Raw genomic sequence first — 72,089 nt, 5'->3', positions numbered from 1 at the left:
TACCATGGAGACACACAGGAAATTTTTGATTTGCAAAATTGCTCCTTGTTATATGTATTGTAACAATATGTGTATATATATATATATATTTTTTTTTTTTTTCAAATGTAGGACTTTTGGAATCTCTTGTTATAATGTTTACACATCCTTGGTGATGCAAATTAAATTGTGGACATCAATGGACAATTGTCTAAAAGAAGGAGGCGAAAGATGCCTGTATGAGGTAAATGGGTCCCTATATGATGTATACTGTTGTGCCATCAGGTCTGTTAGGGAGAAATGACGTGCTGTGTCTGGTAGTGCAAGTCAGCCTCATTTATGCATGAACGGGACTGAGCTGCAATTCCAGGCACGTCCTATGGGCAAGAGTGGAGCTGTTTCTGTTTGCATCTATCTGTATCATATTCAGTATGCGATAATAGAGGACGTCAATGTGGTCTGGGGAGGGTGAATACTTATACTATATATATATATATATATATATATATATATAGAAACCAAAAAAGAAGAAGAATCACAGCAGCACAAGACCAAAACTGCGGGTGCAAATCCTCTCAGCCGCAGGTTCAAACGGCTATAGACGAATATAGTATCCAAGAGATGAGACAGCACTCCAAATAAAGTGAAAAAAGTGGATCCTTTATTCCCCTCTGTGCTGTGTATATATACACTCCACCAATATGCCGTATGTGTCAATGAACCTATAAATATATATAAACTTACAGATTTTGAGATGTTGATATATTAGAAACATAGAAACATAGAATTTGTCGGCAGATAAGAACCATTTGGCCCATCTAGTCTGCCCAATATACTAAATACTATGGATAGCCCCTGGCCCTATCTTATATGAAGGATGGCCTTATGCCTATCCCATGCATGCTTAAACTCCTCCACTGTATTTGCAGCTACCACTTCTGCAGGGAGGCTATTCCATGCACCCACTACTCTCTCAGTAAAGTAATACTTCCTGATATTACTTTTAAACCTTTTCCCCTCTAATTTAAAACTATGTCCTCTTGTAGCAGTTTTTCTTCTTTTAAATATTCTCTCCTTTTTTACCTTTATGTATTTAAAAGTTTCTATCATATCCCCTCTGTCTCGTCTTTCTTCCAAGCTATACATGTTAAGGTCCTTTAATCTTTCCTGGTAAGTTTTATCCTGCAATCCATGTACTAGTTTAGTAGCTCTTCTCTGAACTCTCTCCAAAGTATCAGAATCCTTCTGGATATATGGTCTCCAGTACTGAGCACAATACTCCAAATGAGGTCTCACTAGTGCTCTGTAGAGCGGCATGAGCACCTCCCTCTTTCTACTGGTAATGCCTCTCCCTATACACCCAAGCATTCTGCTAGCATTTCTTGCTGCTCTATGACATTGTCTGCCTACCTTTAAGTCTTCTGAAATAATGACCCCTAAATCCCTTTCCTCAGATACTGAGGTTAGGACTGTATCACTGATTTTATATTCTGCTCTTGGGTTTTTACGCCCCAGGTGCATTATCTTGCACTTATCAACATTAAATTTTAGTTGCCAGATTTTTGACCATTCCTCTAGTTTTCCTAAATCCTTTTCCATTTGGTGTATCCCTCCAGGAACATCAACCCTGTTACAAATCTTTGTGTCATCAGCAAAAAGACACACCTTACCATCGAGGCCTTCTGCAAGTTCGCTGATAAAGATATTAAACAATATTGGTCCCAGAACAGATCCCTGAGGTACCCTCATGGGAGTCCACGCACAAAGACTGCAATTTATTGATAAGCCTTCTATGTGGGACAGTATCAAAAGCCTTACTAAGGTCCAGATAAGCGATGTCTACTGCACCTCCTCCATCTATTATTTTAGTCACCCAATCAAAAAAATCAATAAGATTGACATGATCTCCCTGAAGTAAACCCATGCTGTTTTTCATCTTTCAATCCGTGGGATTTTAGATGTTCCACAATCCTCTCCTTAAGTATGGTTTCCATTAATTTCCCCACTATTGATGTCAGGCTTACTGGCCTATAGTTGCCCGATTCCTCCCTACTACCTTTCTTGTGAATGGGCACAACATTTGCCAATTTCCAATCTTCTGGGACGACTCCTGTTGCCAGTGATTGGTTAAATAAATCTGTTAATGGTTTTGCTAGTTCGCCGCGGAGCTCTTTTAATAGCTTTGGGTGTATCCCATCAGGCCCCTGTGACTTATTTGTATTAATTTTAGACAGCTGACTTAGGCTACTTTCACACCTGCGTTCGGGTGTCCGCTCGTGAGCTCCGTTTGAAGGGTCTCACAAGCGGCCCCGAACGCATCCGTCCAGCCCTAATGCATTCTGAGTGGACGCAGATCCGCTCAGAATGCATCAGTCTGGCAGCGTTCAGCCTCCTCTCCGCTCAGCAAGCGGACCCCTGAACGCTGCTTGCAGCGTTCGGGTGTCCGCCTGGCCGTGCGGAGGCAAGCGGATCCGTCCAGACTTACAATGTAAGTCAATGGGGATGGATCCGTTTGAAGATGACACAATATGGCTCAATCTTCAAACGGATCCGTCCCCTATTGACTTTCAATGTAAAGTCTGGACGGATCCGTTCAGGCTACTTTCACACTTAGAATTTTTTCTAAGTTATAATGCAGACGGATCCGTTCTGAACGGATACAAACGTCTGCATTATAGGAGCGGATCCGTCTGAGCAGACATCAGACAGACCCGCTCCGAACGTTAGTGTGAAAGTAGCCTTAGAACCTCTTCCTCTGTAAAGACACATGCATCAAAAGATTTATTAGTCTTCTTTCCTAACTGAGGTCCTTTTCCTTCATTTTCCTTTGTAAAAACTGAACAGAAGTATTCATTGAGGCATTAAATTTATTTTTTCAGCTCCAGTCGGCGAATGAGCATTATATTGTGGCAAAACACAGAAACCTGATGCACAATTATGTCGATGATCTGACGTTTAAGCTGAAGCCATATGGCGCCACACAATCCTGCCACGTCTCTGTAAGTATCTTATCACATTCGTGCACAATAGCAGAGGCAAAGTATATTTTTGTATTTATTCACGTTTATATCCTCTTAGTACATGTGGCAGGATGATGGAGGTCTACTTTTAGTTGTCTAAATGGTAATTACATGTTTTTTTAGGCCTGGCAAAATCCGGCCTGGAACATGGGGAGTAGTCACCCACCCAGCACTTTGACTACTCCCAGTAGGAGCCGTCTCGGATCAGCTATACAGCCATACTAAGTATTAAGGTGTTAAACATATATGATGTGGATATACAGTACTGTGCAGAAGTTTTAGGCAAGTGTAAAAAAAAATATTCGATGTAGGAATGGTTTCAAAAATAGAAGTGTTAATAGTTTATTTTTATCAATCAACAAAATGCAAAGTTATCGAACAAAAGAGAAATCTAAATCCAATCAGTATTTGGTGTGACGATCCTTTGACTTCAAAACATCATCAGTTCTTCTAGATACACTTCTACACAGTTTCTGAAGGAACTCAACAGGGAGGTTGTTCCAAACACCTTGGAGAACCAACCACAGATCTTATTTGGATGTAGGCTTGCCCAGATCCTTTATTCTCTTCATGTAATCCCAGACAGACTGGATGATGTTGAGATCAGGGCTCTGTGGAGGCCATATCATCACTTCCAGGACTCCTTGTTCTTTTTTATGCTGAAGATAATTCTTAATGGCATTGGCCGTATGTTTGGTTGTCCTGCTTCAGGATAAATTTGGAGCCGATTAGATGGTATTGTGCAGCAAGCCTCTGAGGAGCCAGAGCAGAGGATCGGAACGGTAGTGGCTCTGGTTATCACAATCTATCACACTGGTTTCCCTCAGGCTGTTGCTCCATAGGGCCAGTGCAGCAAAAATGAAGGGGTCACCACTTCTTCCTACGGGGACACCCTGATTCTTGGGATCTTGCCTCACGGTAGCTGGGTTGCCTGTGATGTTAAGTACTTGTATGGGTGCAAGGCAGGGTGTTTGGGTGTGTCATGGCTGGCGTATAGTGGAGACGTCAGTAACCAGGCCAGATGTAGCAAAATAAACATCTCTTTACCTAAGCACAAAATGGGAGTTGTAGTACATCCAATTATAGGAGACTCAGTTACAACTGTATACAGTGTAATTCTCTCCCAGATAGTGATGGTATGGATTTAGGCAAGGATGGGAGTTATGGCAGTTATGGCTCATTAGTTTCTACCTTGCTAAAGTCTCCTCTAACAGAACCTGTCGGGCAATAGTAATGGTGGCTGTAGTGTCCACTGCGGGATACAGGGCTTTACTGATACGACTGGCTAAGTCATGTCCATGCGTGAACGGTCTTACCAGTGTCCCCCACAGCAGTAAAGTCTGAACGGGTTTTGATAGCAGGTAAACTTTGTGACTCCATTGCTCAGCCATGCAAATTCTAAGTTCTTCAATTCTCTCTCTTGTCTTTATCCATCTCTCTCTGTAGATCATGCAGAGATCGGTGAGTCTCTGAAGCTAGAGACTTAGCACTAAGGAGTGTGCCACGGTGACTATGCTTCCTCTCTCCTCAAACACTAGTCTAGACTGACCTAAGGTTAGAGGTGGGGCCACCACACATCTTACCTTCTACAAGAGCTAAGCCAGGAATCTTATCCCTGACTATGCCATCTATACATAGTTATTCTGGGTACCTTGGTTCAATAACTGGTTTACTTAGATATTTTAAAGTCCACATTTGTTAATTGAATCAATAAGGTAAGAATAGACTATGCAGTGGTTGTACCTCAGTTTTTATCATACAGACTTCCAAAATCCCTGCATTGAATGACAGATTTCTGGCTATCTACAGCCACCACTAGAGGGTGCCTAAGGCCTTTTTCAGACGGGCGTTGCGGGAAAATGTGCGCGTGCGTTACGGGAACACCCGTGATTTTTCTGCGCGAGTGCAAAACATTGTAATGCGTTTTGCACTCGCGTGAGAAAAATCACGCATGTTTGGTACCCAAACCCGAACTTCTTCACAGAGGTTTGGGCTTGGGATCGGTGTTCTGTAGATTGTATTATTTTCCCTTATAACATGGTTATAAGGGAAAATAATAGCATTCTGAATACAGAATGCATAGTAAAATAGCGCCGGAGGGGTTAAAAAATAATTAAAAATAATTTAACTCACCTTAGTCCACTTGATCGCGCAGCTTGGTATCTCCTTCTGTCTTTACTGAACAGGACCTGTGGTGACGTCACTCCGGTCATCACATGATCCATCACATGATCCATCACCATGGTAAAAGATCATGTGATGACCGGAGTGACGTCACCACAGGTCCTGTTCAGCAAAGGAGACAGAAGGAGATGCCGGCTGCGCGAGCAAGTGGATTAAGGTGAGTTAAATTATTTTTTATATTTTTTTAACCCCTCCAGCGCTATTTTACTATGCATTCTGTATTCAGAATGCTATTATTTTCCCTTATAACCATGTTATAAGGGAAAATAATAATGATCGGGTCTCCATTCCGATCGTCTCCTAGCAACCGTGCGTGAAAATCGCACTTGCTTGCGGATGCTTGCGATTTTCACGCAACCCCATTCACTTCTATGGGGCCTGCGTTGCGTGAAAAACGCAGAATATAGAGCATGCAGCGATTTTCACGCAACGCACAAGTGATGCGTGAAAATCACCGCTCATGTGAACAGCCCCATAGAAATGAATGGGTCGGTATTCAGTGCGGGTGCAATGCGTTCAAGTCACGCATCGCATCCGCGTGGAATACTCGCCCATGTGAAAGGGGCCTAAGAGCTTACTGCATACGCTAAAATTATTGTCCCATGTTTACTAATGTGAGTGCACTTAGATCCTGGCAAAATGTGATGAAATTTGGCCCGTCTAGGCTAAGAGAAAATATATGCGCCTAACTTGACAAGGGGGCCTGAGTCATGGGAAAAGGGAGGCTTTGCTGGAAGGGTGGCACAAAAATTGAGTCACAATCCTGCTGTCAAATTGTGGCTCATATTACTCCAATCAATAGTTGGTATAGGGTTCGAAAAAAATGTCTAGCCCTGCACCAGAAGATGTAACTGTGATCCTGGCCAATTAATTCCTCACATGCTGCATTCAATAATGACCACAGCATCTGAGCAGTTAGCATCTGTCCCCTGGGTCTCCACCACTCCGCAATGCATCCAAGGGGCCTACGATGTAATAGGATTCTGGAAAATTCACAATTTTGTAACTTTTTTTTTAAAATATAAAAAACACTAAATATTTTAAAAAGACCCTTTTCAACTAAAAAGGACAATAAATAATACATTTCATTAGTATTGACGCATGTTGAACGCCTTGAATAAAAAATGACCCAAAAATGGTATAGCTCCTAGAGCCCGAATTACAAGGTGTTAAGGCAGCCCTCCCCTGCTTCAGCTAGCTGTAATCTCAGCTGGCCTGGAGGAGGAGGGGAGGCAGTGGGAGAAGTGACAGGTTGCAGGGGGGAGAGAAAAAACATCCTCTCTCAAGCCCCTAGGGAGAGGGTAACATGTACTTCTGTGCATGTTACCTATCCCTCTCTTCTCCATCAATTTAAAGAGCATCCTTTCTGATTATCACACGTGGGGGTCTTTTTTTCCATTAAAGGAGTGGGAAGGTGAACACTTGACCATCTAATCACCACTCTGCACCAAATTAGGCTTTTTATTGATGCCGTGACCCAGACATTTACCAGCGTCCAGATCGCGGTATCAACTAAGTGTAGGAAGGCGCAAGGGTCCGTCGTTGACAGAAGGTATGTGTCACCAAGGTTCCTGGCCTCGGTGAAGTAAGAGCCGGTATTTTCAGGTGTCAGCGGCAGCTAATGCTGATTGACACTTTGCTATTTTAGTATGGCTGTATAGCTGATCCAGGACGGCTCTTACTGGGAGTAGTCAAAAGTGCTGGGTGGGTGACTACTCCCCATGTTCCAGGCCAGGTCTTGACTGGCCTATAAAAAACCCAGCCAGCAGTGTCAGCTGTGGCGATCCCCAAGATGACCCCCGCAGACTCCGGGAGCAATGGGCTGAGGTCGTTTCTCCGTTCCTGGCGTCTGGACCCCAGCAGGTGTATTTTGACTTACCGGATGATCAAGCGGCTGATTACCCGACAGTAAAGGGTGAGATCCTGGCGAGACTGGGGGTGAATGTATTAGTCCAGGCCCAGCGGGTACATCAATGGAAATTTAACCTGGCTGAGCACGCAAGGCCCCAGTATTATACCCTATTATACCTGTTGCAAAAATGGCTGCAACCTGACGTGCTAAGTCCCACTGCTATGTTGGACCGTCTGTTGGCTGATGTGTTCTGGAGGGCTTTGCTGTACCCCCTCCAGCACTGGATCGACCAGGTGTCTCCTGGTAATGCCCTTGAGATGGTGGACCTGGTGGAACGCTATGAGGCTACCAGGAATTTGAAAGGGGGTTCATTTGGGAGGGGAAAAGCCAAACCCCAGCAATCTCCATCCCAGACCCTGAGACTTGTGCCAACCAAGCCTGCCCGGGGTGTACCCTCTGTAGACCCGGCTCCAATAGTATGCTGGTGGTGTCAGGAGCCTGGCCACGTAAGGGCCGACTGTCCCTATTGGGGCGAACCCATGGAGACTAACTATGGATACCGCAACTTGTACGCCAGGAAGCTGTGTGCATCAGGTATCCCAGAGACTATAGACAATAACCATCTGTGCCAGGTAGAATTGGGAGACACTCTGGCAGTGGCTTTGTTGGACTCTGGCAGTGGCTTTGTGGCTGGCTGTGAGAGTTGTTGATGCCCCTGAGTCAGGGGTAACTTCAGCAGAGTGGCCTGCCTCGGGTAGGAGTCCAGAACCCTGGGAACCCGACGCCGAAGGGCCAGCGTTAGGGGTGACCGCCACTTCGGTGGAAGAGGGGGAGACAACCCCGCTGAGTGTGTTGGTAGGAGACGTTGAGGACTTGCCGCGGGGTCCTGAATTGGCAGACCACAATGTCTCCAGTGAAAATTTCAGAACCGCACAACACCGGGACCCAACCTGATCCCGGACCTGGGAGAATGTTGTTAGATATGATGGTGAACCACAAAAACCTGGGGCCGAGTCGATGTTTCTCATTTTGTCGTTCATCAGGAAATGCTGTATTGGGTAAACCAACTACAGGGTGAGCATATTGAACAGCTGGTGGTGCCCAAGGCATATCGCAAGCTCATATTGGAGCTTGCCCACCAACATTTTCTTGGGGTTCACTTGGGGTGGCAGAAAACGCAGGACCGGATACTACAGCGGTTTTACTGGCCCAGTGTGTTCAGAGAGCTAGAAGAGTTTTGTAAGTCTTGCCCAACCTGCCAGATAAATAGCCCAATACCCAATATATGCCCCAACTAGGGATTCCTATACTATTCAAAACACATAAATAGAATTGCTCATATAAGCCTGTGGTATACACCATAACATAAAACCTACAAACAACTACCAGACTGCTTATAAATGAATGTCATTTTATTACATAATTACAAAAAGCTATCTCACAAACATGATTAAAAGAACATAGGTGCAGGGAAAAGGCGACATCATGTGGAGGATGAACACAGCGGATACTATGTTCATGAATCTGTCCATCTATACATACATGATTAACAATAAAGTGCAAGTGCAGAAAACATATTCCATAATAATCAAATGGACGACGAACGGTTACCCATGCTGTGCTCCCTCCAGGTTGGCGCCATCACGGGACCCCTTTTATGTCCAAGGTCATGAGGGAACTCTGTAAGTTGCTCCACATAAAACAGCTACGGACGTCCGTCTATCATCCGCAAACAGATGGCCTGGTAGAGAGATTTTATCAAACATTAAAAAACATGTTAAAATGAGTGGTGTCTAAGGATGGGAGGGACTGGGACCTTCTTCTGCCCTATCTAATGTTCGCAGTGCGAGAGGTGCCCCAGGCCTCTACCGAGTTCTCGCCCTTCGAACTGCTATATGGCAATCATGGGAACAACAACCCACACCGCACAAAAGTGTTATTGAGTACGTCACCCAGAAATCTCGCGCAGCCGCAGTATCGCCGACTGCCTGCGCCTGTCCGGAGCTCGGAGCATGCCCAGTGACGATATTGAGGCTGTTGCCCTCAGGAGCCGTAGGATCGGACAGGCGCAGGCAGTCGGCGATACTGCGGCTGCGCGAGATTTCTGGGGAAAGAAAGGAGGACGCAAGGATCGTGGGGTGAATAAATTACATGACTTAGCGGAGGGGGCGGCGCCGTTCGGCTCCGATGTGCCCGTGCTGGGCTTGAAATAAAGGCCGGCTGGGCACTGCAGGGGGGCGTTACTGGGCACTAGAGGAGAGGAATAACGCCCCTCTGGGCACCTTGAAGGTTAATTAGCATATTTGAAAAATCGCTTTTTGATCAAAATGAAAACTTGAATAAAAGAAAGAAGACCCATGCTGGAATGAAGGTACTTTATTGAACATTGCTATGTTAACCTTTTAATATGCTCAAACTAGGTGACAGATTCCCTTTAAGTCGTTCCTGAGAACGGTGGGCTATTATATGAGGTTCGTTCCCCATTTTGCTACCTTAGCGGCTCCGTTGACAGGGCCCTTGAAGGGACGAAAGTCCGTGATGGTCCACTGGAATGACCAGGTGGAAGAAGCTTTTTCTGCGTTGAAGTCGGTCCTGTGCGGGTAACCTGTTTTGGTGACGCCCGACTTCAAGACACGGACATTTGAATTAGGAACTTGTACTTTGCCTCTGTACTGCACCCGCTTATCCCAACTACCATTGCGAATCCCCACATAAGTGACACCAAACATCAATAAACTTTACATTTTACACTGTCCCTCCTATCCGTATCCTATTTTTATGACACAATATTTGTACCGTTTCTTTAGCATTCTCCATTTGTTTAGAGCCGCACCTTGGTTATGGCTCAGAATTACTGATGGAAATCACTGACCACAACCCTGACGTGTGAAGCAGGCATTACAAGGAGAGAGCTGCAGCAGAAAGAACATACCTGCTGATCTGTGATAGGAAGATAAGTGCAGCATAAAGAATACACCCCCTCTGAGCTGTGCTAGGGAGAGAGCTGTAGCAGAAAGAACACCCCCCGATCTGTCATAGAGAGCTGCGGAAAAAAGGACACACCACCTGAGCGCAGCAGAAAGCACAGACCCCTGGGCCGTGATAGGGAGAGAGCTGCAGCATACTGAAACGCCCCCAGAGCTGTGCTAGGGAGAGAGCTGCAGCATACTGAAACGCCCCCAGAGCTGTGCTAGGGAGAGAGCTGCAGCATACTGAAACGCCCCCAGAGCTGTGATAGGGAGAGAGCTGCAGCATACTGAAACGCCCCCAGAGCTGTGCTAGGGAGAGAGCTGCAGCATACTGAAACGCCCCCAGAGCTGTGATAGGGAGAGAGCTGCAGCATACTGAAACGCCCCCAGAGCTGTGATAGGGAGAGAGCTGCAGCATACTAAAACGCCCCCAGAGCTGTGATAGGGAGAGAGCTGCAGCATACTAAAACGCCCCCAGAGCTGTGATAGGGAGAGAGCTGCAGCATACTGAAACGCCCCCAGAGCTGTGCTAGGGAGAGAGCTGCAGCATACTGAAACGCCCCCAGAGCTGTGCTAGGGAGAGAGCTGCAGCATACTGAAACGCCCCCAGAGCTGTGCTAGGGAGAGAGCTGCAGCATACTGAAACGCCCCCAGAGCTGTGCTAGGGAGAGAGCTGCAGCATACTGAAACGCCCCCAGAGCTGTGATAGGGAGAGAGCTGCAGCATACTGAAACGCCCCCAGAGCTGTGCTAGGGAGAGAGCTGCAGCATACTGAAACGCCCCCAGAGCTGTGCTAGGGAGAGAGCTGCAGCATACTGAAACGCCCCCAGAGCTGTGCTAGGGAGAGAGCTGCAGCATACTGAAACGCCCCCAGAGCTGTGCTAGGGAGAGAGCTGCAGCATACTGAAACGCCCCCAGAGCTGTGCTAGGGAGAGAGCTGCAGCATACTGAAACGCCCCCAGAGCTGTGCTAGGGAGAGAGCTGCAACAGAAATGACACCTCCCCCCCTGATAAATGACACGCCCCCTGAGCTGGCAGATTGAAGAAAATCTAGTAGAGCAATTGGAGCAATGAATGTGGAGATCCCTGGATCCCAGTGAGGTACAGGGCTGGTTCTAGCTTTGTTACAAATTGTCATGTACTATATGATGTCTGATTTTCATTTTTTTTTTTCATGGGATAACCCCTTCAAGAAAGTTTTCCATTTTTTCCACGTCTAGGCTTTCTCAGTATCTGAACCGTGGTATGTCTTGCTGGATAACGGGATTAATTATTGTAATCTCCATAACCTGGCTGAGGGTAAGATAAAATCACCATATATCTAATATAGTCTAGTATTTAGTGAACGCAGTTTCATTTGCTTTGATTTATTGTCAGGATCTGGTTTGGACTCGGTTCCAGGATTTTCCGAATCTTCTGATGACTTCAGATGCACCCAGTATTCTTCAGCCAACTGCTCCATATACTGACCTATGACGATGAAGAAACCAGCGGCTCAGGAAACAATGTAGTTAGTGTCTTGCTTCTCATAGCTCAGGATATTCCCCTATAGGGAACCTCAAATCTTTATAGATAATTATTGGAGTCACATCATATATCAGATCATTTCAGTCGAGAAGCTCAGAGGTGTGGGACTATATCCCTAAGATCAATATATCCACTGTTGAACACTATTTTGTGTTATTTAAATGTACTCTAGTGTAACATATTTTACGAAATTAATTGTGATGTAATTTTCCACCCCAAAAATCCTGAAATCTTGCAGTTTTCCCACTTGCCACTGAGCCTCACAATAGTCTGACACACACTGCTACATAGAGATCACTTTTCAGCAGTCATCACCATCAAAGTTATCAGTTTTTTACAGATAAAGCAGGATCCATCATTCACAAAAGGAGGGCACAGCTTATCTAATCCCCTCCCTGCAAAATGATCTCTGCAGACGTCACAAAGCATGCCCACAAAACTGTCCCATAGGACACTGGCTACTGAATAATGACCTGTTTTGTGCAGCTAACTTGTCGGCTTTGCTGCATAGCCTGTGACAGAAGAGCAGAGTCATTTCATTTTCATTAGGCCTCATGCACACGAACGTATTTTGTTTCCGTGTCCGTTCCGTTTTTTTTGCAGATAGGATGCCGACCCATTCATTTCAATGGGTCTGCAAAAAATGCGGACAGCACACCGTGTGCCGTCCGTGTCAGTATGTCCGTTCCGTAGCCCTGCAAAAAAAATAGAACATGTCCTATTCTTGTCCATTTTGTCAAGGATAGGCATTGTTACAATGGATCCGCAAAAAAAATGGATGGCATACGGACCGCAAAACACTTACGGTCGTGTGCATGTAGCCTTAGAGGGTGGAAGATTTTAAGAGATCTTTTGTGCTGCTGAAGGCCTAAAAAAGACAGGATAGCAACACTGTACATACTAAAACAGCTCCTCTGTCACTCTGTGTGGGAGAGGCGCCGGTACTCCATCTTTTCTCAGAGACCGTATTCCTGTATACACACTTTTCTGACCATTAAAGGGGTTATCCAAGACTAAACTTTTTGAACAGACCTCTGGCTGGACCCTCTGTGGGGTTCATACTTACCTGGTCCCCACTGCTGGATTCCAGCTGCATCAGTCCGTGGCTGCCTCCTCTGATCCTGGGTCTCTAGGAATCAACATCCTGCTGACGAGCATCACATGATTGCACCGGTTCCAGCCACTCCGAAGAGGTCTGCTAAAAAAGTTTAGTCTAGGCTTCCCAATAACATTTCACTGTTCGTATTTCCGCTTGTTATATTATTTCTGTCTGTTTTAGAAATAAAATTTAGAGCAGGAGCCTCCACTTGAATGGGTCCGCAATCCGGAAGGTGCGGTGCGGAAGAGAGCTTCTGTCCGTGCCTCCGCAACGCCAATAAGTAGTGCAAGCACAAATGAATGGGTCCTGCGTCCGCATACGGCGGACCTACGGTCAGTGCCCCTGCATTGCGGTTCGCAGCACGGGCCGGGCCTGGTGGGATAACATTTTATTACAGGCATGGATTTTTATACTGGGTCTCCAGACTGTGATGCTCATGGGCCCCTTACTAATCACCCTAGTCATGGGAGCACGGCTGTGCACAGGCAAACAGTGAAGTGGCGAGGAGTCCGCTGGGATGGAAGGAGTCTGATGTATTCACAATATACGGGTTACAACAAGTTATTCCATATCCACAGGATACAGTTCTCGGCTATCTCCGCTGCTTCCATAGAAATGAATGGTGCAGCGGCGCACATTTCCGACCAGCCGCTTTGTCAATTTCAGAGGGACTCCACAGGGTACGGGGCCCCTGTTCTTGTGATCGGTGGGGATCCCAGCGGTAGTACCCCCACTGATCTGATAGTTACCCCCTATCCTGTCCACATTTCCGGAACGCGCCGCTCCGGAAAAAAAATAGAACATGTTCTATTCTTGTCCGCAATTGCGGAGAAGAATAGGCATTTCTATGGGGGTGTCGGCCGGGTGTATTGCGGATCTGCAATTTGCGGATCCGCAATGCACTATGGACGTGTGAATGGACCCTAATATGGAGAAACCTGTCAGATCTGTGGCTTTTTTGCGGGGCGAACTGGAATGACAAGCATATTCATTGCTCCTTGCTGCAGTGCTAGCCATGCACTGCACAGTTTAAAGAGCATCTGTCAGCAGGGTCAACCCTATTAAACCAAGCATGCTCCCTGGTAGGGTTGATCCTGCTAATTTAAATGATACCTGTCTTGTGAAAATCAGATGTGGCATTCCTAAGAAAAGAATCATTTTAGGCCGTTTTCCGTCTGGATGTGATGAGTGTAGTGAACACATATCCTGACGCATTCATTTCAATGGCTCAGTGCACCTGAGTTTTGTTTTTCACGCAGTATCCTTGCATTCAGGAAAATCGCAGCATGTTTTATATTGGGCGTTTTTTACACAGCTCTGGGTCCACAGAAGTGAATGGGACTTGAGTGAAAAACGGAAGGCACCAGGATGCAATACGTTTTTCACTGATGGAGGCTAGAAATGTAGATTGTTAGTCGTCGTTTTTTTTTTTTTTCACACACGTGAAACAAGGATACAATCCGGATGCAAAAGCACATGCTGTATGCAATGCAGAAAAAAATGATTGAATTTTCCTGCAAAAACATCAGTTTTTCCTGAACAGATCCTGACACATTGCATATCGCTTGTGTAAAAGAGGCCTTAGGCCAGACCTACAAGGCGACGTGTCACACGACAATTTTCCGCACCAATGTAGCGCAACATTTCTTGTAATGATAGTCTATGGTGTCTATGGTGACACGCGCAAAAAATCCATCCCAGTCGCAGCATGTCGCAGTGCGTCACCACAGGCTATCATTACAATAAATATTACGCGACATTGGTGCAACATGAATGTACTGTGACACGTCGCCATGTATTTCTACCCTTTTTGTTGCCATGTAGCCCTAGCCTTATTTTTCATGCAAACGAGGGCTTCAGTGCACCATGGGGCATGGCTAGCATTAGGCAGCTGAGGTGCACCGAGGGACTGGGCCCCTCCCCCCTTGGTGCACTGAAGCCCCCACTTGCAGTGCTGGGGGCTTCTTCACTGTTTACGTTGGTCCTTATCTGCACCCTGTCTATTTAGTAGATACGGTGTATTATAAAGTAGTTTTGTCCCATTCTTGTGAATGAGTTGAAGCTGTAATATTAATATCCTGCCCCCACCCACTACTAAGTATCAATATCCTGCCCCCACCCACTACTAAGTATCAATATCCTGCCCCACCCACTACTAAGTATCAATATCCTGCCCCCACCCGCTACTAAGTATCAATATCCTGCCCCACCCGCTACTAAGTATCAATATCCTGCCCCCACCTATACTAAGTATCAATATCCTGCCCCACCCACTACTAAGTATCAATATCCTGCCCCCACCCGCTACTAAGTATCAATATCCTGCCCCACCCGCTACTAATTATCAATATCCTGCCCCCACCCGCTACTAAGTATCAATATCCTGCCCCCACCCGCTACTAAGTATCAATATCCTGCCCCCACCCGCTACTAAGTATCAATATCCTGCCCCCACCCGCTACTAATTATCAATATCCTGCCCCCACCCGCTACTAAGTATCAATATCCTGCCCCACCCACTACTAAGTATCAATAACCTGCCCCCACCCACTACTAAGTATCAATATCCTGCCCCACCCGCTACTAAGTATCAATATCCTGCCCCCACCCGCTACTAATTATCAATTTCCTGCCCCACCCACTACTAAGTATCAATAACCTGCCCCCACCCGCTACTAAGTATCAATATCCTGCCCCCACCCACTACTAAGTATCAATAACCTGCCCCCACCCGCTACTAAGTATCAATATCCTGCCCCCACCCACTACTAAGTATCAAAATCCTGCCCCACCCGCTACTAAGTATCAATTTACGGCCCCCACCTGCTACTAAGTAGACACTATGCAGGTTTACAGACAGCCCATAGGGCTCACACCAATGCTGTGGCCCCTTCAAACAGCTGATCGACGGGGGTCCTGAGGACAGGTCATCAATATTCTGACCCCCTTTATATGATTTGTCCCTGCTCTCTGCTCAGGATCAGGCAGATGCTTTCACCCCCACAGACACATACAGAGCCAGTTTTAGACAAAGTGTGGCCCTGGGCAATATTGAAAGTGGGGCCCTAAATCCTGAAATATTGGACCAGAAGTCTGACAGGACTTTGTAGGCACGGACAGCAGTTGCAACCACAGTAGCTGTAGAGTGTACAATGCCACATTATATGTCTTTAGCCTGTCCACTGTGAGCTGCTGATCCTGCAGCCTCTTTGGGTATGTTCACACAGAGTATTTTCTGTGCTTAAAAAAACCTAATGCAGAATTCGCATAAGTTTTTTCTGATGCATTTTGTAAAACACTTTTTGATGCAGTTTTGGATTTTCATTAATGACCATTTTCAAAGGGAATTCTGGACATGGACCCCGCATTATGAATGGCCAGGGCACTTTTTTTTTCATGGTGCAGTTTATAAAACCACAAGCAGAAAAATAGGGGTTGTCCCATCCAGGTCCCTGAAGTGAAGGGAGAGCACAATGTGCATGCACGGTCATCCTCCAATATGCTATGAGTGTTCTGATAATAGATGATCACTGGCAATTCCATAGCAGTGACTGGAGATAATGCTGCGCATGCACACTGTTATGGGGGATCTGTGGATGACACACTGTTATAAGGGATCTGTTGACGACACACTGTTATGGGGGATCTGTGGACGACACACTGTTATGGGGGATCTGTGGATGACACACTGTTATGGTGGATCTGTGGATGACACTGTTATGGAGGATCTGTGGATGACACTGTTATGTAGTAACTGTGGATGACACACTGTTATGGGGGACCTGTGGACGACACACTGTTATGGGGGATCTGTGGATGACACACTGTTATGGCGGATCTGTGGATGACACTGTTATGGAGGATCTGTGGATGACACTGTTATGGAGGATCTGTGGATGACACTGTTATGGGGGACCTGTGGATGACACTGTTATGGGGGACCTGTGGATGACACTGTTATGTAGTATCTGTGGATGACACACTGTTATGGGGGACCTGTGGATGACACACTGTTATAGGGGACCTGTGGATGACACACTGTTATAGGGGATCTGTGGATGACACACTGTTATGGGGGATCTGTGGATGACACACTGTTATGGGTGATGCGGTCCTGTGGCGGTGCCAGTCACAGCAGCACTACTAGTCTGCCAGTGCCCAGCTCTATACAGTGCCACTCTCAGACTCACCCCATCGCACTGCCTGCCTTGAGTGCCAGTTGCCTCGCTCTCTCTGCCAGCCAAACCACTGAAGCCAGTCACTAGTGTTCCGCCCACAGTGAGCCCAGCCAGCCTCAGTCAGCGTTCAGGACAGGTTGTGTGCCACACTGGCCCACACTGCCTTGCCAAGTCGATTCAGCATCAGCAGCAACAATTTCAGCCTGAGCCAGCCTCCAAGGCGAGCCCACTAGGCCCAGGTACTACCATCTGGCCTTGGTAACTTATTATTATATATGAGCTGGCCTGGTATAAGTTATAAATCTTATTAAGATGTATAACTTACACCAGCTGTACATATATAATTATATACAGGAGATACCCAGGTTATACCAGCATGCTCCATATCACTATATACAAGAAGATATTATACCGTATTATCCCCAGGCTGGTATAGCCTTGGTATCTTTGATATATAATTATATATTTACGGCTGGTATAAGTTATACATCTTCTTGTATATAGCGATAGGGAGCATGCTGGAATAACCTGGGAATCTCCTGTATATAATTATATATGTACAGCTGGTATAAGTTATACATCTTCTTGTATATATGTAACACCCCAGAGTTGTGTTACTACACGCCTCTACCCCGCTACTATCTTCTAAGAGCCTTTATAATGTCATCTGATATAATTTATATATATATTATGTCTTAACAAATGTGCATCTAAAACCATGTTAAATACTATTGTTCCTGTAATTTGCCTGGTTACCAGTAGGTGGCAGCAACCCTTTGGCAAGGTACTAGTTACAGTTTAGTGTATCTAGGCTGGAATGGATTATTCCAGATTATCTCCCCCTCTGTGAGAGAAGTGGACTGTTCCCACATCCTTCAGTCTGGGTGGAGAAGGAAGTTAGTCAGTGTGTAGCCTCCCCCTGCTAGGGGAAGGCTGTGTAATAGCGTTGAGGAGATCCCCTGCATAGGAAAGACAGCAAGGATCTTGTCTCGGCTGAGACTTGATTATATTCCCAGTCTGAGCACCTCCAGCCTCAGCTGGATGAAGAAAGCTGAAACTATAACCTCCAGAGTTCCAGGAAGAAAGCATCTCCTGAGAAACCATCTGAGAGATAAGAGACCTAGGAGAAGCCATTCCTCCTCAGCTAGTCTGTCCCCATAAATCAGAAGTTACAGAAAAGTGCAGAAGATTAATTTCTGTCACAATTACAGAGCTACAAAGCAGACAATTTATCCTGCAAGCTCCAAATTCAAAGCAGAAGTATTTATTCCTGCCAATGATTGCTAAAACCTGCTGGGGCCAAGAGACCAAAGCTGTATACCGCTTGGATACAAGTTATGTCAAGTAAAGAAATGTTTGAACTTCATCCAAAGGTCTGGACATCATTTATTCTGCAAAATTCTTCTATTACTCCTACTATCACTACACTCAAATTTATTGCTAGTGAGCCAGGAGTCCGGCCGTACCCAGGTAGGAGACACCGTGACACAATTATCACTACCCTACAGAGACATTATAGGCCATTACACCACTCTGGCATTCCTAATCTGGGACGTGCGTTATAACACCTTGGAAGGGCCCTGGGATAGTACCCTGCGCACGCTGCAATTGGCGTCATGAACAAATACAGACTATTATCCACCTGACCCGGCCACTGCATTAAAGTGGCGTCAGCGTACCCGTATCCTGGCCACTATATATAGTGATATGGAGCATGCGGGAATAACCTGGGCATCTCCTGTATATAATTATATATGTACAGCTGGTAGAAGAAGTTATACATCTTCTTGTATATAGTGTTATGGACCATGCCGGTATAACCTAGGCATTTCCTGTATATAATTATATGTACAGCTGGTATAAGTCACCCTAGTGACCACCAGCAGCCCTGCACCCACACTGGGGTGTTACATATATCCTCCACATACACTGCTGCATGGTTGGATGGACTTACCAGGTGCTTTCAGAAGACAGGGTCCTGGGATCTACTGCAGTCCAGCAGCTTAGGTCAGAGCCAGCAGAAGGCCCAGTCATCCCAGTCTGATATTTGGGCCATTAGCCTGGAGCAAGTGCAGGCAAAAGCTGGGGGCAGAGCTATGTTAGAACGTCCGATGCCTGTGGCAGCAGGATTCTAATACAGTGCAATTACGGAGGTCTGGTGAGACCGGGAGACTGCATGGGGTGGACAGCTGCGGACCTCTGCGGCATGTTAGAGTGCCAGTCAGGGAGCATGTGGAGAAGATAAAGCAACTGAAAGGCTCCCACCATCGGCCCACTTAACTCTCAAACAGCAGGGGGCCCCTTTCGGAAAAGCCCTGTTAGCCACCCTAACTCCGTCCCTGGACACATATACTGTGTACACCTGCTGCTATTACAGGTTCACCATCTAATGCAGGCCAATCCAGAAGAAAAGTCCTCCTGCCTGGAATCTTAGAGATCTCCCCTTTTATTTCCTGTTATGACTTCATCCTTGACAACATTACCTCTTTCGGAACAAGACTATCACTAGTTTCATCCCCAGAAGGGTTGTAAGGTTTGAAAATCCCACAAAAGATCAGAAGAAGAACAGAAGATTGTCCCTAGTCAGTGGCATCCCTTTAATGGAGGCAGACCACGCTACTACTACGGGACCTGGAAAGGGAAGGGGGGGGGGGGGGGGGCTGGAGCTGAACTACAAACTGATTATTACAGTTTATAATTAAGTCTTTGTTTGTGTTTGTTATATTATTTTTAAGTCAATAGTAACTGAATTAATTCCTGTGCACTGAGCTCCCTCTAGTGGTGGCTTCAGGCAGACAGCTTTGTAATACAAGGGAAGCAGGAGATTTATCTATGCATTTATACTGTCTGGCTACATAGAGAAACATGGTGTTCAGGACGACCACCTTATTTATGAAACACCTTCTCACATAGAAGTTGGATAAAGTGGGCGAGGCCTGGTGTGCCGTTTTTATTACAGTTAGTCTGCCCTGGAGGCTGGTTTTAAAGTCAGTATAAAACTGAGTCTGCTTATATAGAACCTACCAGTGGCCATTTGGCTCCAGGAGAAGTATATAGTGGGCTCAGCTTGCATGTTGGTACTTGCATCCCTTGATCCGATGAAAGCTGTCACGACACCGGACGGGGTTAAAAGCAGAGTGTGCCTGGTGTGTATGCTGCGCCTGCGCTCCCTGGACTTTGTGTGGCTATCATGGCCCATAAATAGGTAGGAACTAGTGTTAGGGACCACTCCATAGAGGCGACCTTGACGTGGTGAGTGGCTTATTACGCTTTGGCCAAAATGTACACCAATGCCTCATCCAGCATAGAGGCAGGGCAGAGTGCTGGTTGCAGAGTGCTATTGCATTTGTGTTTTTGAGTTTTCCGTTTTTATTACAATTTAGTAAAATTAACATTTCTTCCGCTTAATCAAAAAAAGTAAGTTCATCAGGAATCTGTGTGGAGAATGGGGCATATACTAGGTTTGCTATAGGGCCCTATGAGGTCTGTGTATGCCCTTGTCCCTAGTTCAGGACTTGCAACAATTAGCCAGGAGGACCTCTTTTTCTGGAGGACCCGGCCTGTCCATGCATTTCACAGACAGCCTATTGCTGTCAATGGACATCATGCAATGCCTAATTTCTCCTGTGGGTGTGCTGCAGGGTAATTAAATACTCCCTGCCAGGTTCCCCACCCATTATTGGTGACGGCTGTTATTCCAGGCAGTGATACAGACTACGATCACCTATTTTTGGTGAAACTTTCTAACGTTAAGGGAATTTTTAGTAGGTGTTCATATACATTCCTTCTGATGAGTAGTTTTCTTTATAGGACCTTTATTTAATTAGAGATATGATGCACGGATCAATAAAACAATGATTTTTCTAAACAAATCGCTAACTTTAGATGATGATTTTATAGAAACCTGATCATTGTGACTATGTTTGCTGGTGAAAAGTGAGGTAGACTGGTGGTATAGTGTAAAGCGACTATGTATAGGCATCTCCACCTTCAGATGAGATATTCATATACGGCATACAGACATATCTACCTTGTACTTTTAATTTCTCTGAATTCGCATCTATAGTAAATTAATTATTATTCATGTCTCTAATTGGTTATAACAGTTCATATGCTCATAGAGGCCAGCAGGGGGAGCTCTTCTACTGTCTCTGGTGCAGTAGATCTGTGCTGCTCTCACCTTCCCTGTGCTCCTGTTTTTACTGTAGTTTTTCAGGTTACTTATAGAATAATTGAAAATTGAACGAACATCGTATCTGCGTCCACAAGGGAACCTCAGTCTGATGACTCTGTAGAGGGCAAATCTTAATTACTGAAGATTATTATGCTGATATGACCTTAAACATAACTGTTTGAACCTAAAGAAATCTATTCTATGTGGGCGAAATGAAAATAAATAAAAACTATTCTTGCAAAAATGCAATGTTTTTTTTTGTTTTCTTGTGATTGTACCATATTAATATAGTTTATAAGGCTAAAAAAAAGCCCTCCGTCCATCCAGTTCAGCCTGTCATCCTGCAAGTTGATCCAGAGGAAGGCAAAAAAAAAACTGTGAGGTAGAAGCCAATTTTCTCCACTTTAGGGAAAAAATTCCTTCCCGACTCCAATCAGGCAATCAGAATAACTCCCTGGATCAACGACCCCTCTCTAGTAGCTATAGCCTGTAATATTATTACACTCCAGAAATACATCCAGGCCCCTCTTGAATTCCTTTATTGTACTCACCATCACCACCTCCTCAGGCAGAGAGTTCCATAGTCTCACTGCTCTTACCGTAAAGAATCCTCTTCTATGTTTGTGTAGAAACCTTCTTTCCTCCAGATGCAGAGGATGTCCCTTCGTCACAGTCACAGTCCTGGGGATAAATAGATGATGGGAGAGATCTCTGTACTGCCCCCTGATATATTTATACATAGTAATTAGATCTCCCCTCAGTCGTCTTTTTTTCTAAAGTGAATAACCCTAATTTTGATAATCTTCTAGGGTCCTGTAGTTGCCCCATTCCAGTTATTACTTTAGTTGCCCTCCTCTGGACCCTCTCCAGCTCTGCTATGTCTGCCTTGTTCACAGGAGTCCAGAACTGTACACAGTACTCCATGTGTGGTCTGACTAGCGATTTGTAAAGTGGTAGGACTATGTTCTCATCACCGGCATCTATGCCCCTTCTGATGCAACCCATTATCTTATTGGCCTTGGCAGCAGCTGCCTGACACTGGTTTTTACAGCTTAGTTTGCTGTTCACTAAAAATTCCTAGATCCCTTTTCCATGTCAGTGTTACCGAGTGTTTTACCATTTAGTATGTACGGGTGACTTGCATTATTCCTTCCCATGTCATGTGCATAACCTTACATTTGTCAGTGTTAAACCCGCTCTCCAATCTATCCAGATCCCTCTGTAGTAGTATACTGTCCTCTTCCGTGTTAATTACTTTACACAGTTTACTTTCACACTTGCGTTTGGTGCGGATCCGTCATGGATCTGCACAAACGCATCCGTTCAGATAATACAACCGTCTGCATCCGTTCAGAACGGATTTGTTTGTATTATCCTTAACATAGCCAAAACTGATACATCTTGAACACCATTGAAAGTCAATGGGGGACGGATCCGTTTTCTATTGTCCCATATTTTGTCAGTGAAAACGGATCCGTCCCCATTGACTTACATTGTGTGTCAGGACGGATCCATTTGGCTCAGATTCGTCAGCTGCAAGCAGCGTTTTGGTGTCCGCCTTCAAAGCAGAATGGAGACGGAACGGACCCAAACTGAGCCGTTTTGGACCGCTTGTGAGAGCCCTGAACAGATCTCACAAACGGAAACCAAAACGCCAGTGTGAAAGTAGCCTTAGTGTCATCTGCAAAAAATAATACTTTACTGTGCAGGCCTTCTACAAGATCATTAATAAATATATAGAAGAGAATAGGGCCCAATACTGACCCCTGAGGTACTCCACTAGTGACAGTGACCCAATCTGAGTGTGTACCGTTAATAACCACCCTCTGTTTTCTATCATTGAGCCAGTTACTTACCCACTTACAGATGTTTTCTCCCAGTCCGAGCATTCTCATTTTATATACTAACCTTTTATGTGGTACAGTGTCAAATGCTTTGGAGAAGTCCAGATATACGACATCCATTGATTCGCCGCTGTCAAGTCTAGAACTTACCTCCTCATAGAAACTGATCAAATTAGTTTGACATGACCGATCCCTCACGAATATGGGAACAAACTTTGCAAATAAAGATTTGTTTCCACACTGCTTGGTTTTGCTGCGGATAGGGTTCCCACCCCAATAATACTTTGTAATAAATCACAGCAGGATCTTGTTTTCATCAATCAGAGGTGTTATTTATTTTTAACACTTTAAAGAGGACCTTTCACCGATTCTTACCCTATGAACTAACTATACAGACATGTGGAGCGGCACCCGGGGATCTCTCTGCACTTACTATTATCCCCGGGCGCCGCTCCGTTCTCCTGCTATGCCCTCCGGTATCTCCGTTCCCTAAGTTATGGTAGGCGGAGTCTGCCCTAGCGCTGGCCAATCGCACTGCAGAGCTCACAGCCTGGGAGAAAATAACCTCCCAGGCTGTGAGCTCTGCGCTGCGATTGGCCAGCGCTAGGGCAGACTCCGCCTACCATAACTTAGGGACTGGTATCTCCGCCTACTATAACTTAGTGAGCGGAGATACCGGAGGGCATAGCGGCAGAACGGAGCGGCGCCCGGGGATAATAGTAAGTGCAGTGAGATCCCCGGGCGCCGCTCTACATAACTGTATAGTTAGTTCATAGGTAAGAATCGGTGAAAGGTCCTCTTTAAGTATGACATGCGGACATAGAGTGAGTGTAAACGTTTTCGTCAAAAATGCCTTCGTCAGACACTATAAGAAATATAGATATTGTCAGATATATATACACGTATATGCATATCGTTTTGTATATAAATCCAAAAGGTCAATTTGCAAATATCTAAATTCAGTCCTGATCAAAAGTTTAAGACCACTTGAAAAATGGCAAAAAATCATATTTAGCATGGCTGGATCTTAACAAGGTACCAAGTAGAGCTTCAACATGCAACAAGAAGAAATGGGAGCGAGACAAAACATTTTTTGAGCATTCAATTTAATGAAAACAACGAATATACTGAAACAGGCTGTTTTTCAGCTGATCCAAATTTTAGGACCAAAAGGCCAAATCTGTGCAAAGATGTGGATTCATTGTCATTTTCTGTCAGGTAGTCACACGTTGTGATGGCAAAGGCAAAAAAACTCTCCCTTTTCGAACGTGGTCAGGTTGTTGAACTGCATAACAGGGGCGTACCTAGAGCATTTGGCACCCGGGACGAACCCTTTGTTTGGCACCCCCCCCCAAGAAAGTTAAGAAAACATGCACAAACTTTTTTCAATGTTTTCAATAATATTTATAAATAAAAATAAAACCCCTTAATAAAATAAACCTCTGCACACCCCCTTAACGAAATAAACCCATTAACCCCCCTTAATAAAACCCATTAACCACCCCTTAATAGACCCCTTAACCCTTCCTTAATAAAATAAAAACCTGCACCCCCTTAAACCCCAGTATAATAAACATTGGTGACACAGTGCGCCCCCCCCCAACATAATAAACATTGGTGGCGCAGTGCGCCCCCCCTCCCTAGTATAATAAACATATAAACATTGGTGGTGCAGTGCGCCCCCCCCAACACCCTAGTATAATAAACATTGGTGGCGCAGTGTGCCCCCCCAACATAATAAACATTGGTGGGCAGTGCGCCCCCCCTCCCTAGCATAATAAACATATAAACATTGGTGGTGCAGTGCGCCCCCCCCCAATACCCCAGTATAATAAACATTGGTGGCGCAGTGTGCCCCCCCAACATAATAAACATTGGTGGCGCAGTGTGCCCCCCCAACATAATAAACATTGGTGGGCAGTGCGCCCCCCCTCCCTAGCATAATAAACATATAAACATTGGTGGTGCAGTGCCCCCCCCCAACACCCCAGTATAATAAACATTGGTGGCATAGTGCGCCCCCCCCCCCCCAACATAATAAACATTGGTGGGCAGTGCCAATGAGGGTTAAAAAAATAAATAAAAATTAACTCACCACCTCCAATTGATCGCGTAGCAGCCGGTCTCATGTACTTTCTTTAGGACGCAGGACCTGTGGTGATGTCACTGAGCTCATCACATGATACATCACATGATCCATCACCATGGTAATGGACCATGTGATAGAGGCTGGAGCTCAGTGACGTCACCACAGGTCCTGAAGAAATTACAAGGAGACCGGCAGCAGCTACGCGATCAATTGGAGGAGGTGAGTTAATTTTTAATTTTTTAACCCTCATTGCCACTGCCCACCGCCCACCAATGTTTATTATACTGGGGGGGGGCGCACTCAATGTTTATTATACTGGGGGGGGGGGCGCACTCAATGTTTATTATACTGGGGGGGGGGGCACTCTGAAGATAACTGAGCTGTTAATACAAATACAGGAGGCGGGTGCCGTAATCAAATAGCGGCACCCGACCTCTATGACAGGGAGCGGCACCTGAGCGGTTAACTGCCGCTGATCGCAGCTCCCTGTCATAGAGGTCGGGTGCCGGCTATGTGATTCCGGCACCCGCCTCCTGTATTTGTATTAACAGGTCAGTTATCTTCATTGGTGGCGCAGTGGCCACAGCGCTTCCCCCGGCCCTGTCCCTCTTCTTATTGGCCGCGGCGGCAGCAGCACAGGGGGAGGGAGAGACCATCTGGAGCCCTGCCCCTATCACAGCGCCACGCCTGGCCCACTCGCCACATTTTTTATTTTTTTTTATCCTCAGTCGCGGCTGGCACCCCCCTTGTGAGTGGCACCCGGGGCGGGCCGCCCCCCCCGCCCCCCCCTTGGTACGCCACTGCTGCATAAGCAGGGTCTCTCACAGCGCGCCATCGCTGCGAGGGTGGGACGCAGTAAGACAGTCATTTGGAATTTCTTAAATGATCCTGAGGGTTATGGAACAAAAAAGTCAAGTGGAAGACCCCAAAAAAATCTCATCAGCACTGAGCCGGAGGATCCAATTGCCTGTCCGTCAAGACACTGAACGATCCTCCACCCAAATTAAGGCCTTTACTGGTGCTGACTGCAGCCCCATAACCATCAGACGGCATCTGAAACTGAAGGGCTTCAAAAACAAAAAACGTCTTCAAAGACCTCGTCTCCGTGAACGCCACAGAACTGCTCATTTGGACTTTGCAAGAGAGCACCAAACATGGGACATTCAAAGGTGGAAGAAAGTTTTATTCTCTGATGAGAAGATTTTTTACCTTGATGGTCCTGATGGTTTCCAACGTTACTGGCATGACAAGCAGATCCCACCTGAGATGTTTTCTACGCGCCACAGTGGAGGGGGCGCCATAATGGTCTTGGGTGCTTTTTCCTTCAGTGGAACAATGGAGCTTCAGGAAGTGCAGGGGCGTCAAACGGCCGCTGGCTATGTCCAGATGTTGCAGAGAACATTCCTCATGACTGAGGGCCCTCATCTGTGTGGTAACGACTGGGCTTTTCAACAGGACAACGCTACAGTACACAATGCCCGCAGGACAAGGGACTTCTTCCATGAGAATAACATCACTCTTTTGGCCCATCCTGCGTGTTCCCCTGATCTAAATCCAATTGAGAACCTTTGGGGATGGATGGCAAGGGAAGTTTACAAACATGGACAACAGTTCCAGACAGTAAATGGCCTTCGTGCGGCCGTCTTCACCACTTGGAGAAATGTTCCCACTCACCTCATGGAAACGCTTGCATCAAGCATGCCGAAACGAATTTTTGAAGTGATAATCAATAACGGCGGAGCTACTAATTACTGAGTTCATGTTTGGAAGTTGGATTTCTGTTTTGCGGGGGTTTCGTTTTTTTTTTGGAGGTGTGGTCCTAAACTGTTGATCAGCTGAAAAACAGCGTGTTTCAGTTTATTCGTTGTTTTCATTAAATTGAATGCTCAAAAAATGTTTTGTCTCACTCCTATTTCTTCTTGTTGCATGTTGAAGCTCTACCTAGAACCTTGTTAAGATCCAGCCATGCTAAATATGATTTTATGCCATTTTCAAGTGGTCTTAAACTTTTGATCAGGACTGTATAATAGAGGATGGACCTCTGCGTCCAGATCTTTAAAGAGATACGCGGACAGGGCCACAATCTGTAGTCATGGAGCCTTCTAGAAAATAATACTGACAGAGATATATTTACATATTCAGCTAGAAAAGGGCATCAATTGAAATATATTGCATTACAGGTATACTTGTCACAATCTGTCATATCCGTTCACTACCGGTCCACTTGTATGTTGGAGATTGGTTAAGGAAAAAGAAGGGAGACATATAGGTGAGGTGAATATAACCTTATTCTGATAAGATCCGAAGATTAGGAAAAGCTACAGGTATTCTCAATGGGTATATGCTGCTGCCCCCAAACATCAACAAAAATCACAATAGGTATAGGCCACTCTCATTCTCCCATGGTTAGAACTTACCTGTGCCGCAATTTGAGAAGAAGTCAGAAGAAAAACACACCAAAAAGTGCTCTGGAGCACAGGGGTATACCGGTGTGCTGTGTTTGTTCCCTGCTGTGATTAAATAGCCTGACCTCCTTGTAGGAGGCGGCCCATCTCAGGAAAACATGTGGGACGCCGTGCGTTTCACCAAGCGGAAGTGGATCGGCAGGTGGAACGCATCGGGACCGGAAGTTGCGTTCCACCGGCCGGAGGTGCTCCGTCCGTGGAGCGCAATCAGAGTGGGACAGAGGAATCGTAGTGCAGAAGAGCTGACAATAGGACAACACTACACAAAGGGTACAAAAGGAGTTGACAATAGGACAACAACACTACAAGAGGGGTACCGAAAGGAGCTGTATAGTACATTTTAAGATTTACAATTAGTAATTATGTGGTATGAATATAAAGTACCTTAAGGAATATTCTATTGTAAATATATATACACTAAGTAACATTGCTAAAGTTATCCACAAAGAACAAGGGAAAAGAGGGGGAAAGAAAGCGGATATTTAATAGTTATTTATCCAAGGACCATGTGACTTATGATGTGATACTTACGAGACCAGAACTATTATAAATCCAAAATATAACCTATGTAATGATATCCACATACTGTATTGTGTCCTACCGTCTATAAATCATATATGAGTCATATATACGTGAAAAAGTCTACATTCGATGTGTACAGGGTTAGGACTGAATAAAGTGGTATCATAATTACGGGAAGAAAAAAAGAGGAAACAGCAAAGAAAGAAAAACACTTATGTAAAAAGGATACATATATTGCGGCACGTTGTTCCCATGGGAAGACTCAGTGGGCCTGTGAAGAGAGTAATCGGACAAAAAAAGGTCAGTATAATTAATAGTGCACCAACAGGAAACCTCTATGGGTGTCTACTTACAGTCTAATTATAGAAGATGTTGTATTATACAACAGACCACTCCAGACCCCCCATTAGACCTCCATATCAGACCTCAGATCAGACTGTAAAATAATAAAGTAACTTACCTCTCCCTGTCCTGGCTGTCTTCTCTTCTCAGGGCCGGCGCTGCAGTCATCTGACCTCCTGCAGCGTCAGGTCAGGCAGGCAGCCAGGACACAGCAGCGCGGGCCCTGAGAAGAGCGAGCAGGAGGAGGGGTAAGTACTGCACAGCGCTCACAGCGCTTCTCTCCCACTCCTCCTGCAAACTAGTGAGCACTTCCATCATGTAAGGGCTCACTAGTATTCCCTTTATAAGATGCACTGCATCTTAGGCCTCTTGCACACGTATGGCTTTTTCAGTATTTTGCAGGTACGCAAAAAACGGATCCGCAAAAAATACGGATGACGTCCGTGTGCATTCCGTTTTTTTGCGGAACGGAACAGCTGTCCTTGTCCGTTATGCGGCCAATAATAGGACATGTTCTATCTTTGAACGGAACGGAAAAACGGAAATACGGAAACGGAAGGCATACGGAGTACCTTTCGTTTTTTTTTTTGCGAATCCATTGAAATGAATGGTTCCGTATACGGAACTTAAAAAACGGAACGTAAATGAAAAAAAAACGTTTGTGTGCAAGAGGCCTTATAAAGGGAAAAGTACAGTACCACTGGCTTAGGGGCCCGGTCGCAACTGTGACCGCTGAGACCCCTATAGTTACGTCAGTGGCCGTCAATATCCGACTGTCAGAGTCTGACTCCCAGGACCCCCACTGATCAGCTTTTCTGTAGTATGCCTGGTGCCAGATCTCCACAGCTCCATCCAAAGTGCAGTGGACAGAGCTGGTTACTGCAGTATTCACTTCAATGGAAAAACGCTTCAGTAACCAACTCTGACCACTACTCGATAGATGGAGCTGTGTACTTTTGTCGCCAACATCTGGCACTGCAGCTACCCTAAACCAGCTGATTGCCAGGGGGTGCAGGGTCTGACCCATGATGATCAGATATCATCAATAATAAAATCCTGGGATACCCCTTAAATTCAATTGTATATAATATTTGCCATTTTGTAACCTGCACTACATGTATTATATCTGGAGTCCAATTCAGGGTACATGCAAAGGTGCATTAAGAAGAGACCATGAGGAAGAAACTTCTCATTTAAAAAGGTTGCACAGGATTAGAAAATATGGCTGCTTTCTTCTAGAAACAGTGCCACACCTGCCCACAGGTCGTATATGGTATGGCAACTCAGTCTTCTTTTCTTCAATGCAGCTGGGCTGCAATAAAAGACACCACCAATGGACAACTGTGGGGCGCTCTTTCCATTAAAGGGGCTGTCCAGTTTCTAAAACCCATTTTCATATACCACATTAGGGAATTCTAAGCTAATAGAGGGGAGTCTTCTGTTCAGGATTGTCAACTCTTGGCCAGAATTGAGAGGGGCTACAAAAAGCGTTCCTTTGCCTAGAGAAACTGTCCTGTCCTGCATTACGCAGACAACTTATTGATTTGAATGGGAACTGTGCAGTGCTTAGTTTTCCCTGAGATGGCGCTGCAGGAAACTGAAACACTTAGGCCCCTTTCACACGGGCGTTGCGGGAAAAGGTGCGGGTGCGTAGCAAGAACATGCGTGATTTTTCCGCGCGAGTGCAAAACACTGTAATGTGTTTTGCACTCGCGTGAGAAAAATCTGCATGTTTGGTACCCAAACCCGAACTAATTCACAGAAGTTCGGGTTTGGGTACCATGGTTATAAGGGAAAATAATAGCATTCTAATCCTCTTGCTCGCGCAGCCCGGCTTCTCTTCTGTCTTCTTTTTTGCTGTATGCAGGAACAGGACCTGTGGTGACGTCACCATGGTAAAAGATCATGTGACAGACCATGTGATGACCGGAGTGACGTCACCACAGGTCCTGTTCCTGCAAACAGCAAAAAAGAAGACAGAAGAGATGCCGGCTGCGTGAGCAATTGGATTAAGGTGAGTTTAATTATTTCACACGGCCGTAATATGGGTGCATTTAAACGTCTGTCTTACTGCCTGTGATTCTACTGAAACGGACTTCGATCTCCACACCATCCCAAGTCCATTGCAGTCGAACCTTGTTAGAACTGAGAAATATGGCCATGACATGACCACGCTTCAGAGTGCAAAAGTGGCTTTACGCCGAGTATTTTTCCCAGGATCCCGCCGTCTGATCGGTTCCATTTCACATTGTAATCTAGCTGAAGATGTGACATGTACTTTTCCCATTAAAATAGAATATTACATCCACGCAGCAATTTATCAGTAATCTGCACATTGCGCCTCGCTGGGGAATATAAAACGATTACCATGAGATTTGTGAATGCTGCTTAACATGCTCACAAATTATTTTCAAGAACCTCCAGAAATAAACACCATGCATATGGCAGCTTATCATTGCTTGCATAACACACTGATGTCAAGTACTATGGGATTCTCGCATAATACTGCACACATATGGAATCGGCTCTAATTGCTAGACACACATTGCTATCCACACCACTGCACTTTGCTTTTTTCTTCTATTTCTCAGTATGTTGTCCAAGTCACATTAATATATTCTGACATTTTTTTGGGGCATTTTATTGTATTCGCCATGGCACATAAAAACACCAAATATTAACATAACCTCCATAAGTAACCTGAAACGTATAGTAATAATGATAAGTACAACCAGGGTGTGATCTCCTGCAGCACCCCATTCCTAGTATCTGTGCGTCATACACTCACAGGCAACTCAGGTAGTAAAGTACGATTCCCCAGATTTCTGAAAAATGTTCATTTTTTTTATTAAGCGAAGAAATGTTACTGTATTTTTCACTTTATAAGATACACCTGATGATAAGACTTACCTAGATTTTAGAGGAGGAAAATAAGATTTTTTTTTTCCACATACCAGACTTCCATTAAACCTCAGATCAAAGCCCCATATCAGACATCCAATCAGACCCCTATATCAGAACTTAGATCAAACCTCAGATCAGACCCCCACATTAGATCTCAGATCAGACCCCCATATCAGATCAGGCCCCCATGTCAGACCTCAGATCAGATCCTAATATCACACCTCAGATCAGACCCTCCATGTCAGACCTGAGATCAGACCCTCATATCAGATCAGATCCCCATGTCAGACCTCAGATCAGACCTCCATCAGGGATGAAATAAATAAATTAACTTAACTCTCCTGCTATGGACAGAGCCACCACTCATTCATTGGTCTCCCCTGTACTCACCGCTCCCTGGTGCACTGAGACCTGACTGCGTACAATGTCAGGTCATAGTGCGTGTATTACGTTCTGATGCTATATGCAAGCGCGGTGTCCAGGGGAAGACCAGATGAATACAGGCAGCACCAGGAGCAATGTCATCTCTCCCAGCGCCTCCTGGATACCAGTGAGCACTGTCATAATTAAAGCGCTACTAGTATTTGCTTTATAAAACACACTACCATTTTTTCCCACACTTTTGGGGGAAAGAGTGCGTCTTATAAAGAGGAAAATACGGTAATTTGTGGTTCTTCTGCTCACCCACTTTATCCGACTTCTATTTTGGAAAAAAGTGGAACAGGTGATAGATAGATAGATAGATAGATAGATAGATAGATAGATAGATAGATATGATATAAATAGATTCAGGTGTTTTATTCAGTTCCATTGCCACAGGTGTAAAAAAAAAATCCAGCCCCTACCTATGCAGTCTGCCATTAACACAGGTGTATAACATCCAGCCCCTAGCCATGCAGTCTGCCATTACAACAGGTGTATAACATCCAGCCCCTACCTATGCAGTCTGCGATTACCACAGGTATATAACATCCAGCCCCTAGCCATGCAGTCTGCCATTACCACAGGTGTATAACATCCAGCCCCTAGCCATGCAGTCTGCCATTACCACAGGTGTATAAATTCCAGCCTTTAGCCATGCAGTTTGCGATTACCACCGGTATATAACATCCCGCTCCTAGCCATGCAGTCTGCCATTACCACAGGTATATAACATCCAGCCCCTAGTCATGCAGTCTGCCATTACCACAGGTGTATAAATTCCAGCCTCTAGCCATGCAGTTTGCGATTACCACAGGTATATAACATCCAGCTCCTAGCCATGCAGTCTGCCATTACCACAGGTGTATAACATCCAGCCCCTAGCCATGCAGTCTGCCATTACCACAGGTGTATAACACCCAGCCTCTAGCCATGCAGTCTGCCATTACCACAGGTGTATAACATCCAGCTCCTAGCCATGCAGTCTGCCATTATTACCACAGGTGTATAACATCCAGCCTCTAGCCATGCAGTCTGCCATTACCACAGGTGTATAACACCCAGCCTCTAGCCATGCAGTCTGCCATTACCACAGGTGTATAACACCCAGCCTCTAGCCATGCAGTCTGCCATTACCACAGGTGTATAACATCCAGTCCCTAGTCATGCAGTCTGCCATTACCACAGGTGTATAACATCCAGCTCCTAGCCATGCAGTCTGCCATTACCACAGGTGTATAACATCCAGCTCCTAACCATGCAGTCTGCCATTAGCACAGGTGTATAACACCCAGCCCCTAGCCATGTCGTCGGCTTTACAGATATTTGTGAAAGAATGGCTCCTAGATATTCCACCATCAACTGTGATTGGCATTAATAAAAAGTGTGAGGAACGACAGCAACTCAGCCACAAAGTTAAGACCACATAAAGTCACAGAGCGAGTTCGCATAGTGCATAAAAGTCACTCTAATGACTCCATAACTGCAGAGTCCAAACCTCGTCTGGTATTAAAATCAGCATAAAAACTGTGCTGTGCCAGGAGCTTAATGGCATGGGTTTCCATGGCCGAGCAGCTGCTTGCAAGCTTTACACCACCAAGCATAATGCCAGGCGTCGGATGGAGCGGTGTAAAGTTGTCACTGGACTCTGGAGCAGTGGAAACGTGTTCTGTGTAATGATGATGAATCACACTTCTCTATCTGGAGGTCTGATGGATGAGTCTGGGTTTGCCTGATGACATTGTGCGAGCTGTAAAGTGGGGCTGTTTTTCATTGGTGAATCTAGGGCCTGTTAGTTCCAGTTAAAGGAAATCCTAAAGGGGTTGTCCTGTCGTATATATTGACCCATCCTCTGGATAGGCCATCAATATCAGATTGGCGGGAGTCCGACACCCAGCACCCCCGCCGATCAGCTGTTTGATGAGGAGGCAGTCCTCTATGCATCTACTCGCTCACTTGAATGGAGCAAGTACTTGTCATTACACTGCACTTCCGAGATGACGGGCAGTGTAATGGACAGGAAGCAGCGCTCGCATGGAGCACCACCTCCTATTCAAACAGCTGATCGGCGGGAGTGCCGACCTCCCACCAATCGGATATTGACGACTTATCCTGGCGATCAGTCATCGATATGTATGGCAGGACAACCCCTTTAATGCTTCAGCATACCAAGACATTATGGACAATTGTACGCTTCCAACTTTATAGGAACAGTTTAGGGGAGACCCTTTTATATTTCAGCATGACTGTGCCCCAATGCACAAAGCGAGAGCTCCATAAAGGCATGGTTGGGGGAGCCTGATATGGAAGAACTTGACCGGCCGCACAGAGCCCTGACCTCAACCCCATCCAACACCTGTAGGATGAACTAGAACAGAGATTGTGAGCCAGGTCCTCTCTTCCAACATCCGTATCTGACCTTGCCTGATCTAATAGAGTGATATTCAATTGCCCGCAACCCCTTAGGAATGTATAAGGCTACTTTCACATCTGCGCTTACCCTTTCCGCTATTGAGATCTGTCATAGGATCTCAATAGCGTTGGGGGGGGGGGGGGGGGCGGGGGATGGGGAACGCTTCGGTTTTGTTCCCATTCATTCTCAATGGGGACAAAACTGAACTGAACGAAATGGAGTGCGTCATGGGATACTGATCAAGACGGATCTGTAAAGTCGATGGTGACGGATCCGTTTTTTTTCGGACACAATAAAAAACGGATTCGGCTCCCATTGACTTACAATGGATTTAGTGATGGATCAGTTTGGGATATAATACGACCGGATCCGTTCTGAATGGATGCGGACGGTTGTATTATATAACGGATGCGTTTTTGCTGAACCCATGACGGATCCAGCAATATCGCAGATGTGAAAGTAGTCTAAGGCGTCAATGTTAAGCCCCTTACCGCCCTTATCCAACTTCACTTTCCTATGTGGTGGCATAGCCCTTCTCAAAAACATATCCCTCTGATGGAGGGTTTAAAAGCATCTTTGCGAAATGATCAACAAATGCTATCATACTGCCCCCTATAGGCACGAATATCAAAATGTATAGAGCTGTCCTTTGACAATTAGGACGGGCCGCCCTCTTGCCCTCGGCATACACAACTGTGAGACGTGTCAGAAAACGCCTGGTGATGAGTTACAAGTGGCTGTCAGAATATTGACTCCGAATATTGGCTCGGGCAAGTGCACAAAATAAATTAAAATACATTACTTCCTTGTCATTTAGGAGGACACCCACATTGCCTTGAAAAGGTGTTAACATTCTGAGAAGAGAAAAATAAGCGGAAGGTTTTGAAGCTTCCATCCCGGCGTCTTACGACGTGCCGTTAGTTGACAGCTATACATACAGGTTACGCTTCAAAACAAGCGACGTTTGCCAAGAAAATAGTGAAGTAAAAAAGTGTTAATATAACTGCTGGAAGTAGAGACACCTCTGAAGATAACATCACCGGGAACACATGGAGCACAGTAATTAAACCAGCTGGCTTTATTTATAGGAACGGGACTGGAGTCTTCCAGTTCTGCCGCTGATGGATATGGAAATGTGTCAAAAACTGGGAGAAATATTGAGAGTAATGTGCAAACGATGTATTCGATTTGTCCAACTAGTGCAGACGTCTGCACCTGGGCCCAAATCGAAAATCTGTAACCGGGCCCCCCCTATTACCATATGTCATCTACAGAACCTCTAGGTGCAACGGCAACGCCCCATTGCTCCTAGAGGCTCTTTTCCAATGGCAGGCAGTGACGCGGGTGAGCATCCTTAGGGTCACCCGCCATGCTAGGGAGGCTCGTCCCCATCACCGCCTGCCATTGACTGCCCGACGCCAGATGTTTTCATCCGCACACAGGGAGAAGCAGTGGCGGCCATACGGGGACCAGAAGCGACGCAGGTGCACGGGAGACAGGTAAGTACATTGTGTGGGAGGCGCCCTGGCATATGGCGGGGGGGGGGGGGGGGCATTTCAGGGGTCAGATAACCCCTTTAATTATTGCTAAAATTGATAATATAAAGTTGCCAAGCTAAATATTGTGATTTGTTGTTAAAGCACTTATCTTTCTATGCACTGCGTATATCAAATAGCTATGTTTGGGCAATTTATGGTTAATATTGGAAGACTGGTTAGGTTGCCAGGGTGATGGACTGCCTCAGCGCCCTGATTAGTTAATAGTGAGTCTAGTCTGAGCAGAGCTACAGGAAGGACATATGTGTGTGAGAGATCCTGTAGACCAGGCCCAAGTCCAGAGAATCTCTGTTTCTGAGGCTTCTGCTGCCAAAGAATCAACTTTAACACCAGATTAGCCCTGAGAGAAGCAGATAAGCCACCTTAGAAGGTCCACAGCCGCTATCCAGGATGTGCACGATAACATCAGTAAGGTACTGCTTGTTTAAGGCAAAAGACTTTACTGCTATGGAAAGGGAATATTCCTCCGGGACCTGCCACACTTTGAGACGAAGTGACCAAGAAGAATATCACATGCCTATGGTTAATTGGAGAGACTGCAAAGTGTTTCTTTAGAAAGACAAAGAGTAATACAACTACCATCATTGTTGCTGCCAATACACAGCTAATGGGAAAATACATTTCTGTGAGATACTTTGGAACTAAACCTTTGCTATATGTACAACTACTCCTATCATCAATCCAGTAAAGAAAGACTTTATTTATTGCAACCAAAGGACCTGTTTATTGACTTCATCAGTCTCTGCACTTCTGCCGTGCACCCAGCCAAACTGTTCATCATCAGGGGCACCCCAACTACCACCAGGCAGGAGCCCCAACACCAGGGTGAGGGGAAAAAAGGATGCACACCCTCCAGTCACTCCAAAATGGTATCAATAAAAACTACAGATCACTTTGCAGAAATATGAGCCCTCACACAACTCTAGATGTAAATATAAAAATGCTATGGGGGTCAGAAGATAGCAATTTAAAGAAAAAAATTGTTTTTAATTATTAAGTATTTAAGTATTAGGGGATGTTCACACCATTGCTTTTACAGCTGAGCCAAAATTCTGCAGAAAAATTGGTGGCGACGACAACAACATTTCTAACTCCCATACATGTCGATGGTAGGCAGCACTGAGGATTGCTAAGAAGGGACATGTTGGTTCTCTGCATGGCTACGTCTGCCTTTCCAGGTCGTGGCTGCTGGTGGGCAGTGGCGTAGGGATCGCCATAGCAACCATAGCAGTGGCTATAGGGCCCTACGCCACTGGGGGCCCGTCCGGACCGCATTCATTTTTTTAATTTTTAATTATTTTTTATTAACACACACAGGCAGCCAGGCCCGACCGCCCGCCCAGCTCGGGCCTGGCTGTGGGGAAGCCAAGGAGTAGTCAGGTCCGGACTGGAGCAGGCGGGCCCGGGGCGCACTGCCGCACGAGCAGAAGATGAGGTAGGCGGTGGAGGGGGCGTACCAGTGGGTTGGCCACTCTGTGAGGTCTGCTGTAGTGTGAAGGACCTGCGAGGATGTCAGTCATGTGATCAATTACAATAGGGGCGGAGTTTAGTGTGGAGGGGATACTAAAGAGTGAGTGAGTGGGGGACCTGTGGTGATGTCACCCGGAGGCGGAGCCAGGCACCAGCGCAGGAAGGAAAGATTTCCTCCTAGTAACTAGAGGGAGGAGGCGGACTCAGGCGGTGGAGGGGGCCGGGCCGGGGGTGTACCTGCTGTGGAGCCGGAGGCCTGGAGGGACTAGGGAAGGAGTGGTCCCGCTGGCCGCACTGGCGCCAGTCAGATTCGCGCTCTCTGACTGAGATTGAGTGAGAGAGAGGAACCTCAGTCTCGCACTGCTACTGCTGCCAGCCTGTGCCTCCCTGCGCTGTACTGGACCGGTCCTCTGCTCGGTGCTCCTGCCTCCTCCTCGACTGGTCTCCAGTCCTGCCACGCCAGTCTGTGCCTGCTGTGACTAAATAAAAATAAGAAGTCAAAGTGAATTTAAGAAAGTGAGAAAGTGAGAACTTATGATTTCTGAGATACTTAATCTAAATTCTGAAGTTAAAAAGAGCTGCCTGCAGAGTGGGGCCCCTAAGAGAAGCAACGGGCGCCCTCCTTATCATTGCAGGTCTGCAGGCAGCTCTTTTTAACTTCAGGGGAGGGAAGAAACCCCAGAACTAGAGTGTGCCCCCTAACTTGGGGGGCACACTGACTCTCTAGTTCTGGGGTTTCTTTTCTTCCCTCCCCTGTCTGATGGTGGACACTACAGGGGTGTGTGTGCTGTAATTAGTGAGAGTCTGATGATCTGAAGTTAAAAAGAGATGCCAGCAGTAATAAGGACGGCGCCTCTTCCTTCTTTTGGGGGGCACACTCTAGTTCTGGGGTTTCTTCCACCCCCCCCTTATATGACAGACTAAGGGTACTTTTACACTTGCGGCAGGACGGATCCGGCAGGCTGTTCAGCCTGTCGGATCCGTCCTGCCGCTATTTCGCTGGACCGCTGCTCTGTCCTCATTGACTATAATGGGGATGGGGCGGAGCTCCGGCGCAGCACGGCACTGCGCGGTGAGAGGCCACCGGCCGAAAAAGTCGGACTTGCAGTACTTTTCGGCCGCCAGCCTTTCACCGCACACTGCCGCGCTGCACCGGAGCTCTGTCCCTGTTCCCATTATAGTCAATGGGGATGGAGTGGCGGCACGGCGAAATAGCGGCAGGACGGATCCGACAGGCTGAACAGCCTGTCGGATCCGTCCTGCTGCAAGTGTGAAACTGCTCATGGCGGTGGGAGATCTAGGATGGGTGTTTGGGTGGGAGCTCTGGAAGGGGTGGTGGGAGGCCCGATAGATATGTAGGGGCTGGGGGGGGGGGGCCATAATTTTTTTTTGCTATGGGGCCCATGCATTTCTAGTTACGCCCCTGCTGGTGGGTCTTCAGTAAATTTCCGGCGCCAAAATTCTGCTGTAAAACCTGCAGTGTGAATACTATAGAAGACTATATAAATATAATATCGATATAATGATACTGACTTGTAAAATGAAGTTTGGAAAATGAAGTGAACTCCATGAAAACAAAACCAATAAAACTGTAGCGGAATAGCTTTTTTTTCCCAATCCCCACATAGAAGCCACAAGCGGACATAGTGTAGATGAGACTGCTATGAGGGCATGTTCTAGTCTCTAAGGCACATCTTCTGTGGTTTTAAGAAGTACATAACTTAAGTCACCACCAATGCAACCATCTGCGTGTCAGTCATACTCAGGAAGGCTCTCTTGTCAGTGACAGAGGCAATCTGTTACCATCATTTCTGAGATTATTATAATATCCAGGTCCAACCACCATGATGATTCCACATGGTAAAATATGACAATCTGCACTCCCCCCCCCCCCCCCAACTGGTCTTCCGGTCACATCGTGGTTGCAAGCAAGTCATTTTCAGATAAGATAACAGAGGAATCTTAAACGGATATTCCAGTTTCAGCAAATGAATGTTATTTTTTGCAAAAGGAAATATTATATCATTTTGCAATCTAATCAATCAATACAATTGACACGGGTGCCCTGGTGACCAGAACAGAATTTTACCAACTGGAAGTAACTATTGATTAATAGCGAGAATATATTGTGAAAACCATGAGGTATTGATACCGAACGTCCATTGGAAAACGAATTAACTTCTCATTATGCAATGATTAACATTTATATGCACCTTTAATTTTAAACAACATTAAAAAAAACATTAAAAAAAAAACATTCTCAAAATGTCAACCGATCCTAGATACATGAGACATATTTGTCTCACCGTTTTAGGTTTGGTGGGTTTTTTTGGTTTTTACCCCCTATCTGCGTTTGGATCTGCTATAATTTACAGCAGTGTAGATTGAACTTCTACTGTGCCCTTGAAAATAAAAGTGTCACGTATTTACCCATCTGCACTTCCAGACGCACTATGACGGCACCGCTGTTGTTGCTCCGTTGCTCCGCTGGTCGGGCTGATCAACCTATCAAGGAGCATGGAGGCTGGGTCAAATAGGCTCGGCGCCGATGTAACATGATTCCTGGGGGCAGGCTATTTAAGCAGGCAGCTTTTGGATTCTAATCTGGTCCTGGTTTTGCCTGTCTGTCTTTTACCTCTTTCTGTCTGACTACTCTTTTCCTCCACTAGGTTTAGGCAATTGCCCTTAGTCAAGTCGGGGACCATCACTAAGTTCTGGGTCGCCATTTAGGGTGGATGGTGCTAGTAGGCAAGGGACAGTGGTGCGGGTGAAGTACAGGGCTGCACTGGTCCCTATCTGTTCTGACTCAATATCCCGACTAGAGATGAGCGAATTGAAGCTGGTGAAGTGTAATTCAATCCAAAATTTCAGGAATTATTCGATTCGCACCGAATCCGAATTTCCTCACGCTTCGTGGTAATGAATTTCATTTTTCCTAAAATGGCTGCTGCACAGTTAGGACATGGAGCAAGGAACTCTGGGAACGAGGGATCACACACAATGCCATGCATGCAGCCAATCAGCAGCCAGCCAGCCCTGTGATGTCACAGCCCTATAAATAGCGTCAGCCATCTTGGATTAAATTTTTCAGTGTACCTAGTGCAGGTAGAGATGTCAGCAGGCGCTAGGGACAGTGCTAGGAAAGACTTGAAAACTTATATTTTGCTCAATAGAAGTTCTAGGGATGTATTAGTGGGGGGGGGGGGGGGGGCTTATTAGTCGTTGTGTGATGAAGGGGGAAAATTACAGCCCTTTTTGGCGTGTATTAGTGGCAAAAAAAAACTTTATTTGCCGTTCACAGCCGCAGTTATATGTGCTAAAGCCTTTTTTTGTATGTATTAGTGGGGGGAAAAAAAGGGGCTTATTAGCCGTGGTGTGGTGAAGTGAGAAAATTACAGCCCTTTTTGGCATGTATTAATTTCCTTTTTATTTATTTATTTGATCTAACAGTATGTCAGACAGAGCAGTGCCAGGCCCTGCACAGGGGAGTGGCAGTGTCACGGCCTATGGTGAACGCTGTGACACTGTTGCCACACTTGCGGTTTCCCGCGGCAAAGTGTTGCTGTTAGAGCATGCGATGGCAGTGTCTCGACCTTCTGGGTGATTGCCGTGACATGGTTGCCACGCATGCTGTTGCCGGTGGTAACGTGTGGCTTAGTTTGCTTGTGTGTGCACTTCCCCTTTAAGTGGCTTCCTTCCTCTGTCTGGTGTTGGCAGGGTTAACTCCCTTCCTAGTGTTTTGTGAACACTGGGTTGTGTGTTTGTGGGTGTGGCTGCTTGGGATATTTAGTCTCTGCTGGAAGCCTGTAGCTGAGTGTTCCTCCAGGCTTGGTGTGTGCTGGTGGTTCACTGCTCCTGGCTTTACCATCTTTCCAGTGAGGGCCACCCTTGTGGTCATAGATGTTCAATGTCATCCCGGTGTCTCCTTCCCTTCCTGTCCCTATTTGTATGGAGTGGGTTATGTTCAGGGTGTTTATATGTCTAGCTTGGTGTTACATGTCTGGTGGTGTTTGGTGTCATGTTTACTTGACTTTCTCCTGTCCCATGTTATTGCAGCTATGGGTGTCCTGGGTTCCTGTGTGGTTTGTGGCGTGTGCTGTGTCCTTTAATGTTGGTGTGGACACCAGCACTTGTGTCTACCTCTCCTTCACTGCCGCATGCCTGCCCAGGGTCCTCCAAAAAGTGAGTAACCCTCGATTGCCCATAACCGTGACCTCACTGTCGCAATACCCTGAAGGTCTGGCGTGCTGCATAAATTGGCGTCATGAACAGGATGCGAGCATATCCGCGCCATTGTTGGATTACAAAAAACTGTGTGCCGTTATTTGCCTAAAAAGTGACTAAGCCCTATTGCTTTATTGAGAAATTGCTGGGCCAAAAAGAACTGTAATAATTTGCGGTGTGAAACTGTGCTTTTTATGGACTGTTTTGCTGTTGTAAAGCCACCGCTTGCTGTCAGTGAATAGACAGCGTTTTGCTTAAAGATGGCCACTTAGCTTGACTGGATTTATTGCTGTGTCATCTTCATACTTTGCTGGCGGGAAAAATTAGCGCCTTCTGCTGAAAGTGCGGGAAAGGCTGTATGCCCGCGCCACCGCCCTGTCTACAAATTAGCATGTCTGCTATAATGGACTCCGCCTCCCCTATGCTGGAGTACCCGGGGGGCGGCCTCCCAGAGCAGTGGGAGGTCGCAGGCGAGATATTGTGTGCCGCCCTGTCGCTCTCCAAAGAAGGATCGAGCATGCTGGAAAGAAAAGACTACTCCGATTTAATTGCTGTACCTGTCGGGAAAAATTCGGACTCAACGCCGGAACCTGCGGCGGTCGTGCCAGAGCGTCCGGATCCCTTACCTGCATCTGTGGCGAGTGCGAAGGATCCCAGCAGCGACACAGCGTCTGAAAGCTTGGAAGACCAGATCGTGTGGCTGGAGCTTCAACTTCGTGGCCTACGCCAGTTTGTCACCTCCAGAGTGGCGCCTCCGTCACCTGAAAAGGACGTAACCAAGGACTCAGACGCCTCTGAGCTAGAGGTAAGAGTGCCTGCCCCTGTCCGGCGGCCAACAATTGTAAATGTGGCTGCTGTTGCGGCATCGGTGAGACTTACCTACGCCAGGAGTTACCGCGTACAGTCTGCAACACCGAAACCCACAGAGCCTCCTGCTGTGGTTACACCTAGGCCCATGGAGCTACCAACTGTAATTACCCCTAGGCCTATGGGGCCAATACCAATTTGGGGTCCTTTCATGTTGCAGTTGCCCCCCAATACTGTGTTGTGGGCACATCCGCCTGTTGACGCTCACTACAGGCCCCATCTGCAAGCGGAGCCAGGGAGCACCACTGTGATGCCAAGTGGATTTGATACGCCCCTGTGAATTGGCCTGCTAGGTCATTGATTTGATTATTTCTTTTGCCAAGGATTGGCCTTCCAGGACCGGAGTCCTTTGTTTTGGTCCTCTGTTGCTGCTGCCAGTTGCCCACGGCTTAGTGGAGGCGGTAAACCACTGAAAATACCACATGCATCAAGGCCATATTGTTTACAGGACCTCCTGCCTGCTTCTGCTCAGAGCTGAAAACCCAGTTGTGCCTATTTTTGTTTGCACCTTTAACCCTTTTTAACCCCCCTTTTCAGGTTGATTAAGGGATATTGCAGCACTTATTTTTATATGCCATTTGAAATAATGTGAATTACTTTTATGTGCTGTGACTTTTATTATGCAATTTAAATTCCAAGGAAATGCGCCCAGGGATAGACTCTAATGCACATGAGCCTCTGAGATCTTGCTACTTTAAGGAAATGTACCCAGAGATGGACTCCATTGTATGTGAGCCTCTGAGATCATATACCTCTGCTGGATTGGAACACTTTCAATGAATAATTAAGGAAAACCTGGGTACGGACTCATGTTTATTCTTTGAGCCTCCAAGAATTGTTAGTTGTTTTGCATCTTTCTATGGACTACTACTGTTTCATTATGGACTATCCTGGTATCACTAATACGCTGCACCAGGTCAGCGCCCCTGTTCCCTTACATTATCCTAAGAGAAGAGAACGACGCCCCTTTTCACCGTACTTGCTCCTAATCCAGCAGAACTGCCTGATGTATACATATAATGTATTTGCAAATGTAGACGTATTTTCCTGCTTTGCATTATTTCTCTTTTTTAGGTGCAGTATCCAGCTGGGCAGGGCCCCTTCCTGTTGTGCCGAGGACGGGCAACGTTGTAGCATGGGGGTATGTAGTGTCCCACTAGGTAGGCATGGGCACTACACAAGGGTCAATTGGTTCACGTGTTACTTCTGCTCACAAGGGACAGTAATATTATATTTAACTATGTACTTTAATGTATTTTATATGTGCTTTTGTATGCAATGTTTCCCCTGTGTCATGCCTAGCAGGCCTATTAGGGTGTAGTTAGGCATCCTAGACACTAGAGGGAGATAGGGAGCCCCTAGTATAAATTTTCAGGCCCAGACAGGGAGGAGTTAGATCATAGTCAGGAGTCTGTGGAGACAAAAGTGAGAGGGCACCAGCCAGAGATATGCTGAGGGCCTCCTCCTGACATGCAGCTTGATAGTCCTGGCTGCTAGGTACTACCAGGAGGCTAGTGAAGAACTCTAGCCTGCCTGTAGATAAAGTGAGCCTCAGTTAGCTCAGAAGACACCCCAGTAGTAGGAATGTACCTCCTGGGAGAAACCTGCAGTCATCTATTTAATTCAGCAGAGAATCCAGCTAATCAGCAAAGGTACTGTAATAATTAAAGCAAGTGCCAATACTGGAGGAAGGAATTGATATACCAAGGATTCAAGCCAGCAATTAGGCATCCGGGCCTTGGGATCCAGCCAGCTAGAATAGCTGTGGGGATAGAGCAGCATTGTACTGCAAAGCATTAACTGTATACCCTCCAAGTATCTTGCAAGATTGAAACCTGCTGTGCTGTGAAGTAAACCTGCTGTGCATTTGTATTATAAAGAACTGCATCATTATCACCTACTGCAACCGTCTGTATAAAGTTGGACTGTTTCCTAAAGTAAAGCAACGTTTGGTTTACCACCTGTGTACTCCATTAATCCTCCTACAAATCGGTGTGCCACTGTTACAGGCACTGGCGTCACGATTCTTAAAGGGACCTTGCCTCAGGCACTCAAAACACCTGCAACATCCAGGGCATCTCACCCAACATCAGGCCAGGTCTCTCTATACAGAGTGTGCCCCAGAGGAACTTGTGTCTACCTCGGCATCACTACCGCATGCCTGCCCAGGGTCCTCCAAAAAGTGAGTAACCCTCGATTGCCCATAACCGTGACCTCACTGTCGCAATACCCTGCAGGTCTGGCGTGCTGCACCCTCTCCTTGCAGCCTGGCCTCAGATAGAGACTTCTGTTCCTCCATTACTGGGATGAACAGGTCGTCTCTTCCCTGCTCCTTGGTGAGGGATTACCAGGGCGACTTAGGGTTTCTAGGAATCCTGAGTATGAGTCGTCCTATCATCGGGGTCCGCTCATACAGTGAGGAGTCATGGAGAGGATTAGGGATGCTGTAGGAGGTGACCTGCTCCGTTATTACTCCTTTTGGCCAGGCTGATCCCCTTTTACCCTTTGACACAGCACGGTGGGGGGTTTCCCCCATTCCCCGCCGTGACAGGCAGAAGCCTAAATGTTTCTGGCGCAGGCACAGGTCGCAGCAATGCAGCAGAGTAAGGGGCCGTGGCAGCAGGGGTCACTTTGAGAGGCCTGAGCTCCCAGTGTCAGCTAGCGGTCGTGTCTTTACCAGCAACCCAACGGCTCTTGAATGGTTGACTCGATCTTCGACTTAGTCACAAGTGACATCAGACACTCCTAGCCAAGAGTCGTGGGTTCGTCAGACACAACCCTTAGTTGGCATGGCCCGGGAGCAGGCCCTGTGCCCTCATCTGTCCTCAACCTGCCTCAATCCTTTTCTGTTCCCTCAGCCAGAGAAGTACTATATGCTGTGGGCTCAGCTCCACTATACAGTGAGGACGAGCTAATAGAGGACAGTTAGCAGCTACTGCCCAGCCAAAATCCAGAGGAGACATCCGCTGCTTCCTCCGGTAGGCCAGCAAGTAGTGATGAGGAGAGTGGCGTGGGAGCTGGTGTTGCAAGCTCCTGGCTCAGAGACCGTTGAGGAGGACATCAGTGATGTGCAGACAGTACTTGATGATGCTTTAGCCGATCGCAATTCAGAGCCAGGTGATGAAGGGGCTTCATCATTATCGGGAGAAGAGGGTGGCAGCTTGTGCGTGAGACAGCGTTGGAGCCAGCAAGTCGCTAGCATGGCCGGGAATCAGCATGGTGGCAGCAGTGGGAGCCAATCGTGTCCAGGGTAGACTACCCACTTCGCAGGAGCCTACCAGCCCGGAAAGTAGTGGTGCAGGGGTTCACGGAGGCATTGGCGGTAGCAGTCAGTCAGTGCAGAGTGTTGGGGGTAAAATCACCTACTCAGTGGTGTGGCAGTTTTTTGTTAAGCCGCTGGGGGGAGGTGAACATTTGTCGAATCTGTGGGCAGAAGGTGAAGCGTGGCCATGGTGCCAATGTTGGCACCACGGCCCTGCGTCAACATATGCAGCGTCACCAAAAAGTGGCCTGGGAGAACCGTGGCTCCATTGTGGTGGTCCAGCCTGCCGCAGCAACCTCTGCATCACCCAGTGGCACGCACCCTATTTCAGGCAGTCAAGGCTCCCCCACCTCAGCCGAAAGAAGCTGTCTGTCCTTCCCATCATCTGCTGGTCCTGATGCTCCTGCTCCTCCTAGTCAGTCATTCCGTCAGCAATCGATCACTGAAGCAATTGCCAAGAGACAACAGTATGCATGCACTCATCCAACGGCGCAGAAGCTGAATGTGCTCCTGGCCAAGTTGTTGGTACTGCAGTCCCTCCCTTTCCAAGTGGTGGACTCTGAACCTTTCAGAGAACTGAAGGCTTGTGCCAAGCCAAAGTGGAGAGTCCCAAGCCATAATTTCTTTGCCAAAAAGGCAGTACCAGCCCTACACACATATGTAGAACAAAAGGTGGGCCAGTCCTTAAGCCTGTCGGTGTCTGCCAAAGTGCACGGCAGCGCCGACGTGTGGAGCTGTAACTAGGGCCAAGGACAATATATGTCCTTTACGGCCCACTGGGTAAATGTGGTTCCTGCCCAGCCAAACCAGGAACTTGGCCAGGTGAGGCCGCTTCCACCTCCACGTTCTCATGCTGTTGATCCTGCCACAATGTCTGCCTCTGCCTCCTCATCCTCCACCTTGTCCTCAGCCTCCTCTGCAGGGACAATTCACAGTGCTCCACCAGCATACCACATGTGCAGGGCACGGCGGTGTCACGTTGTTCTGCACCTAGTTTGCCTGGGCAAACAGAGTCACACAGGGGAGGAACTGCTCCACGTCCTTAATCAAGAAATCGAATCCTGGCTTTCTCCATGACAACTCAAAATTGGAGACCATGGTGACCGACAACAGGAAGAACATGGTGTCGGCGCTGCGTCAAGGAGGGCTGAGCCATGTGCCCTACATGGCGCAGGTGTTCAGTCTGGTTGTCAAGCGTTTCCTGAAGTCTTCCACCCATCTGCAAGACATTCTAAAAATGGCCGGGAAACTTTGCATGCACTTCAGCCACTCATACACTGCCAAGCACACCCTCCTTGAGCTACAGCGGCAGAACGGCATACAGTAGGCTGATATGCAATGTTTCCACCCGTTGGAATTCCAACCTCCATATGTTGGACAAACTGTACGAACAGAGAAAGGCCATAAAGATTTTTTAATGATACAGGCGAACAGAGGTACTCCTCTGTGTAACTTCGATGTTAGCCAGTGGCAGCTCATGCATGACACCTGCCGTTTGCTTGTGCCATTTGAGGAGGCCACTTTATTTGTCAGTCGCCAGGACCACAGGATAAACAACGTCATTCCACTGATTCATATCCTGGAAAAGATGCTGGTAAATCTGTCTGGTCAGGGGACTGGAGAAGTGGCACCTACATCTCACGGCCACATGAGCCCTGTGGGGGCTGAACTGGAGGAGGAGGAGGAGGACATTGCAGCTCAAGCAATGTGTAGTGAAATGGGTGGTTTTTCTACACAGGTGACAGGAGAGGCGGAGCAGGAGCAACCGAAGGAGCAAGAGGGAGATGAGGAAGACGAGGCAGATGACCCAGACACACCGTGGCAGTATGCAGTGGAGATGGAGGCAGGGAGTCCCTCCGAGTCACTTGCTCAAATGGCCCGATGCATGCTCACTTGCTTGTGTGGTGACAGCCGAATTGTCACTATTGGGCAGAGGGATGACTACTGGCTCTCCATGTTAGACCCTTGCTATTGGTCCAAAATAGGGGACTTTTTTACACCCGCTGAGATGGAGAACAAACTGAACTGCTATAGAGACATCCTATGTAGTCAGTTGGCCGCTGCCTATCTGCGCCATCATCCATCCTCTTGCAGGTCTGACCGTTCCACTGCCATGGCTGCTGGGGGGAAAGGGGGTGGCAGGAGCAGTACCAGCTTCATCAGCAGCAGCCTGAGTCTAGAGTCGCTGATGAGCAGCTTTCTTCACCGGCATAGTGAAGAAACTACTCACCAGCAGCTAGACATAGAGCAGAACCTAACCAGCAGGTGGTGGCATACTTGGAGTGCACCCTGCCAACCGTCATTGAAGATCCGCAGGACTACTGGCCAGCCAAACTGGATTTGTGTCCGCAACTGGCCAATTTTGCCCTGGAAATGCTGTCCTGCCTGGCCAGTAGTGTGGCATCAGAGCGGGTGTTTAGTGCGGCAGGGGCCATAGTGGCCCGAAGGAAAACTCGCCTGTCCACCCAAAATGTGGAGAGACTGAACGGAATCAGGTGTGGATCAGCCAGGATTTCCACCCACCAATAATGCCTGATGCATCAGATTAGATCATCCATGCTGCCTCACCCAAACTTAAAAAAAAGAGACCGGTTTCCTCTGGCTACCTGCCTCAGCTACTATTCTGAAGCTATCACCAGCCTAATGCCACACATCTGATGCCAGGTGCTCCTTTTTACACCCACAATCGTCAGTGGGTACTATTAGTGCCACCCACCACCCCACTTTGTCACCAGGTCACTCTGTGGTCTCCTGATGCTGCTGCCACCTCCACACTATGTCACCTTGCCACTCTGTGGTCTCCTGATGCTGCTGTCACCTCCACACTATGTCAGCTAGTCACTAGGTCACTAAGCGGAAACAAATGTGTCTCTCCCTAGCCGTTAAACTGAAAAATGATCTACATATTTCCACCCAGACACCCGGGAAAGTCTCCCCTTAACTAACAGAAGGAAACACTTATGAATATAACAAAGTAAGGTCCAAATGTAAAAAACTTATCAGGGATTTACACGATTATAAAGAAAACCAGATACGGGCTTGGGAAAGAAAAAACCCTACTTTATCAAATCGTTCACGACACATGGGCAACTATAGAGATATTACCAATAAGCAACAAACGGTCTACGCTTTCTACCCTGTCCTCAGTTAGAGCCAAAACCCCCCACTGAAAAGACTAAATACAATCCTCACCACAGAATCAAAGATAATACAAATACCAACACCCGTCCCTACCACTCAGATCATAAACAAATTGACCATACACATGAGACTGTTAATCAATAAGCACAACTGATATACAGATGAAACATACCTCCACACTACATACCCTTCCTCCTCCTTATCCTATTGCTACTAATATTTTACTACTAGAAGAACACAACGGTTCCATCTATACCACACCCCAGTCATCCACGAAGTCAAAAAACGCTCTAGGTACAACTACCACAATACACAATTCACTGCCCCTCCTTCTTAATGGAGAACCCCCCCATGCAATATCTCATTGCTTCTCTGCCCACAAGACACCACATTGGACATTACAACACATCTCTACTTCCAATCTGGAGCCTTTTTTAGCTTTACCTCCCAGTCTAACAGAGTCCTTTTTTAGATCATATCTCACCACTGACCAGAAAACAACACCCAACCCCTCCATCCTCACCTCCTCCAAGGCTGAGTCTATCCAGTACCCAGGATTTAAAGATGCTGATTCCAGCACTGGGTTCCATGCATCCCATTACTCCAAAACCAATCCACTCATTAAAGATAACCCACTTCTACACCCCAATTTTCAACACAAGAAAAATGCTAAATCCCGGTCTAGAGGATGCAGAGGAGGGCGAAAGAGAAGGGCCATTACACAAGAAATCCAGACCCAAGACGGTGTTGTCTCAGCAATAGACAATGAAACATTAAAAGGAAAAGGCATCTTTAATCTGTCCAAACACCTATTGAAAAGAAATTAAATCAAACTTTTAAGCAAGGGCCTTTTTTTTCTGTCCTACAAACGAGCCTGATCTTTTTGAATTATTCATATAGCTAAATCAATTTTTAAGAAAACTGACACTCCAACGCCATTTCATTATAAAAGACTCCCAAAACTCTAATATCCCAGAGGAAAATACCCGCCAAGCAAATGATACTCTGACTACACATCTGGTGACAAATCAAGATAGCAGGGAAATTGCACCCAATAATACTGAGCCAATCATCCCGATTAAGTTAAATGTTAAAAACAAATCATCTTTCTACCCACTGGAGAATAGGGGCCCCCACATTGAAAGTTTTTACAATATGGTTATGATCGACCTTAAAGACACCTTCTCCTCACTTAACCCTCTAGATCCTTCTATCAAAAGGAAATTTACGATTTTAGATCCGGTACCTAATAACATAAGCCCAGACCTAAAGAAAGCATTGACGAGCTAGAGAAGAAACAGAGAAATAGTGATTAAGAGCACTGATAAAGGAGGTGGAATAGTTATTATGGATATGGATTATTATTTGAAAGAGTCTCTTAGAATATTGTCTGACACCGAATACTATAAATTACTTAAAGAGGACCCAACAAAAGAATTCAAAGAATGACTCTTTTGTTTGGTTGACACATGTAATGGGGTCCTCGATAAAAAAGAAAAAAACATTCTTGAAAACACCCCACCCAGCCACAGCTCCTTTTTACTTTTTACCTAAAATCCACAAGTCCCTCTCAAACCCACCTGGACGAGCAATTATATCTGGGATTGGGTCCCTCACTTCCAATCTTTCCGAATACGTTGATAACATTCTCCAGAGATATGTTCTTCTACTTCCTTCTTACCTTCGCGACACGTCTCATCTTATTAATACCCTCAAATCAATACAATGGGAAGAGAGCTATATTTGGGCTACTTTAGACGTGATGTCTTTATATAGTAATATAATACATACTCTGGGGATAAAAGCTGTAAAAGAATTTCTAGATACTAACCACTTATGCTGCAAACGCAGAAAGACTTTATCCTAAAATCTATTGAGTTTATCCTACAACACAACTATTTTGTATTTAATGACAGCATTTACATACAAGAAAGGGGTACAGAAATGGGAACCAAGTTTGCCTCTTCATACGCCAACCTCTTTATGGGTGCCTTCCAAAACAATATTGTCTTTCTTGAACACCCCAACATCAAATTTTACAAGAGATACATTGATGACATCATTCTAATTTGGGATGGAAACACGACAGATTTAGAGTCCTATATAAAAGAGGTCAACTCCAACGATTGGAATCTGAACCTTACACTAGAAAGCCTCCCAAAAGAAGCCGTTTTTCTAGACCTCGACCTGAACAGTTCCAACAACCAGATCTCCAATAGAACGCACTTCAAAAGCGTAGATGCTAATAGCTATTTTAACTTTTTACGAGCTCTCACCATCACAAGTGGAAAACCAATATCCCTTTCAGTCAAATGAAAAGGATTAGGAGGAACTGCTCAGATGATGCTGACATGAAAAGACAGATTGATACCTTGAGCACTAGATTTTCTGAAAAAAGTTACCTCCCCAACTTATCAAAGAATCCAGAAAGATAATTTTTAGAGAAAATCAAAAAGATAGCCTAATAGTAAAGACTCGCCAAAAAAATACTTCAAATCCACCCCCTCTTAGCCTCATCACATGATACAATTCCAAACACAAAACCATCAGACAAATTCCTACCAAACATTGGTCGATCTTACAAAAAGACCCTATTTTAGTGAAGGATGTCCCCATACAGCCTAAACTAACCTTTCGTCGGGCCCAAACCTTGAAAAACATACTGGCCCCATCATGCCCCAAACTACCTCTAAAATCTTCAAACCACAAATGACCCCCCAAGGAAATTGGAAACAAGGGATCCTACGGATGTGGAACAAGCAGGTGTAAATGCTGTAAAATGATCAATCATGATATTAGAGAAATTAAAATACCATATATAAAAAATCCCACTACCTTACAACATTACATGAACTGCGGCACCTCCAGCATGATATACATGTTACAATGTCCGTGTGATTTATATTACGTAGGTCGTACCACACAATCACTCTGAGAACGAATTAACGAACACTGGTCAAATATAAGAAGGAAAGTAGCTACCCACAGCGTATCATGCCATTTTGCAGCATCACACGACGGTAATCCAGACCTTTTACAGCTGACCCCCCTTGAACATGTTCCACATTCCTTTCAACAACTCTGCAGGAAAGAGAGGTTTTGGATTTACCAACTTAACACCCTCATACCGTTTGGACTAAAACAAAGCATTAGAATTTACGAATTATTACGAATTTTAGGATCAGTATACGTTCCTTCGATACCTACCCGAAAATACGTACTCTTTGACTGTTTTCCACATTTCATATTGCTTATGTAGGATATTCACATACATGTTTTTTATTATATTCTTTTTATTAATTTTACATTTTATTATATTCCATATGTATAAACATCTATATACACCCTAGATGTGTATCTTATAGGTACTTTTATATGTTTTCTACTCTTTAATATATATTATCTATATATCCATTTATTTATATATATTGTTTTATATATATATATATATATATATATATATACAGTACAGACCAAAAGTTTGGACACACCTTCTCATTCAAAGAGTTTTCTTTATTTTCATGAATATGAAGGCATCAAAACTATGAATTAACACATGTGGAATTATATACATAACAAACAAGTGTGAAACAACTGAAAATATGTCATATTCTAGGTACTTCAAAGTAGCCACCTTTTGCTTTGATTACTGCTTTGCACACTCTTGGCATTCTCTTGATGAGCTTCAAGAGGTAGTCCCCTGAAATGGTTTTCACTTCACAGGTGTGCCCTGTCAGGTTTAATAAGTGGGATTTCTTGCCTTATAAATGGGGTTGGGACCATCAGTTGCGTTGAGGAGAAGTCAGGTGGATTCACAGCTGATAGTCCTACTGAATAGACTGTTAGAATTTGTATTATGGCAAGAAAAAAGCAGCTAAGTAAAGAAAAACGAGTGGCCATCATTACTTTAAGAAATGAAGGTCAGTCAGTCAGCCGAAAAATTGGGAAAACTTTGAAAGTAAGGGCTATTTGACCATGAAGGAGAGTGATGGGGTGCTGCGCCAGATGACCTGGCCTCCACAGTCACCGGACCTGAACCCAATCGAGATGGTTTGGGGTGAGCTGGACCGCTGAGTGAAGGCAAAAGGGTCAACAAGTGCTAAGCATCTCTGGGAACTCCTTCAAGACTGTTGGAAGACCATTTCAGGGGACTACCTCTTGAAGCTCATCAAGAGAATGCCAAGAGTGTGCAAAGCAGTAATCAAAGCAAAAGGTGGCTACTTTGAAGAACCTAGAATATGACATATTTTCAGTTGTTTCACACTTGTTTGTTATGTATATAATTCCACATGTGTTAATTCATAGTTTTGATGCCTTCATAGTCATGAAAATAAAGAAAACTCTTTGAATGAGAAGGTGTGTCCAAACTTTTGATCTGTACTGTATATATATATTTTTTATATAATATATATATTTTAGATATTCTCCATCACCATACAATATCCTTATTATTTTAAGTATACTTCAGAACAACACCACCCGAAGACACACATTTCTACTTCTATTTTTAATTTATAAAAAAGATAAATAAAAAAATTAGTTTTATATCTATAATTTTTATATGTATATGAATTGTATATCTACTAATATGTATACTCTGTAATTATGAATTGCAATTGCTATCATTTATTGCAACTTATTATCTATCGCACTGAGAAACTGTGTACACATAACCAGGGCGTTTCTTCCCCCCCTTTCCTTATTGATAGTTCCCCCCCTCATCAGTCATCCAAATCACTGACCCATCCATGAGGCACTTCAATCTTTAGCCCTCCGATCCCCCCATATAATCTAACTTGATGGTGCGCATGTGCGTTCCACCTGCCTCTCGAGCAAGACCTCAGATCCACCCGTACATTGTAACCAGATGGAGCGCATATGCATTCCAACTGTTCTAAGGAATGGACTTCCGTTTTCACCTATCGGGCCCGCCGTGGAACGCAAATGCGCTCCACGGCAAATTGCGGCCAGTAAACTTATATATTTTATCACTTATCAGGCCCTGAAACCCTATCTATATACATTCCCCATACTCCTTCACCACCACCAATGTGTACTTATAACAATAAATAATTTTACACTCGTCATATACACTTGCGTTCCAAGGTGGAACATAAAACCTCAGATCCGCCCATACATTCTAATTCTGGCGGGAGAACACCACTATTTAAGGAGACAGGATGTGACTTTATTATGGCTATCCTGTACTATTGTTTTTATGATGTCTTATTTCTCCTGAAGAAGGGGGATTCCTGTATCTAACCCCCGAAACGCATTAGAAAGAATCTTCAAATAAAGAAATTGATCCGAAGCCACCACGAATTGTGCTGACATCAATATCTACTATTCTACAGACGATTCTGGCTAGGGGGGTATCGAGTTCCGTAGTTGTCTTGAACTTATCCTACGGACCACCCCCCAGTGAAGTCAATAAGCTTTTATTTATTTACCATTTTTATTTATTATTCGTATCTCTTGTTTGAAAACTAAAAGGTTGATACATATAAACGGTTTAGCGCTTCTCCCCTGGGGTCAAAAAAAAAAAAAGCAAAAACATAGAGGGTACTGTTTCTGAACCCTCTGTGTAAATACCTCCATTCCATTCTATTTCTTTCAGTACCACACGTAGATTGAGTTCTACGTTGTCACCCCAGCAGCAGGCTTTCCATAAGTTAATAACTCTTCCCTACCCCAAATTTTTGTCCACTCCATTTTTCACGTTCTTCTCCTATTTCACTGGCGCCTCTAGCCTTTTCTTATCTTTTGGGTCACCATCACCTAAGATTCGATTAACCCTCACCTTTTTTATCCTTTTTTTTGTAAATCCACTATGTCATCTTGCCACTCTGTGGTCTCCTGATGCTGCTGCCCCCTCCACACTATGTCAACTTGCCACTCTGTGGTCTTCTGATGCTGCTACCACCTCCACACTATGTCACCTTGCCACTCTGATGCTGCTGCTACCTCCACACTATGTCATTGTGCCACTCTGTGGTCTCCTGATGCTGCTGCTACCTCCACACTATAAACACAAAGGGGGGGGGAGGGGAGAAGTCAGCACATCCCAATGCGTAGGTGCACGTTGCTGTGGCTGCAAATACATATATGAAAAACACATAGTGCAACAGCACTCTACAAACCAAATAAAGTACAAAGGTATATTATATTTCAAATGCTATGCTAATAATTTAGAGATGCTTAGCAAATACATTTTGTACAAAATCATTTTAGCCCGTCTGCCGCATGCCAAGGCGATCTCTATAAGACGGGTCATAACACTAAAACTCACCTGTTATGTGCCATGGCAGCAACCATGAAATTCAGGAAGTGCAGGTCCCACATGCCTGCTGGGCCACTTTTGGTTTATATCTGTGTGGTGCCAAAATGGCCTCCATTGAATCCAGGGACTACAAATACCAGCCTGCATACTGAGCAAACTATGTACTCATGCTAATTAAAATCAGCCTGTGAGGCAGAAGAGGGGCTACAGGAGTGCACGACCAATAGGAGTCAGCCACAACTCCTATATAATACTACAAACACAAAGGGGGGGGGGAGGGTAGAAGTCAGCACATCCCAATGCGTAGGTGCACGTTGCTGTGGCTGCACGTTGCTGTGTGCTACCTCCACACTATGTCACCTTGCCACTCTGTGGTCTCCTGATGCTGCTGCTACCTCAACACTATGCCACCTTGCCTCTCTATGGCCTCCTCATGCTTGCTGCTGCCACCTCCACACTCTGTCATTGTGCCACTCTGTGGTCTCCTGATGCTGCTGCTACCTCCACACTATGTCTCCTTGCCACTCTGTGGTCTCCTGATGCTTCTGCTACCTTAACACTATGTCACCTTGCCTTTCTGTGGCCTTCTCATGCTGCTGCTGCCACCTCCGCACTCTGTCATTGTGCCACTCTGTGATCTCCTGATGCTGCTGCTACCTCCACACTATGTCACCTTGCCACTCTGTGGTCTCCTGATGCTGCTGCCACCTCCACACTATGTCACCTTGCCATCATTTTGTGGTTTCCTGATGCTGCTGCCACCTCCACACTATTTCATTCGGCCACTCTGTGGACTTCTCATGCTGTTCCCACGCTCCCCAATTCATGACTGGGCCACTATTTTGCCTTTTTTGCTTGGTTGACATCATCATTTATTTGACCCTTCTTTGGATCTGTCAGAAGGAAGGACAAATGAGACGCACAACGGATCCTGTCTGTGTAGCAGCTGTAAGGCCTGTATGGTCCCATAAGAATTGGCTTATGATTAGGTAGCCAAAAGCAGGAGTGGGTACAAAGCACAGAAGATATGTAAATATTCCATTCACGTGTCATCTCTGTTTTGGATCCACTCCTGTTTTTTTTTTGGCATTATCGATACTGATGGATGACTGACCAAATGCTGACCGAGTGAAGGAGGATGCTCAACAGACAAGACCCGTTTTTTGGGGGGTTATTGTTCTGACGGATCAGAGAATGCGGAAAATTAATCAGTGACATCAACACAAACTTACTGCTGACACCCTCTCCACTCTGATGAGGGGCTCTACTTGTATAAGCGTTTAATAGAACAGGTTCTGTAGACATCTATGTGGAATCAGCTGACGACGGTGTAATAGCGCTCTTTCACGCTATAGTAGGATCTTGGGCCTCTGCACGGTTCTTTATACCTGGAGCTAACATCGACCTGTAAGACTGAGTTTACACTTGAGTTATTTGGTCAGTTTTGGCCCCCAAATAAGTGAAGTGATTCTAAGAGCGACACCTGTCATCTGCATGTCATACGGACTCACAGTATTGTTTCACTACCACAGCAGACTCCCTATGTGTGTTACTGCAAGGCACAGTGTTCTACACCACTATACAGGCTCTCTGCAGCCAGGAAATAGCTGTTTTTTAACACGATTCGCCACAAATTAATTCGGATCGAATCGAATCTTTTTGGAAAATTCGGCGAACTGACCAAATAGAATTTTAGAGAAATTCGCTCATCTCTAATCCTGACAATAAGTGTTATGCTCAATGGTTCCATGTAACAATGGCAGTCTGTATTGAACTGTGTACTTCAGTCTCTCATCAGACAGCGATCAACTCAACTGCTCAGGCATGTGTGAAGAATCCAGATACATTTATTCCAAGCTGAAATCTTGTAGTTATGCATCAAAACTGTAGGTAAAAAGATGATAATTTGGCAGAGTTGAGCAGCACATGGAAACACCAGTGCAGATAACATAAATTGGCTACTATCCGCAAGAAGCAGGGAGGGGGCTGCAAAAACAGGGCAACATCCAGGAAGATGACAAACTTATCCAGCCATACAATACAATTCAAAGATGACCCTAATGATAATGAACCATGAAGACATGGGACATGTGCAGCATACTCAAGTTAGGTTTAAAAATGTTCCTGGGTGTTGTAGTGCAATCCTGACTCTAACCTGAGACAGCTGACTCTCTGCAAGGGCAGGTAATGATAAGTAATGTTCGTGACGCCAGTGCCAATTAAACGGTGGCACGCCGTTTGCTGATAGCAGGAATGACTGAGGAACCACGTGATGTTAAAACAGAACTCAAACTTTAGTAGTCATCATACATGGACATAGATGGAAGCGCAGTTCCTTTGAAGACAGTTGGTTTCAATACATTTGATGCAGGCAATATATAGCAAGGTGACTTCAGAGTGTTAAACACAGGACTTGCAGTACAGGCGGCTTGCACTCTATTCCTGACTGATCCTGGAACATAGAAACTCTTCTTCAAGGCCCGATGCCCTAGCTCTGGCGTATATCCTTGGTTTTATAATTATCAAGTACCTCCTCTGTTGTCTTTAGTACCTCTTGCTTTTCTGGACTTGCCTCTGTCTCTCTCAGTTTCCTCAGGCTGATTAACGGTGGTGTTCCTGCTTCTGCATATATAAACTCAGGAGGGGAACCTTCTCCTTGGATCTGGAACCCGGTTACAGGGACTGCAATACCCTCTCCTGGTCTGCAGGCTCCAGGCCTGGACTTAACTCAGACATGGTCTAATCTCCAACCTCAGCTCCCACTTCAACTCCTCTTCCTTTCCCTGACTGGGCCTTATATAAACTAGGGCTCCCTAGCTCCCTCTAGTGACTAAGAGCTGGAATGACACCCCTAGCAGGCCTGTACATGCACATTTTACAGTAACAGGGAAGTACATAGCATTACATTACATTATATTTTATGAAGATGACTTATACCAACCTCCCCATAAATAAGGGGAAACGACAGCACACAAGTGACCCTTCTGTAGTGACGGGCATTACAGCTCCCGTACACTACACATGACACTACCCCTTTCCTGACAAATAATGGAGAAATCTTGAATGTGAAGCAGTAGAACAGTACGCAGAAATATACTGTATAAAACAAAACTAAACACACATAGCAAATTAAAACTCTAGGAATTTTAACAGTAAATAAAATACATCCTTTGACGTAAGTTTTTCTAGAATTGTCTCTCCAGGGCTCAAGAGTATATTAATCAGCAGGATCAGAATATAGCCAGTGACCATGGAGAAGCAGGTCTATATAGGTTTGCATAGGAGCTGTATACACAAAACAATAGCGTATTTTTAATCAAGACAATTTGCTTCTTCATTTATTTCAGGTGAAAATAACAAAGTTTTAATAAACAGCAATATTTCCAGGTTCTCTCACTTCCTAGAGATCATGTCTCCAGTCTCCTCAAGATCAGAATCTCGGTAAATCTTCCACTGTGTTGCTGACTCCTTTAATCTCACTTGCTTTATATTTGACGATAAAATTCCCCGTTGGATAGAAGAACACATTGCTGAAATTGAAGCAGTGAAATCAGTTGTGTAATATATCAACCTTTTTTCCAAACCCCAACTGGCTTCCTCTTTGCTTGTAAACTTGTTATAAACTTGGGAGAATGGCAGGGATTACTATACAGTGGCCCCCGGTGGGCTCTTTGCTGTGGTCACATTGAAGCTGGGTAATTTTCACAGTCATCCAGCTTTCATTTATCAGCCAAACAGCATTCCAAACAATTTGTTTGTGGTTCCTTCTATTTTCAAAAGCTTTCTAACCCAACGGAATCTGTTCATGTCTTCCTATACCCTGAAATTGAAAATTATCTATCTGTCTCATCTATCTATCTATCTATCTATCTATCTATCTATCTATCTATCTATCTATCTATCTATCTATCTATCTATCTATTTATTATCTATCTATCTATCTATCTCATATCTATCTATCTATCTATCTATCTATCATCTATCTATCTATCTATCTATCTATCTATCTATCTATCTATCTATCTCATATCTATCTATCTATCTATCTATCTATCTCATATCTATCTATCTATCTCATATCTGTCTGTCTGTGTCTGTCTGTCTGCTTGCCCATCTCTCTCATCTATCTATATATGTCATGAGGGTGTCACGACCTATCGCTGACCCTGTTGTGCCTGGGGTCAGAAGGTCGCAGCGGGTGGCTAGGCGCTCGGCTTCTCAAGAGATCGTTCCATGACCTAGTGGTGGGAATAGATTCCGGTCCAGGTTTTCCTGCTTAGGTTTGCGATCCTTTTTGTCCCATTTAGGAATCTGTAGCTTTTCCTTTCAGCTGTTCTCTCTCAGCCACTCCCAGTTACTATATATTCTCTCTTTCTGCTTCCCTTGCTGCCAGATATAGACCTTCTTTCCAGATCTTCTATACTGGCCTCAGGTGGACAACTGTTTCTGTGGAGCCGTTGGAACAGGAGCTGTTGGATCTCCGGTTCACTCCAGTTTGTTGTTGTCTTTCTTCGGGGATTGTTCGTGGTGTTTGTGTTGTTTGTCCTTTCCCTGTTGTTACCCTAGATGTCAGTGGTGAGGACTAGTGCTCCCACCACCCTACTCACTATCTAGGGCTTATTTCAGGGTAAGCCAGGGATGAGGCAAGTGATCGGCGTACGGGTTAGCAGCCCGTCTAGGGACGTCAGGGCAGCAAGGTGCCAATAGCATGCGAGCTAGGGGTCACCACTCCTCCCTCTCCCTAGTGGAAGGTTACTCCTCTTCCCTCCCCTCTGCGCCACACTTCTCAGACATGATAATCTGTCTATCTACATTGGACAATGTTAGGTGGTTGTTTGAAGAAGGTAAAAGAATTCTATAACCCCCCTCCCCCCATTATTTTCAAATTGGAGACCAAGGAGATGTAGGGATAAAATCAGAGCTAGGCCCAAGCAAAATTTTGAGCCAAAGTGTACACATGTCTTGAATGGGGAATTTAACGTTGGGGCTGTACTAGGTTACATATGACTTGCCCCGTTTCTGACTTGAATTTTGTTTAGTTTTTCCTCTTCTTGTTATATGATGGTATAATTAGTATTATAACATACTATAGTTTTCACTTTATAAGAATTACCAGACCATAAAATGTACCTAGGTTTTAAAGGAGGAGAATAAGAAAAAAATATTTTTCATCGGACCTCAGATCGCACCACTAATCTTCATCAGACCTCAGATCAGACCCCCAATCTTTATCAGACCTAAGATCAGTCCCCCAAATCACACCCCTCGTATTAATCAGACCTTAGATCAGACCTCCAATCTTAAAGGGTTTCTACCACTTCGTTTCACATATTTAGCTGTCAGACACTAGCGATCCGCTAGTGTCTGCTCTAACAAACCATCCTAATATAATAGGTTTTGGGGCAGCCGTTTCGCTAAAAAAAGAACTTATATTGATATGCTAATGAGCCTCTAGGTGCTATGGGGGCGTCATTAGCACCTAGAGGCTCCGTCTACCTTCACAAACATCCGCCGCCCAGCGCGTCCCTCCAGCCCGCCCATCTCCTCCGGAATGCGATCCTCCCTGTGAGCGTATGTATTCGGCGCATGCGCAGTGAATGTCTGACCGCTTCCCTGCACAGACATCTCCACTGCGCCTGTTCCTCGGAGCACTATGACGTCATAGGCGCAGGCGCAGTGGAGATGTCTAAGCAGGGAAGCGGTCAGACATTCACTGCGCATGCGCCGAATACATACGCTCACAGGGAGGATCGCATTCCGGAGGAGATGGGCAGGCTGGAGGGACGCGCTGGGCGGCGTCAGTTTGTGAAGGTAGACCGAGCCTCTAGGTGCTAATGACGCCCCCATAGCACCTAGAGGCTCATTAGCATATCGATATAAGTTCTTTTTTTAGCGAAAAGGCTGCACAAAAAACTATTATATTAGGATGGTTTGTTAGAGCAGACACTAGCGGATCGCTAGTGTCTGACAGCTAATTATGTGAAATTGCAGAGGGAACAGGGTGGCAGGTGGAGCATGCCCTGTCAAACAATAGAGAGAAAGCATGCTGGGTTTAGATAGAAACCCCAGAAAAAAGTTAATGAAAACAGGAAGTTCTGTATGTAAATGCAGCACGCCAGACCTGCAGGGTATTGCGATTGTGAGGTCACGGTTTTTGGGCAAGCGTACAGCAGTGAAGGAGAAGCTGGCACAGGAGGTCTCTGGGGCACACTCTGTATCTAGGGACCAGGCCTGGTGGTGGATGAGGTGCCCTGGATGTTGCAGGTGTTTTATGTGCCTGGGGTAAGGTCTCTTTAAGAAACGTAACGCCAGTGCCTGTAACGGTGGCACACCGATTTCTAGTGGTAGTAAATGAGGAACACGATAGTATGGTGAACCAAACTTTGCTTTACTGGAAACAGTTCAACTTTGTACAATTCAGGTTCAGTTCCACATTGCAGCAATAACGATTAGCAGGCTTTTTATAAATGGCAGATAATGTTCTTTGCAAGATACTCAGAGGGTAAAATCAACACTCCAGACCAGGCTGCACTATTTCTCAGTTGTTCTGGCTGGCTGTATTCCAAGGCCCATATGCCCTAATGCTGGCTTTTATCCTTGGTAAACAATATTCCTCAGGTAGATATCCCTTGCTTTAACTTAATGATTCTTCTGCCCTTCAGCTTACTTGTTTAGCTGGAACACTGGCTCTGCTCTGCTTATGGGAACTGTAGGTTTCTCCCAGGAGGCAAACTCTTCTCTTGGGGTGAATCTTCTGAGCTAACAGAGGCTCAGGAACTTCAGGCAGGCTAGACTGCACTACTAGCCACCTGGAATGCACTAACTCTCCCCTGTCTGGGCCTACCTATATATACTCAGGGCTCTCTAGCTCCCTCTAATGTCAAGGAGGCTGAACTACACCCTAACAGGCCTGACACCCAGATAACACAGGGAAATGAACATAACACATTAATGCGATAGACATATTAACCCTTGTGTAGTGCCCACCTTTACCTAGTGGGACACTACATAAACCCAGAAGAAAGTTGATAAAGACAGGAAGTTCTACATGTAAACATCCTGCCAGAATGCCGGGATGCTGAGAACAAAGGAAGAAAAGTGCTGACATGAATAACTGGTATATAGGGCAAAAATATGCAGTGTTTGGGGTACTATGGGCAGATAAAAATATTTCATTATAAAACCGGAGAACTGGTCTGTTCTTGACTGTTTCTCACAAGAATGAAGATGTGGGTAGCCCTATTCTCAAGAACAATGGAAACACAAGCCGTTGGACCCCAACAATCATACCTATCCTACTTTCAAGAATGGTAAATGGAACAGTAAGAAAATGGTTGCCTCCCAAAATCAAAGCTTCTGCAAATTCACTGTTCTTCTTACAGAATGGCTCAGCTCTCTAGCATGGGGAGACTGTGCTGTGCTGGATGTGTTTCACTTTGATGTAATCTGTCATTGATGAAAGAGAGTTCAGACTTCTTTTTTTAAACCAATTAAAATGTTTTTGCCTCGGGAGGTAAATAATGGCACATGATAGAGCTAAATCAGACTGGAGAGAGGTAATCACTACAATGCTTCAGTATTGAACAATATTGAACCCTGTAACAATAACGCACAATAAATCATTTTGAAAGGTACATTGGATATGATTTTTCCAAGGACAAATAAAGTATACTCATGAGATCTGAAGGAAGGCCTGTGTTATTTTTATTGGCCATTTTACAACATATTGACAATTCCTGTTAAAGTTAACTTTATGCTCCTTTGCAGTAAAAAAAATAAAAAAAAATTGCCAACACCATTGAAAATAAATTGTTGTATTAAGGGCGATGCCCTTATGTAAGAAACAGATAATGAACTGGTAGGATGCCATTAAAGGGATGCTAAACCCAGAATAAGTGAAGAAAAAAAAAAAAAAAAGATAACACTCTGTGTACACCAAGTCTCTAAGCCAAGAAGAAAACCGCAGCATACCTTCTGCGCACCGCCTTGGGATTTGCAAAAATATCCAAACATCTACAGCAAAAGAAACGAAAGTCCTGTCTTGTCTTGCATAAAAAGACACAAAGGTACGCCGGATTTTAAAGCGGGTCTAACCACTTATCGACCCCGGCGTCAAAACGGACTGTTTCTTGGTTCAAAAATTGTTTTTTAACTCACTTTAAAGCTGATCGGAGGTAAGACCGCATGTGCTGCTAACACGTGGGACGCCACGTTAAGCACAGAAAGACGAACACTCCATTGCTGCTAAACAGTGAGTAACTTGTTGCAATTAATCACAGCAAGGCTGTAACTGTTAAATCAAAGTCAAAGCGGTGAGTAACTATATACCGCAAATCAAGAAGCTGTTATATTTATTGAGTAATCCCTAAAATAGTGGAATCCTTTATATTGAATAAACCGCAGGTATACCGCAGACCATTAAAGAGACCGCACTCACCAATTTATTGGTTGAAACTCAAAACCTTGAACCAGACATTGAATCTAAGACTGAAGTTTGCGATCCAATTACAAACCAAACCCTTAGTGTGGTTTTATGTGATATTATTTTAACCATTGTATTTTATGTTATTTTAGTGCGATTAATCAGGTGCCTAATTTGTTATATTAAATAAACTATTTTAATATATTGGCTAGTGTTTTGTGTGAATCCAGATGTAGGTGTGCCCCCTTATCCATTTGTATAATAGAATAAAAGTTCATGTTCACACTACTTCTGATAATAAAAGCTTTACAAAAGGTATGTTTGTCCTGCTATCTCCAGCCCCTACCTAGTAATGTCAGCAGTTTTGCATCTCTATTCACACAACATGCATGCTATAAGCTTGATGTTGTATTTGTCTCCTTGGTAGAGCGCCATAGCTGGCTTAGGGAGTCATATAGGCCAGGCAATGCTCCCTAAGAAAAGGGCTATGCCAAACAAGCACCCAGCTCTGTACTGAAGGGCGGCAAAATTATTGAAACAGCTTTCTCTTCAGATGGATTTTCTTTTCTTTTGGCAGAGGGCTCCTGGTTTGGCTAATACCCTTAAAATACAAGACCTGTTAAAGGGTCAGACATTGACTAAAGGATAGCTACCTGCAGTGTCCCCACTGAAAGTGGTTAAAGTGTTAATATCACAGTATTTTGCTCATTACATGTCCCATAGGCTTTGTACAGAGTGGGAGGTTCTTAGTGACTAGGCAGGGCTGGCTCCACCCTAGAGGTCAGTCTATGCATTGAAGTGCATTGGAGACAGTCAGCGATGTATTGTACTTGTTTATGGCATAAATAGACTTTGCTGCCGTGAGAGGGAACATGCCATATCCTAATTCTGTACATTACAGAAATATATATTTAGAATCTTAATTGCATGCCTAGGGTTCTGCAGAGCGCATTCGGAAAGTCAGAGAGAAGGAGTGCCACAACAACCCTCATCATTGCTGTTATCCATACATTGCTATTGAGAAAGAATTGGAAATGTGCCTTTATATTAGTGGGTGTACTACTACTCCTATTTGCACCGAGTGGCCTGGTCGCTTACTCCGCCACCATTTGTTCACCATTGCACCTGCATGCACCCCCCTGCCTTGCATCCTGCCAAAACACTTAAAGGGCTTGTGCAGCCATTAATATTGATGACCTATCTTCAGGACACCCGCCACCCCCACCGATCAGCTGTTTGAAGAGAAGGTGGCACTCCATGCAAGCACTGCTTGCTCTTCATCACCTGGAGCGCAACCTCCTCGTCTCACAGCTAATCGGTGGGGTGCTAGGTGTCGGACCCCCGCTGATCAGATATTGATATATTGATGATCTATCCTGAAGATATGTCATCAATATTAACGGCTGCACAACCCCTTTAACACCAAGGGCACCCCAACCTCCACCAGGCAGGAGCCCCAATGCCAGGCTGTGCCCTGAGTATAGTAAGGATGTTAGGATTTCCACTGTGTTCTGTGTGCGCAACTATCATTACCAGAGCCACTACCACTCCTATCCTCCGATTGCTCCTCCTGAGCTTGCTGTAAATGTCTTTAGTTTATCCTATTTTTCAGTGGAAATTCACTCTACTTTTGCATATTAATGAGAAGTATAATTTTCCTGTATATATATATATATATCTATCTGTGCCATATCATATTGAAATGACAAATAATTGTGGCTGTGGCACCGGAGGAGCGTTGTTAGAAAGCACATTAGGATCAGGCAATGACCATTTGTTATCCCATGTCAAGAAAACAGGGCTCTTAATGAAAGGAACTCATTGAAAATGGTGACACTCAAGCTTCTTCTCAAGGAGAATCCTGACATGGGTGTTAATAAGAGGATTGAAAGGTTAGAGCGGCATTGTGAGCGGAGGGAAGGATACTAACGTCTTAACGCTTTCTATAATATTTCCAAACAAAGCGCGATAATCCATTTTATATCATTGTGTTGAGCTCCAGAAACGACAAGAACGTGAAAATGATAAATCTTATATATATATTTTTTTAAATAACAAGTAAAGGTTAATGCAATATTCATGATATCACTGTGCCTATGAAACGAGGGCACGTTCTTCAAGGGCACGTTCATTTTGCAAGCGATTTAAGGAAGGCGCTCTTGACCTTGGGCGAACAGTGAGTACCTCCAGAGACTTGTAGTAGTGAGCTGCTATCTTAGTTAGAGACAGACCAGCTGCAGGTGGGCGAACCATCCCCCCGCGTCGCACCCAAGGCCCAATAAACAGCTCCTGCCAAAAGCCCAGGAGGAGCAGAGCGGAGGATAGGAGTGATAGTGGATCTGGCAACGACAGTTGTTCAGACAAATCACAGTGGCAATCCTCACACTGATACTCTCCTAAGGCCACTTTCAGACGAGCGAGTGTTACGCTCCGGACTCGCAGCGCGGCACCCGGCCTGACCTCCCAGCACTGCCGGGGTCGCATAGCATTATATTGCTTTATGAGGCTATGTAACCCTTACAGTTCTGGAATGTATTGGATAACACCAACATAATGTTATCAGTGCATGGACGGTAGATAGAAAAGACGCGGCATTCACCAGTGTCTGGAAATCTTTAAAAGGCTTTAAGGCTTACGTGGTGGCATTGCTGCACAGGCTGGGGAGCGGGATGGCGGATCACCGCCGATCCGCACCGTGGCCATCCCGCTCCCCAGCCTGTGCAGTGACAGCTCTTTGGATCTCATCTTGAGAGTTGACAGCAACATATTCCAAATGCAAATAGCAGACTGGAAATGAACTCTGGACCTTTTATCTGCTCATTGTAATTGGGATAATGAGGGAATAACACACACCTGGACATGAAACAGCTGAGAAGCTGCAAACTGTTGTAATTCCTACACCGTTCACCTGATTTGGATGTAAATACCCTCAAATTAAAGCTTACAGTCTGCAGTTAAAGCACATCTTGTTTGTTTCATTCCAAATCCGTTGTGGTGGTGTATAGAGCCAAAAATGTTAGAATTGTCGATGTCCCAATATTTATGGACCTGACTGTAGATGGTCAGCTGGTCCTGTCAAACTTGTGTTTGACTAATCTTTATCTAATATATATGGCTACCTAAAAAAAAATCTGACAAGACTTTTTGGCTCTTCAAAATTTTTCCAGCTTCACGAGCTACTTGATCACAGGGTCTTTTAAAAATGTTAAATGTTCTGGAAATAAACCAGCAGCAATGGTTCTGCTTCAGGCCTAGTTATACTCTTCTATACTGCGCCTGTAATAATACTTTGAATAACCAGTCTATACAATACTGCCCCAGTACAGTAAGTTAAAATGAGGTCCCACCCTTTCAGACTGGATAGTAACTTCATGATTGTGTCACGCCATTCAAGGTCTTTCAATGCCCATATTTTTGGCCTTGACCAAAACTGTTCATAGTGAAAAGTTATCAGGAGCCTTCTAGGTGGTCACAGGACAATACGGTCTACCCATAATACCGAGCCTGAAAACTGGAAGGAGGCAAAGGTCACTCACATTAGTTGATCTTCAGAAACTCAACCCAATATTCTAAGGCTATTTTCACATCTATGGCGTTTATTCTGGTAGAGAACAGACCGCTGGAATGTTCCAGATCCGGCACTGCCAGATACAAACAGATTGTCCGCTGGCCCAATTTAATATAATGGGATCCGACGGAGATCAGGCCGCATTTCGGCAAAAATGCAGAGAATCGGCCGGACATAAACTACTGCACTCTTAAAGAAGGCATAAGGCAGCTCTCACCTTCCCCTCCACTGTCTGAGCCCGGATAGTGCACCTGGATGCGATAATTGTGTAGCAGAAAATAGAAGAAAAATCCAGCTCCAAGATAGCGAAGAATCGTAGCTTTATTTGTGGTTTGAAAACTTCAAATGACAGGATAAGTTCAGTCACGCGTTTCTGACCATAGGTAATTTGCGGTCCTTCCTCATGACACCATGAGTCATGAGGAAGGACCACAAATTACCTATGGTCTGAAATGCGTAACTGAACTTATCCTGTCATTTGAAGATTTTAAACCGCAAATAAAGCTACGATTCTTCGCTATCTTGGAGCTGGAATTTTCTTCTATTTTCTGGTAGATAGCACTCTTGTATCACAGCCACAAAGGATATTTTATTTTACCCAAAAGGAACATGTTGGCTTCTGAGCTCGGATACACAATTGCAACAAATGTCATATTTCTGAAATTCTTCAGTGGATCAACAATACTCAACAATCTGTTCCAGTTCCTTAGAACTTTCAAGAACTTCAGATATTTTGGTATTTAATTGTGGTTGTCCACTACTCTTATATTGATGGCCTAGCCTCAGGATATCTGATCGGCAGAGGTCTGACACCCTTCATTACTACCAATCAGCTGTTTCGAAGAAGCTCCGGTGCCAGAACTACAGAGCTCTGTCCACCGTGGTTACATTGAAGTGAATAGGAGCAGTACTGCAGTTACCAGCTCCGTCCACTACACAATAGATGGCGCTGTGTAGTTCCAGCCCAGGAGCTACTGTAGAACAGCTGATCGGCGGGTATATGGTCTGCCGAACCCCTGCCGATCAGATATTGATAGCCTATCCTGGGGATAAGCTATCAGTATAGAAGTACCAAAAAACCCTTCAGGTGTAAATTTCATAGCAGATAATTTAGCATCTTTCATATTTAAGCAAAGCAATGTGCACAGATCTCTTGCTGATGATTTTCTTCTGTGCTGAGGAAAATGTATTACTGCTGCCAGAACGCTGTCTTTTGGTGCTTTGTCACTTACAAGTAATAGTAAAATCCAGCAAGGAGACTTATCTTTAATCTTCCAGGCCATCACTTGTAGTCTCGACAGAACATTTTTACTAAAAATTATGTAGCGTAAATGAAGTGGACATTTCTACTTTGTGCAATTTGACTTCAGCCAGAATTTTTGGGCTTGTTTCCTAACTTTTACTTTACGTCGGAGTAGACTGAGTGCAATAACTGGAGAACATGGTTTGTACAATTATCTCTGATGTTCATCGGTCAGTTATATCTCTTCTACCAGAGACGATGACGCTGGATGAGTGTGTATAAGCTTCACACTGTACGATCAAAGACGTTGGACCCCCTCCTATTAAAGGGATGTCCATCCAACTTAAAAGGTTTTTCTATCCTCTGGATGGGTCATCAGTATCTGACCAGTGGGGGTCCAACACCCGGGACCTTGCTAAGCTGCATCTAGTCCAGGTGACCAAAGAATGTGATGTCATTTGGCCTAGGCCAAGCAGCGTGAAAGGTGCAGCACTACTTCGAGCGCCGGTGCCTTCTCAAACAGCTGATCGGCTGGGGTCCCAGGTGTCAGACCCCCACCGATAAGATACTAATCATTAGTAAAGTCTTGGAAAACCAATTTAACCCTTACCAGTAATGTGTGGCAAATAAAAAAAATGCACTCAAAGAGCCACAGCTCCCTTCCTAGCCGCCTCTGGTCGCCGCTAGACTGGAAATGGCTTGGCACTGGCCTCAGTGGTCACATGTGCTGGTGACATGCCATTCTTGCACATGGGACTGCTGAGGCCAGGGAGTGGCTGCAGTGGTCACAACACTTAGCTATATTCCGTCTGGCTGGAAAAGGAGGCGTAGCTCTGAAATTGGGGGACTGTAGAGGGGTGAATGCATTTTTTATTTGCCACATGTTAAGTTGGCTCCTAGGCCGGAAAACTCCTTTAATTATTGAGTCCAGGTGTTTCAGCCACACTCATTGCAAACTCATTGCAATCTGCCAGATGTCTGTTCAATAAATTTCTAATCTGCTATATCTGGGATCCAGGGGCATAGCTATAGGGGGTGCAGAGGTAGCAGCCGCTACAGGGCCCAGGAGACTGAGGGGGCCCAAAGACCCTTGTGCCGCATAAGAAGACACCGGTATTATAGAAAGTGCATGCAGGTCAAGTTACACCTCTGGCTGGAGGGAAGCCGTTAGGTCAGGGATTTGGAATGCCGTTAAAATTTTTGCCTCAGGCAGCAGGAAGGCCATGTGCTTCCCTGCCCCTGACCACATAGCACATAGTACATTCATTATTTTTTTTGTATTTTGTCCCATATCCTGTTACAGCTATATTTCCAGCTTAAAAGACAATGGGGTCCTCTGTTGCTTTTCATGCATTCCCAGCTACATAATATGAATTTCGTTCACTAGAGAAAAACTTGTGAAGCGAACGAATGAGTTCTGTTTTTTCAGTTCGGGCCTATATAATTGTCCCATTGTAGATTCTTGATATTTTTGACTATTCAGATGCTGGTCACTAACAAGACATGGGTTATTTTGCAACATACTGTAGGAATTGCTATATAACATATAATCATGCTCATTACACAATGAAGTTATTAAATTGGGCAGACACCTCTCCCTGACAGTTTGTAACTGATGCCCCATCCTCTGTATAGTCCTTCGGCATCTGATCATCTGTTTGAGAAGGTCCTGGAGCTGCTTTGAGCACCGCGGCCTTCTCACTGCTCACTCTAGGCTAGTGATGTCATAACTATCGGTAACGTGGCCAATGGTCATGACGTCACTGACCTAGGAAAGGCAGCAAGAAGGCCACGGCGCTCACAGTAACTCCAGGGCCTTCACAAACAGACCATCTGCGAGGATGTTGATGACCTATGCAGAGGATAGATCGTCAGTTATAAACAATTGGATAAACTGTTTCATTTTAAGAGTGAATCTGCTATAGCAAGACATAATGATATGATGCGGTATATGACTTTACATCATTTTGTACAGAATAAAGTATTGTAGTGCCCTGGAGCAGAGGTACTTTGAAGTCTGGACATTTGTGGACATTGCCTCTGTTTCCCCTAGGCAAAGTCATCAACTCCTTACTTTATTTCACTTTAAAGAGTTAACTTGCATTGACTTATACTAGTTAATATGGTGTAACTGCATATTATATTTGTGTTGTCATATATATCCTGCTAATTTGCACTGTGTTTGCACAGTACTGTAGAAAGGGTTAATGAATATTGAGAGACTTTTGGGACTTTGAATAAGAAGCTTGTAATTTTTGGTAAATTTCCACAGCTGCCATAGAGTTTAAAGAAGAGCATGCTTTGGAGGGGAAAAGCCAGACTTGTTTACCACCTAAACCAAACACACTGACCTTTTGAATGTCTGGTTTGTTATGTCTGAAAATTGTCTGGAAAAACTGCTGTGTTATTGCTATTGAGTATCATTGAAGCTCTAATGCAAGTCTATGAGAGACGGGAGTTGTAACATTGTTTCTGTTTAGGCTGTGTTTCTCCACTCCACCCCTCCCACTAGAAGGTTCTAGTTAAGCTAGAAACTGTATATAAGGAGAGCAGTTATAGCCCCTAGTGTTCTGCAGTTAGGGTGGGATCAGTGCTTGGAAGAGGAGACTCTGCCAGACTACTGAGCGATCAGCAGAAGACGCCTCCAGCCTTCTGAGAGAGAGAGGGACAGCTATCTCAGGCCTTTCCTCAGCATCAAACCCTTCTTCTCCCAGAGAGAAGACTGCAGAAGCCAGCCCTGTGTCTTTTCTATATTTTTTTGCACCCGAATTCCTCCAGTAAAGAAGCACACTGGTTTACTGCAGACCCTGACTCTCTGGACTTATTTCCCATTGGGATGCACCACTCCTTACCATCCCTTCCGGAGAGCATCAACACGTGGTGACACCTTGATGGTGTCTAGGGGATCCAGCGTTGCATTGGGGCCACCCCAAACCCGGCCACTGCAGTATTAATAGTTCTTCCCTTCGATAAATGACTTCACCCACTATTAAATTTTACACATGTCCCCAACCTATGGACACCTAACAGTGAATGTCATAATGCTTCCCATTACAGTGGCAATATCAATGCCCAAAGGGACGACAGTCACATTGTCACCATAATGGTCACAGCCACAGTGCCTCCAAAACATTACTAGCCAAAGTGCCCCCATAATAGTGACAGCCACAATGACACTCATCCTACAAAATCATCACTATCTACAGTACCCCAGTCACAGTGACCCTTCTCTTAGGGTCCATTCACACAAGCGTCATTTTGGGTCTGCAAAATTGCAGGACAGGTGCAGACCCATTCATTTCAATGGGGCAGCAAAAGATGCGGACAGCACAACATGCGCTGTCCGCATCCGTTGTTCCATTCCGCGGCTCCCGCAAAAATAAAAATAATAGAGCATGTCCTATTCTTGTTTGTAGTTGCGGTCAAGAATAGGCATTTTCTATATAGCGCCGGCCATGTGCGGTCCACAAAATGAGGAATTCACACGGCCGGTATCCGTGTTTTGCGGATCCGCAATTTGCAGACCGCAAAACACTTACTGTCACGTGAATGCACCCATACCAGATACTAGTTGTTGTGACTGTTGCCAACACAGTTGCCAAGCCATAAAATCAATTCAAAATCATTGGTGGTCTGTGGAAGTGAATGGGTTAATTGGCACTTATGGGGAATATTCGTAAGGCCAGGTTCACATTATTGTTTAGTTTTACGTTCTTCTGATCCGTCAGAAGAACTGAAAACAAAAAACAAAACAAAAAGTCCTTTATTTTGAGCATCCATTGTGCTAATTTTGTATCTTTTTTTGTCCCATTCTGTTCTTTACCTAATTAACCCTTTAAAACCTCTTTAAAGGGGTTCTGCACTTTCATTTAACTGATGATCTATCCTCTGGATAGATCATCAGCTTTTGATCGGCGGGGGTCCGACACCCGGGACCCCCGCCGATCAGCTGTTTGAGAAGGCAGCGGCACTCCAGCCGCGGCCTTCTCACTGTTTACCGCCGGCCCACTGACGTCACGACTAGTATCAACTAGGCTCCATTCAAATGAACAGAGCTTAGCCGCGCCCACGCTGG

Source organism: Bufo bufo, chromosome 5, assembly GCF_905171765.1.
Source record: "Bufo bufo chromosome 5, aBufBuf1.1, whole genome shotgun sequence".
In the NCBI taxonomy this organism is placed as follows: Eukaryota; Metazoa; Chordata; class Amphibia; order Anura; family Bufonidae; genus Bufo; species Bufo bufo.
This window is presented reverse-complemented; position numbering follows the sequence as displayed.